This window comes from Balaenoptera borealis (genome assembly GCF_965194805.1).
Source record: "Balaenoptera borealis genome assembly, chromosome: 14".
Taxonomy (NCBI): Eukaryota; Metazoa; Chordata; class Mammalia; order Artiodactyla; family Balaenopteridae; genus Balaenoptera; species Balaenoptera borealis.
This window is the reverse complement of record NC_138875.1, coordinates 24,163,906-24,233,881: the sequence shown is the minus strand read 5'-3', so window position 1 is coordinate 24,233,881 and position 69,976 is coordinate 24,163,906. Positions and strand designations below refer to the sequence as shown.

At 41.5% G+C, this 69,976-nt stretch overlaps 2 protein-coding genes across 5 annotated transcripts; both read right to left on the bottom strand.

Moving 5' to 3' along the window:
- Positions 1 to 20,849: 20,849 nt before the first annotated feature.
- On the bottom strand, positions 20,850 to 24,986 carry LOC309611248 (UPF0729 protein C18orf32 homolog). Of its 2 annotated transcripts, none has more exons than XM_082355449.1 (3): positions 24,829 to 24,986; positions 22,165 to 22,352; positions 20,850 to 21,562 (listed from the first exon to the last, which is right to left on the bottom strand). In XM_082355449.1, the coding sequence occupies exons 2-3, from the start codon at positions 22,327 to 22,329 to the stop codon at positions 21,497 to 21,499; spliced, it is 231 nt and encodes a 76-aa protein (XP_082211575.1). In that variant the 5' UTR covers positions 22,330 to 22,352; positions 24,829 to 24,986; the 3' UTR covers positions 20,850 to 21,496. The 2 variants fall into 2 exon arrangements, with proteins under 2 accessions (XP_082211575.1, XP_082211576.1); XM_082355450.1 differs by lacking the exon at positions 24,829 to 24,986 and adding an exon at positions 24,759 to 24,782.
- A 1,000-nt stretch (positions 24,987 to 25,986) lies between these two features.
- Positions 25,987 to 29,884, bottom strand: RPL17 (ribosomal protein L17). Of its 3 annotated transcripts, none has more exons than XM_082355445.1 (7): positions 29,861 to 29,884; positions 28,980 to 29,032; positions 28,845 to 28,885; positions 28,181 to 28,315; positions 27,829 to 27,927; positions 26,706 to 26,897; positions 25,987 to 26,078 (listed from the first exon to the last, which is right to left on the bottom strand). In XM_082355445.1, the coding sequence occupies exons 2-7, from the start codon at positions 29,017 to 29,019 to the stop codon at positions 26,031 to 26,033; spliced, it is 555 nt and encodes a 184-aa protein (XP_082211571.1). In that variant the 5' UTR covers positions 29,020 to 29,032; positions 29,861 to 29,884; the 3' UTR covers positions 25,987 to 26,030. The 3 variants fall into 3 exon arrangements, with proteins under 3 accessions (XP_082211571.1, XP_082211570.1, XP_082211572.1); XM_082355444.1 differs by lacking the exon at positions 29,861 to 29,884 and adding an exon at positions 29,578 to 29,854; XM_082355446.1 differs by lacking the exons at positions 28,845 to 28,885; positions 28,980 to 29,032; positions 29,861 to 29,884 and adding an exon at positions 29,081 to 29,278.
- Positions 29,885 to 69,976: the final 40,092 nt, after the last annotated feature.

Below are 69,976 nucleotides of genomic sequence, written 5' to 3'. Positions count from 1 at the left end.
TTATCCAATTTTCAAAAATAAATTATATTTATAATACTTATGTATATATGGCCCAAGGGGGAAAAGGCTAAAGGAATATTAGCAATTATTATCTTTGGGAAATGAGGTCATGCATTTTTTTTTAATAAATTTATTTATTTATTTATTTATTTATTTACTTCTTTATTTATTTATATTTGGCTGCATTGGGTCTTCGTTGCTGCGCACAGGCTTCCTCTAGCTGTGGTGAGCGGAGCTACTCTTCATTGCGGTGCGCGGGCTTCTCATTGCGGTGGCTTCTCTTGTTGCGGAGCACGGGCTCCGGGCACATGGGCTTCAGTAGTTGCAGCACAGGGGCTCAGTAGTTGTGGCTCATGGGCACTAGAGCGCAGTCTCAGTAGTTGTGGTACACGGGCTTAGTTGCTCTGTGGCATGTGAGATCTTCCTGGACCAGGGCTCGAACCCTTGTCCCCTGCACTGGCAGGTGGATTCTTAACCACTGTGCCACCAGGGAAGTCCCCATGCATGATTAAAAATAGTTTTTTCCTACATGTTTTCTAATTTTTCTGCAATAAATATGAATTACATGTATAATTTTATTTTTAAATTACTATAGCAAAAAGAGAGTCAGGCACCAAATCAACCTCAAAGTGCTTTTTAATTTTGCCTATACAAAAATCACACAGTCTACCTACCCCAAAGTGACCTAGCAAAAATTGTGAGCATCTCTTCAGAACTGTCTTGATAGACCAAGAAGCAACTTATTCTACTTTGAGGTAATGCTGTTTGTGAAATTTAATATTCCCTCCCTTTTCTATTTTTTGCATGGCTTGAAATAAAAAGTTTCACTAGAAACCAGTGTTCCTAGGCAAATATCATACTGTTGCTAAGAAAACATCATAAATCAGAAAATAATAATAGGAATGGTTTTAACAATATGTAATGCATTAGTTGAAGTGCAGTCCTTTGAAAACTACTTATTGTACATGTAATGTGCAAAGTATTATCCTTGGTCAGCAACTTTCAATATTGCCTGCACAAGTATCATGATAACTTTGGCTTGACTACTTCAGTGTCTAGTTATTGCAGAAACACTAACAAGAAGGCCATAAACACCCTCCCACTAAATGCAATGGGGTATCTTGGATTGGATCCTGGAACCACAAAAGGCAATAGTGGGAAAACTGATGAAAGCCAGATAAAGTCTGGACTTTAGTTAAGGATATTGTACCAATGTTAATTTCCTAGTTTTGACAATTGTGTACGGTTATATAAGATATTAATGTTTAAGGAAACTAGGAGGAGGATATTCGGGAACTGTCTGTACCTTGCAACTCTTCTGTAAATTTAAAATTATTCCCTCTGGCAGGCCGAATAATGGCCACCCTGAAGATGTCCACATCCTAATCCCCAAAACCTATGAATATATTAGTTTACATGGCAAAGGGGAATTAAGGTTGCAGATGGCATTAAGGTCACTAATCAGATGACCCTAAAATAGGGAGATTATCCCCAATTATCTGGGTGGGCCCAATGTAATCACAAAAGTAAAAAGTGAGAGGGAGGCCGAAAACATGAGTCATAAATATGGCTCTTGCAGAAGATTAAGTGATTCAACGTGAGGAGCAGGCATTACTGGCTTTGAAAATGGTGAGAGTCTGGGAATGTGGAGTAGCCTCTAAAATCTAGAATGGCAAGGAAACAGATTATCTCCTAGAGCCTTCAGAAGGGAACACGGTCTTGCTGATACCCTGATTTTAGCTCACTGAGACTGAGTCAGACTCTCACCCACAGAACTATAAGACAATAAATTTGTGTTGTTTTAAGCCACTAAATATGTGGTAATTTTTTGTAGCAGTAATGGAAAACGAATACATTCAAAAATAAAAAAGTGTAGGGACCTCCCTGGTGGCTCAGTGGTTAAGAATCCACCTGCCAATGCAGGGGATACAGGTTCGAGCCCTGGTCCAGGAAGATCCCACATGCCGCAGAGCAACTAAGCCCATGCGCCACAACTACTGAGCCTGTGCTCTAGAGCCCACGAGCTGCAACTACTGAGCCCACACTCTGCAACTACTGAAGCCCGCGCACTCTAGGCCCTGCATGCCACAATTACTGAGCCTGCGTGCTGCAACTACTGAAACCCACGTGCCTAGAGCCTGTGCTCCACAGCAAGAGAAGCCACCGCAATAAGAAGCCCACGCACCGCAATGAAGGGTAGCCCCCGCTCACAACTAGAGAAAGCCCGCTAAGCAGCGAAGACCCAATGCAGCCAAAAAAAGGTATAATTAAAAACAAAACTTCCAAATGGCTACCTGTCTTGCCAACACACTCCCAGTCTGGGACTGTACAAATATCCATGCTACTTAGAAAGAAACTGCAAACCAGAAAATGCACAAAAAATTACACTTCACTTCCCAGCTCATTTTGGTTAGACTATTATAAAAACCAGCTGTATCCAGAAACATGTTGTGTTCAATAGCAAAGTCAATCAAGCAATGAAGTATCAAGTGAGTCACTGGAAACATTATGGTATCTGAAACTGCAGTCCTGCGTAACTTCCTCATCCTCCTCACTACTCAGTGACTTTCCAGAAAGATACTTAAAACAAAGACTGGTGTGGGGCTTCCCTGGTGGCGCAGTGGTTGAGAATCTGCCTGCCAATGCAGGAGACACGGGTTTGGGCCCTGGTCTGGGAAGATCCCACATGCCGCGGAGCAACTAGGCCCATGAGCCACGACTAATGAGCCTGCGCGTCTGGAGCTTGTGCTCCGCAACAAGAGAGGCCGCGACAGTGAGAGGCCCGTGCACCGCGATGAAGAGTGGCCCCTGTTCGCCACAACTAGAGAAAGCCCTCACACAGAAACGAAGACCCAACACAGCCAAAAATAAATTAATTAATTAATTAAAAAAAAAAAAAAAACAAGGACTGGTGCTTCTGATTTAGGATGTCCATTTGGTTCATTCATTCACTTATTCCGCTAATATTTACTTAGCAATTCTGTGTGCACTGTGCTTCAGGGCTGGGCCTGACCTCAAGAAGCTGAAGGTCTAGAAGAGGAAACAGGCATTATACAATTAAAAACTGGGTTAAATTGCCACGAAGAACAAGAAAAGTCAGCACAGCCTGGTATCCAGCCCCAAGGAAACAGCTTTTCAAGAAATAAATGGTGAAAAATTAACCATTTTCTGGATGAGCAGGGCCAGTATTCTCAACATCTTAATAATAAAATTTATTCCTGCAAAATTGAAATTTCCTTTAGTGTTAAAACAAAGAAACAAATAGAACTGAACTAAATCAGCAAAAAATTATTCCAGAGGTGCTAAATGCCACCATGGCCCCTCAGTAATAAATGGTTCCCAATGCGATCAAATGGCCTTGGCTATGGAATAATGGAAATTTTACTAGGTTTACCCAGAGAATGAAATACACTGCAAGTCTCTGAATGAGATTATTATTTCTGATTTTCTCTGAGGCTCTAAACATAATTCCCTCCCTCCATCTCCATAAATCAGACCATGTCCCCCATCTGCTTAAAGACTTCCAGTGGCTTCTCACTTCATTCAGTATTAAAGCCAATGGTATTAAAATGGCCTGCAAAGCCCTACAATATGCCTCAATCCCAAAGCCATCCCACCACTATAATCTCACCTCCACTCGTGGCTATTTCACTGTCAGACCTAATTGGAATGGCCTCCTTGCCGCTGCTCCAAGCACACTCCCAGCTCAGGGCCTTAGGCACCTACTGTTCCCTCTGCTTGGACCACTCTTTTCCCTATTTTTAGTAGTGAATATTTTATTGCATGCCCTGTAAATGCCGCACATGGATCTAGGCACTGGCATGTTATAGGTCAACTGTATTATTTATTGTTTTCAAGGAGCTTACATTCTGGTGGAAGAAGACAATTAAATAAGTAAAACAAATTATAATTAACTTAGACCACTTCTCCTTATCTCCTCCAAGACTCTGGTCAAATGTGGTATTATCAAGCCTTTCCTTGTTCGCCCTGCATAAAATAGCAACACCTCCCCACCCTCACCTCCTGTCCCCAGACTCCAGCACTCTCCATCCTTTCCCCTCCTTCATCTTCCTACACAGCTTTTAATCACCCCTCCACACGTTGTATAGTCATCTGTTTATTTGTCTCCTTGCTAGTGGAATGTAAATTCCCTAAAGAAGGGGTTTTTTGTTTATTGGCATAGCCCAAGGCTCCCATAGGCACATAGTAAACATTTTTTGAATAAATAATAAACCATTTCACCAGGTGTTATGGATTGAATTATTCTCCCCCATCAAAAAAAAAAAATTCATATAGTGAAGTTCTAACTCCCAGTACCTTAGAATGTGACATTATTTGGAGATACGGTCTTTATAGAGGCGATCAAATTAAAATGAAGTCATTAGAATGGGTCCTAATCCAACATGACAGGTGCCCTTATAAAAGGGGGAAATTTACAAACAGACTTATATACAGGGAGAATGCCATGTGAAGATGAAGGCAGACATCAGAGTTATGCATCTACAAGCCAAGGAACACGAAAGATTGCCAGTAAACCCTCAGAAGCTAAGGGAGAGGTATGTAACAGATTCTCTCTCACAGCCCTCAGAAGAAACCAACACTGCAGACACCTTGACCTCTGACTTCTAGCCTCCTGAACTGTGAGACAATAAATTTCTGTTGTTTAAGACACCCAATTTATGCTTCTATATTACTGCTGTTCTAGCAAACTAATACACCAAGCAGTCCACCACTTGCTTCCCCTACTTTGCCCATGTATGCAAAACTGTGTATTTGACTAGAAAATATCACCAAAGTACTAAATGTTCAATGACAGGGGATTGGCTGAATGCATTATGGCACATCCATCCAACAGAATACTGCGCCTTTAAAAAGTAGGATGTAGAAAGTTATTTAATGACTTGGAAAGTCCTTCACAACAGGTTGTTAAATGAAATTAAGTTTAACAAACAATATGTAAAACATAATTCCAATTTATTTAAAAGTTTGAAGAACTGGGTTGGAAATGTAACTTTTATTTTTCAATTTTTACGCATTTGTACAGTTTGCATACAAGAATATATTCAATATATATACAAAACTAATATATGTGCATGTATTCAAACATATACAAGTGTATATATGTAATATATCAAAATATATACATAATTGGACCTAATTTTCACAATGCTGTGAGTAAAGTATTATTGTCTCCATTTTACCCCTGAGAAAATATAATACAAAACAGTTTGTATTTTTTTTTTAAGTTACTGAACGTTATACACCTAGGTTACTCAGACCTCCAAGAGTTCACCTTCTAATATAAACAATGTAAACAGGAAAGTCCAAAGAGAATGGATTTTTATGGTTGTTTTATGGTGATTTAGTTGTGAACTTGAATTTTTATGGTAAAAGAGAGGTGATGGTGGAAGGAGAGACTATAGGTTAGAATTGAACTTTAAGACTATGGGGCCAAAAAGAGTCTCCGGATGTCCCTGGAATTCAGGAAATCCCAGTTGGAAGATCAGGCATTGTGGCCAGAGACCAGATCCACAGGCAAAAATATAAAGAGAGCCAGTTTCCTGGGTAGGAAAATTAGAATTCAAAATTCTTTCAATTAACTACAATAGTGAACACAAATGAGCTGAATGACATTTAAAGGAACTCGAAATTTCTGCATTTGGGTTCAAAATACCACTGCCCAACGTAGGAAAGGCAGTTAATCGAAAAGGAAATACTTGCGACTTCCCTGGCTGTCCAGTGGTTAAGACTCCGCACTTCTACTGCAGGCGGCACAGGTTCGATCCCTGGTGTGGGGCATGCCTCATGGTGTGGCCAAAAAATAAATTAAAAAAAAAAAAAGAAAGAGCAAATACTAATGGCTCTTAAACCTCACCAAAACTCATAACAGGAGAAAGTCAAATGAAAGCTACCCTGAAATACTTTCTCAAATCAGATTGGCGAACATCAAAAAGTTTGATAACACACTGTTGGCGAAGGTGTAGGGACCAGGCCCCATACGTTGCCGGAGGGCATGTACATCAGCATCACCAACAGTCTGACAATATTTTCAAAATTATAAAACACATACCCTTTGACACTGCAACATACACTTCTAGAAACCTATTTTACAAATATGAGTTCACACACAAGAGAATTCCCTGGCGGTCCAGTGATTAGGACGCCGACCTTCCACTGCAGGGGACACAAGTTTGATCCCCTGGTCGGGGAACTAAGACCCTGCATGCACTGCAGTACAGCCAAAAAAAAAAAAAAAAAAGCACACAAGTGAAATAATTTACATACAAAGATATTTACTGCAGTAAATTTTTTTTGGTAATTTAAAAAACATTTTTTATTGTGGTAAAATACAAACAAAATTTACTATCTTAACCGTTTTTTAATGTACATTTTTGTAGTATTAAGTATATTTACACTGTTGTTTAACTGTCCCCACCGTCTATCTCCAGAACTTTTTCATCTTCCCCAGCTGAAACTCTGCACCCATTAAACACTAACTCCCCTTTCCTCACTGCCCCTAACCCCACCAATGCAACCACCATTCTACTTTCTGTCTCTATGACTTTGACTACTTTAGATACCTCATTTATAATCATACAGTATTTGTCTTTTTTGTGACTGGCTTATTTCACTTAGCTTAATGTCCTCAAGGGTCATCCATGTTACAGCACGTATCAGAATTTCTTTTCTTTTTAAGGCTGAATAGTATTATTATGTTAAGGTAGTTTCCTTCTATTTCTAGTTTGTTGAGTGTTTTATCACGAAAAGGTGTTGAATTTTGTCAAATGCTTTCTCTGCATCAATTGAGATGATCACGTGGAGTTTTTTCCCCTTCATTCTGTTAATGTGGTATATTACATTGAGCAATTTCTGTACACTGAACCATTCTTTCATTCCAGGAATAAAGTCCACTTGGTCCTTTTAATATACTGTTGAATTTGGTTTGCTAGTATTTTGCTGAGAATTTTTGAATCTATATACATTAGAGATACTGATTTGTAGGTTTCAGGTCTCTCTCCCTCTCTCTTTTTTTTTTTTTTGGCAGCGTGGCATGTGGGATCTTATTTCCCTGACCAGGGATCGAACTCATGTCCCCTGCATTGGAAGTGTGGAGTCCTAACCACTGGACCACCAGGGAAGTCCCTAGAATTCACCTGTGAAGCAGCCATTAGGTCCAGGGCTTTTCTTTGTTGGGAGATTTTTGATTACTGATTCAATCTCTTTACTAGTTATAGGTCTATTCAGGATATCTATCTCTTCATGATTCAGTCTCTGTAGGTCTTGTGTTTCTAGGAATTTGTCCACTTCATCTAGGTTATTCATTTTGTTGGTGTACGATTGTTCACAGTACTCTCTTATAATCTTTTTTTATTTCTGTAGCATAGGTTGTAATGTCCCCACTTTCATTTATGATTTTAGTAATTTGACTCTTCTCTCTAGTTTTCTTAGTCAGTCTAGCTAAAGATTTGTCAATTTTGTTGATCTTTTCAAAAATCATCTTTTGGTTTTGTTGATTTTCTCTATCATTTTCCTATTCTCTATCTCATTTATCTCTGCTTTAATCTTAACTATTTCTTTCCCTCTGCTAGTTTTGGGTTTAGTTTGTTCTTTTGTTTTTTCCTTAGTTTCTTAAGTTGTTGATTTGAGAGCTTTCTTCTTTTTTAATGTAAACATTTATAGCTATAAATTTCCCCTTTAGCACTGCTTTCACTGGGTCCCATAAGTTTTTTTTAATTTACTTTTTATTGAAGTATAGTTGAATCCATAAGTTTTGTTATTTTGTGTTTTTATTTTCATTTGCCTCAAGATATTTCCTAATTTCCTTTGTGATTTCTTCTTTGATCCACGGGGTTATTTAAGAGTCTACTGTTTAATTTCCACAAATCTGTGAATTTTCCAGTTTTCCTTCTTCTTCTGATTTCTAACTTCCTTCCATTGTAGTCAGAGAGGACACTTTATATGATATGTATCTTTTAAATCTTTTGAGACTTAATCTGTGGCTTAATATATGCTCTAATTTTGAGAATGACCTATGTGCACTTGAGAAGAATGTGTACTCTGCTGTTGTTGAGTAAAGTTTTCTGCATGTGTCCGTTGGAGCCAGTTGGCTTACTGTGTTGTTCAAGTCCTCTCTTTACTTACCTTCTGTCTGATGGTTCTATCCATTATTGAGAGAGGTGTATTAAAGTCTCCAACTATTATTGTAAACTATTTCTCCTTTCAATTTTGCCCATTTTTCCTTCCTGTATTTTGATACAGTATTTTTGTAATGTTGAAAGACAGAAAACAACCTAATATCCATTGATCTTCAAGATACACTTATTCTTTTTTTTTTTTTTCTTTTTTCATTTTTTGGCCACATGGCGCAGCATGTGGGATCTTAATTCCCGACCAGGGATCAAACCCGAGTCCCCTGCATTGGAAGCACAGAGTCTTTTTTTTTTTTAAACATCTTTATTGAAGTATAATTGCCTTACAATAGTGTGTTAGCTTCTGCTTTATAACAAAGTGAATCAGTTATACATATACAATATGTTCCCATTTCTCTTCCCTCTTGCATCTCCCTCCCTCCCACCCTCCCCATCCCACCCCTCTAGGTGGTCACAAAGCACCGAGCTGATCTCCCTGGAAGCACAGAGTCTTAACCACTGGACTGCCAGGGAAGTCCCAAGATACACTTATTCTTTCTAAGATATACTTTTTTTTTTGGCTGCGTTGAGTCTCTTGCTGTTCGTGGGCTCTCTCTAGTTGCGGTGAGTGGGCTCTACTCTTCGCTGTGGCACGCAAGCTTCTCATTGTGGTGGCTTCTCTTGTTGCGGAGCATGGGCTGTAGGTGCTTGGGCTTCAATAGTTGCAGCACACAGGCTCAGTAGTTGTGGCGCACGGGCTTAGTTGCTCCGCGGCATGTGGGATCTTCCCGGACCAGGGATCGAACCCGTGTCCCCTGCATTGGTAGGAGGATTCTTAACCACTGAGCCACCAGGGAAGTCCTAAGATATACTTTTAACTGAAAAAAGAAAACCAAGCAGTGCATACTGTATGTTACTTTTGTCTAAAAAAAGAGAAAGTAAATACATACATATGTGTGTATTTGCTTATGTGTTCAGAGAATAAGTCTGGAAGGATAAAGAAGAAATTGGTAAATCTGACTACCTCTTAGGAGGGGAACTGGGTTCTTGGGAACCAGGGTGGGAGGACGAAATCTTTCTCTGTGTGCACTCTTGTACCTTGTGAATTTTGTACCTCGTGAACATATCACCTATTCAAAAAGAAGTATGATTAAAGATTTTTAAATGCTGTAGACAGAAAACTTTAAAAAAAATGGGTAAGTTATGGTTCAAATTAAAAGGATCCTAGAAGGTATTAGATAACTGTAAGTTCAGTAAGTAGGGCAGGCTGCTAAACGAGCTTGCTTGTATTCCGGAAAGCTCAGTTCAGATATGATGTAGTAAAAGGGAAAGAGCTGGAGCTAATTATTCATTTGTTAGTTCGTTTATACTCTTCTTCCCCCAAATATTTAAAATGACTTGAAAACACATGAAATACAAAAATTGGAACATTAAAAATAGGAGGAGGGAATTCCCTGGCAGTCCAGTGGTTAGGACTTGGTGCTTTCACTGCCGTGGGCCCAGGTTCAGTCCCTGATCAGGGAACTAAGATCCCGCAAGCTGCGTGGTGCAGCCAAAAAAAAAAAAAAAAAAAAAAAAGAAAAGAAAAGAAAAAAAAAGAAACCAACAAAACAGGAGGAAAAGAAGGGTCAGGGCATAAACTGGAGCCAAATGGGTAGACCAGGTGTCTTTCTAAACCTCCTAAGTTGAGTTTTTTATAACTGCTGGTTTACAATGTCTGCCATGCAGCTTTTCTCTGTTGCAAGTTGAATACAGACTTCATGTGTGAATAAGTCTTCATCTACAGGGTACTGACTCTCTTCTTAGAACCTAAAGGGCCAAAAAGGGCCTATGCCTATTAGAAGGCCACTCCACAAGCAGGATCAAAACTATCTCTAGATTATTGTTTCAAGCCTGTCCAAGAACAGTGCTCATGTTTCCAACTTTTCTGAGAAAGAAGAGCAGACTTTGGAGTCAGAATTGACTTTGAATTCCGGTTCCATAATTATGAGCTGAATGATTTGAGAAAGAGACTATCCTAGTCTGTTCTTAGTTAGCTCCTATAACTGAATACCATACACTGGGTAGCTTAAACAACAGACATTTATTTCTCACAATTCTGGAGGTTGGGAAGTCCAACCTCTGTTGATTAAGGCGCTGGCAGATATGGTATCTGGTGAGAACACTCTTCGTGGTTTGTCAATGGCTCTTGTCACTGTAGCCTCACATGGTGGAGAAAGAGAGGTCTAGTCTCTTTCTCTCCTAATAAAGACACCAGTCCTGGGACTTCCCTGGTTGTCTAGTGGTTAAGACACTGTGCTTCCACTGCAGGGGGCATGGGTTTGATCCCTGGTCAGGAAACGAAGATCCCGCATGCTGCACAGTGAGGCCAAAAGAAAAAGAAAAAAAGACACTAATCCTGTCCTGGGGGCTCCACCCTCATGACCTTACCTAAACCTAATTACCTCCAAAAGGCCCACCTTCTAATACTGTCCCATTGGGGTTAGGGCTTCAATATATAAATTTAGAGGGAACACAAACATGCAGCCCATAGCAGCTACTTAACCTCTGTGAGACTAGTTTTCTATTACTGGAGACAGTAATACCCCACTCATATCTCACAGTTGCTGTGAGAGTTAAATTAAGTAATGCATGTAGTGTGCCTTTTTCTGTAACTGTTAATTCACCTGCATAATCCAGATGGTAATCAACTCACATGTAGTTGCCAGTTTCCGGGTGCCCCTCCTAACAGGGATATACTATACATTAACCAGAACTAGATTAAGGGCAAACAGGATGGCGAGAGGTCTCATGTTCGATGTGGAATGGCTGACAGAACTGAGGATGCACAACTAGATAAAGAGAAGACTTGAGATAAATATGGAGCAGGGGACATGACCACTTATTTTGTGTGTGCCAGGGAACCAAATTAGGACCACAGATCTGAAGTTACAGGTTGCAGATTTCCACTCCATATAAAAACTTTTTGACAATAAGATCAATACTAATAATTAACAATTCACATTGTGGATTGTTTGCTATGACCTATGCACTGTTATTTTATTTAAATCTGCAAGCAATTCTGTGAGAAAGAGTCGATGTAGAAATTTATTTAATGGCCTGGAAAACATTTCACAATAGGTTGTGAAGTGAAATTAAGCTTACTATGAATGAAATGGTCTACCTGGAAGAAAAATGAGATTCTGATCACTACATGTGTTCAAGCATAGGCTGGATGAACAGACAGTCAAATAAAATTGCACCTGGGAAGGGACGTTGGCAATTATCCAAGTTTCTTTATATTAGAGGTGAGGAACTGAGCTTTAGGGACATGAGAGGACTCAGCCAAGGACACACAGCCAGTAAGCTGTGCAGATGACTGGACTGAGCAGTCCCCTCGGCCTCCCTGTAGGCAATGATGACGAATCCCCTGCAATGCCAGCCCTGAGCAGTCAGGTAAGACACTGCCGCGGACAGTGTTGAATACTCAGAGGCAGTGACTCCTCAGGTCCAGAGTGTTGCCTGCCTGGCCGAGTGAGAGGCTACCCAGTTAGTTCTCAAATCCCTCCTGCCTGCAGGAGAGCCCAGCTATACATCCAAGTGTACAGAGTCCCTGTTCATCTTTCCTTACCCGGAGCCCTGAGGCTAAGCCTTGCGAGAATGCTGTTTGGACAGCCAGACCACCACAGGTCCTAAGAGGAGCTGTCCACTGCCTCACTGCTGGAGGACTTAGAGGGGTTACTGTGCAGTTGTCAACGTCTCCTTCCTGCTGGGGCCAAATTAGGGTGAGTCACAAACTAATATTAGCTAACGATGTTTTGAAGACACCTACCCATACCAGGCACTGTGGTAAAAGTTTCAGGTATATTAACTCACTTAATGGTCATCATGACCCTCCAGAATACTTATTTATCGTCCTGGTTTTACAGTCCCAAGAAGTTAAACTTCCCAACATCACAAAGCTAGCAAGTAATGATTCGAATCCAGGCAGTCTGGCTGCAGAGCCCACTCTTACTAGAGAAGGTCTTTATGCCAACACCACCAGTGTGTGAAGATCTATGATGACTTCCACAGAGTTACGTCATCTTGCTAAGTAAAATGGGCTGTTATACCTGGGTGTATGAGCGTTGAGCTGTAAGCGCCTTCTAATTATCTTGATGAGCTCACTCATGTTGACATGATCAGGCACCAGGAACTTTGTTTTATCCAGGACCGGAAGTTGCTTCTCACCTTCGCATCATTCTACCGGGATTTTGGTAGGATGCTGCTCTCGGATAAGTCGGACATCTCCTACTCTTTGTTCGAAGGTTCGGCGCTGTTTGAAGGTTTTCTCTGCCGGCATGGCGCGGCAGGTTGGGCGGGGGCGGCGAGGTGGAGGGTCCCGGCGGCTCCAGGCTGCGGCTGCCACGGCTCTGACTGTGGCGACAGTGGCTGCTCTTGTGTCTGAACAATCTGTTTTAAGCCTAGTCGTCTGTCGTCTATTCTCAATGTTTATATATTATTTTAATTTTTATTATAAAAACAGCACAGGGACTTCCCTGGTGGCATAGTGGTTAAGAAGCCGCCTGCCAATGCAGGGGACACGGGTTCAAGCCCTGGTCCGGGAAGATCCCACGTGCCGCGGAGCATCTAAGCCCATACGTCACAACTACCGCTAAACTAAAAGCATTAAAATTGAGATACACTTTCTCTACCTTTTGGCTTAAAGCTGTAGATGATCCACGTTTTATGTTAAGTGTGTGACTAAAATATGTTATTAAAAAGCATTTTTAAGAGTATTTCAGTTATCACTGTTAGGTCAAGCAGTCATCAAAATTTCCCCACTCCATGTGCATGTCAGTTTTGAAAAGAGCAAAAGGAAACATGTTCTTCACAGATATCAATATCAAACGTTAAACATTTTCAAAGTCCGACTAGAATAAATAACCAGTGCTTCCTACTACCCGCATGGGGATCACTATGTACTATTTTTGTGAGAGCTATCACAGAATGATCACAGACCCACTTGAGACTGGACATTAGCAGGTCACCATGAACCCTTGTGTGTTTAGATGTGTGTGGAAAACTTGTATCTGTGAGTGGCAGTTATTTATGGTAACTGAGGAAGAAAAAGCAATATTACTGCATACGGGCCCTCAACCCTAATCAGCTACTCTTCCCGACGCATGCATCTGTCCACATGGCTAACTTTTAATATGTACATTTTTACATTATGTAAATTCTTAATTAGCCTGACTTGTTTAGATTGTATACATCATTATATCTGACATTCTTGTAACTACTGTGTGATCAGTAAGATTCCTATAAGACACTCTGCTTTTTACAGACAAAAATACACGCTGAGAGGGGCGACTTACTCATATCCCACATTAGTGGGTGGTCATTCTATTTACAGGGTCTTTAAAACAAGTACATTTTTAATGAATAAAGGTGAATAACGGCACAACTAAAAACTGAAGAAAAAAACAAAAAACAAAAACAGATTGTTCATGTGATAATTTCTTTTCCTTCAGATTGTTTAAAGTCTATCTTCAAAGTCAACAATAAGAAAAAAAATACGGCACCATAAAAAAAAAATCTAGGAAGGGGGTCAGGAGGGATTTTTATACTATCTATCTATCTATATTTTTGGCTGCATTGAGTCTTCATTGCTGCATGAGGGCTTTAGTTGGCAGCGAGCGGGGTTACTCTTCGTTGTGGTGCGCAGGCTTCTCATTGCGGTGGCTTCTCTTGTTGCAGAGCACAGGCTCTAGGTGCACAGGCTTCAGTAGTTGCAGCACGTGGGCTCAGTAGTTGTGGCTCTCAGGCTCTAGAGCACAGGCTCAGTAGTTGTGGCACACGGGCTTAGTTGCTCCACGGCATGTGGGATTTTTCCGGATCAGGGCTCAAACCCATGTCCCCTGCATTGGCAGATGGATTCTTAACCACTGCACCACCAGGGAAGTCCCACTATCTGTATTTTTAAAATACTTTACAATAAGAATACATTAATGTATTAGTTGTAGAATAATATTAAACTCTAGGAAAGATGCATTGGTAAGTAAAAGGTTTGGGGAGGTGACCCATGCTGCTGTATTTTAAATTGTGAAACATGTCATGAGAAGAAATATTTAAGGGACACAACTTAAAGAACAGTATTGTTAAACCCACTACCCAATTAAGAAATAGTAGCGTCGACTAAAAAAAATTGCACAACCTAAGAGTAGAGAATTATGTTTTATTCGGTGGACTCTCTGAGGACCCAAACTCAGAAGACAGCCTCTCAGATAGCTCGGAGCGACTGCTCCGAAGAGATAAGGGAGGAGCCAGGATATATGGGGGTTTTGTAACAAAAACCAGGTAGTCAGACATCAAAAGATTATTGTTAAAGAAAACCAGTCATCTCAAGTTAATGAATTTAGCACTTTTCTCTGTATGGGGAGATGCAAAAGTATGGGCTCATTGAAATCATTCCTTTGAAAAGCACCTCAGCTATCTGGGGCCAGTATCCTGTGTTTTCCATCCCGAGTCTCCTAAGAGTGCACCATTGGGGTGTGGTTGCAGGGCTTGGTGGCAGGCATCCTGTCTCCACCCTGAGTTCCCTTAGGGCTCAGTGTTGGGGGGTGGGGGGATTGCTGCTGTAATGTGATGGCTTGATGGCTGCAGCATCCCTTGTTTACTGATATGGCAGGCAACATTTTTCATTCACAGTAGCAATATCCCAGAAAGCCCTCTCTGTGCTTCTCCTTGATTGCATCTCTCTCCCCTGAGGTAAACACCATCCTAACTTCTATGCTAATTATTCTCAAGGTTGTTAGAAATTGTTTTACCACTTTGGTAATACTGTTTAGTTTTGCCTATTTTTGAATTATATAAAAATCATTCAGCATGATTATTTTGTGGCTTTTTTGTCGCTCAAATTTTTTTTCGAGATTCACCCATGTGGATGCATACATCGAAGAATTCACTTTTATATTTACTTTTTTATTGACTTGCCTATAGTAAACTGACAAATGTTAAGGTTGTATCTAAATCTTCTCTTATGTATATCTTCTCAATATATATCTGTGTAACCACCAATCACATGGAGACAGACATTTCCAGCACCCTAGAAAGCTCATTTATTCTTCTTTCCAATCCCCCAGAAGTAACCACTCTTCATACATCATGCAACATAATTACTTTTGAGTTTTCATTTTTCACTGCTACATAGTATTCCAGTATACACATATTTTGTGAATTTAGACATAAAATAATTGCTGACTGGCTTTTGGATCCCTTGATCAGGTGAGCTAAGAAGCTTGCCCCCATGATTTCATTAACCCTAGACTCTACACTTAACATATATATAATATAGACTGACATGTCAGAATTGATTTTTGGGGTGAGGGGCAAGAGAATAGTTGTGTGGTATAGAACAGTGGCTACCAAGTCCAGTCCAAGAATAGGTGATAAGCTTTCACCAACCAGGCTTCCCTAGTGGCACAGGGGTTAAGAAACTGCCTGCCAGTGCAGGGGACATGGGTTTGATCCCTGGTCCGGGAAGATCTCACATGCCACAGAGTAACTAAGCCTGTGTGTCACAACTACTGAGCCTGCGCTCTAGAGCCCGTGAGCAACAACTACTGAGCCCATGTGCCACAACTACTGAAGCCCACGCACCGCAACGAAGAGCAGCCCCTGCTCACTGCAACTAGAGAAAGCCCGATGCGCAGCAAAGAAGACCCAATGCAGCCATAAATAAACAAACAAATTAATTAATTTAAAAAAAGTTTTCACCAACCATAAAAAGAAAAATATGGAGAAGCAAGAAGAACTACAATCCTGCAGCCTGTGGAACAAAAACCACATTCACAGAAAGAGAGACCAGATGAAAAGGCAGAGGGCTATGTACCAGATGAAGGAACAGGATAAAACCCCAGAAAAACAACTAAATGAAGTGGAGATAGGCAACCTTCCAGAAAAAGAAATCAGAATAATGATAGTGAAGATGATCCAGGACCTCGGAAAAAGAATGGAGGCAAAGGTCGAGAAGATGCAAGAAATGTTTAACAAAGACCTAGAAGAATTAAAGAACAAACAGAGATGAACAATACAATAACTGAAATGAAAACTACACTAGAAGGAATCAATAGCAGAATAACTGAGGCAGAAGAACAGATAAGTGACCTGGAAGGCAGAATGGTGGAAATCACTGCTGCGGAACAGAATGAAGAAAAAAGAATGAAAAGAAATGAAGACAGCCTAAGAGACCTCTGGGACAACATTAAACGCAACAACATTCGCATTATAGGGGTCCCAGAAGGAGAAGAGAGAGAGAAAGGACCAGAGAAAATATTTGAAGAGATAATAGTCAAAAACTTCCCTAACATGGGAAAGGAAATAGCCATGCAAGTCCAGGAAGTGCAGAGTCCCATACAGGATAAACCCAAGGAGAAACACGCAAAGACACATAGTAATCAAATTGGCAAAAATTAAAGACAAAGAAAAATTATTAAAAGCAGCAAGGGAAAAACGACAAATAGCATACAAGGGAACTCCCATAAGGTTAACAGCTGATTTCTCAGCAGAAACTCTACAAGCCAGAAGGGAGTGGCATGATACACTTAAAGTGATGAAAGGGAAGATCCTACAACCAAGATTACTCTACCCAGCAAGGATCTCATTCAGGTTCGATGGAGAAATCAAAAGCTTTACAGACAAGCAAAAGCTAAGAGAATTCAGCACCACCAAACCAGCTCTACAACAAATGCTAAAGGAACTTCTCTAAGTGGGAAACACAAGACAAGAAAAGGACCTACAAAAACAAACCCAAAACAATTAAGAAAATGGTCATAGGAACATACATATCAATAATTACCTTAAATGTGAATGGATTAAATGCTCCAACCAAAAGACACAGGCTTGCTGAATGGATACAAAAACATGACCCACATATATGCTGTCTACAAGAGACCCACTTCAGACCTAGGGACACATACAGACTGAAAGTGAGGGGATGGAAAGATATTCCATGCAAATGGAAATCAAAAGAGAGCTGGAGTAGCAATACTCATATCAGATAAAATAGACTTTAAAATAAAGATTGTTACAAGAGACAAGGAAGGACACTACATAATGATCAAGGGATCAATCCAAGAAGAAGATATAACAATTATAAATATATATGCACCCATCATAGGAGCACCTCAATATATAAGACAACTGCTAACAGCTATAAAAGAGGAAATCGACAGTAAAACAATAATAGTGTGGTTCTTTAACACCTCACTTACACCAATGGACAGATCATCCAAAATGAAAATAAATAAGGAAACAGAAGCTTTAAATAACACAATAGACCAGATAGATTTAAGTGATATTTATAGGACATTCCATCCAAAAACAGCAGATTACACTTTCTTCTCAAGTGCGCACGGAACATTCTCCAGGATAGATCACATATTGGGTCACAAATCAAGCCTCAGTAAATTTAAGAAAATTGAAATCATATCAAGCATCTTTTCTGACCACAACGCTATGAGATTAGAAATGAATTACAGGGAAAAAAACGTAAAAAAGACAAACACATGGAGGCTAAACAATACGTTACTAAATAACCAAGAGATCACTGAAGAAATCAAAGAGGAAATCAAAAAATACCTAGAGACAAATGACAATGAAAACACGACGATCCAAAACCTACGGGATGCAGCAAAGGCAGTTCTAAGAGGGAAGTTTATAGCTATACAAGCCTACCTCAAGAAACAAGAAAAATCTCAAAGAAACAATCTAACCTTACACCTAAAGGAACTTGAGAAAGAACAACAAACAAAACCCAAAGTTAGCAGAAGGAAAGAAATCATAAAGATCAGAGCAGAAATAAATGAAATAGAAACAAAGAAAACAACAGCAAATATCAATAAAACTAAAAGCTGGTTCTTTGAGAAGATAAACAAAATTGATAAACCATTAGCCAGACTCATCAAGAAAAAGAGGGAGAGGACTCAAATCAATAAAATTAGAAATGAAAAAGGAGAAGTTACAACAGACACCGCAGAAATACAAAGCATCCTAAGAGACTACTACAAGCAACTCTATGCCAATAAAATGGACAACCTGGAAGAAATGGACAAATTCTTAGAAAGGTATAATCTTCCAAGACTGAACCAGGAAGAAACAGAAAATATGAACAGATGAATCACAAGTAATGAAATTGAAACTGTGATTAAATATCTTCCAACAAGCAAAAGTCCAGGACCAGATGGCTTCACAGGTGAATTCTATCAAACATTTAGAGAAGAGCTAACACCCATCCTTCTCAAACTCTTCCAAGAAATTGTGGAAGGAACACTCCCAAACTCATTCTATGAGGCCACCATCACCCTGATACCAAAACCAGACAAAGATACTACAAAAAAAGAAAATTACAGACCAATATCACTGATGAATATAGATGCAAAAATCCTCAACAAAATGCTAGCAAACAGAATCCAACAACACATTAAAAGGATCATCCACCACGATCAAGTGGGATTTATCCCAGGGATGCAAGGATTCTTCAATATACACAATCAATGTGATACACCATACTAACAAATTGAAGAATAAAAACCATATGATCATCTCAATAGATGCAGAAAAAGCTTTTGACAAAAAAAAAAAAAGAAAAATATGGACAAAATTGTGAATTTCTCACGAAAACAAAGATATCTTTTATAAACCTATTCACACTAATGGGCTACTGTTATCCTTTATTCCCATGTTCCTCTTCAGTCTTTTGGTGTCAAAATGTCTTCTTTTATGAAATAATGGTGATAATAAGTCACAGCGTTTTAATATATTCCCGCTTGGCAAAATAAAAAGTTGGCAACAGTGTACCAGCCCCTTCAAGTTTTTAAAAAATATTTTTTTACTAGTATGTGAAAATAGAAGATTGGGAACCAGTGCTCTAGTGGAAGACTGCTAGAAGCATTAAAGGCCTTAGAAGACCAGTGATTCTCAGGAAGGTAGGTTTAAATGAACTGGAATGATCTGGGGGATCACTTTTCAAAATTATGTGTCTCAACTTTTTAAGAGTACTGAATTAGAAAAACTGGTATGCTACAGGAAAAATGAAGGAGTAAACCAACAGAGGAAGATATGGGATCCAGGGAACAAGAGATCCAACATAGGAGTGGTGAAGAAAAGTCCCAAGGACTGCCACTGTGCCTCGGGCCTAGGCAACAACTAGTCAATGGAGGAAGTGTACGGAGAGAAAAAGGTAATGAGTAACTGCAGGCAAGCAATGCTCTAAGTGAAGGGAAACTCAATCACACTACACTCACAATCTATACAGTGAGCAGTAGTCACCTGCTCATCCTATCAGTGTCCAGCAAGAAGCAGACGGTACGCTCAAGATAAAGCAGTGACCCAAAGCCAGTAGTAACCGATGCCATCAACCCTAGGCCAAAAAAGACAAGGAGAGGGAGACATCAGTGGAAACTGAAAGGGGTCATGTGGAGTTGGTCACCATGAGGTACAGTGACTTTTGGCTGAGGAACACATCTGACCTGAAGGGACCCTGAAGGGAAGGAGCCAAGGGAATAAATACCCTGACCTCACTCTTTCCTTCACTCCCTCCCATCTCCTGCTGCAGATACCACTGGCCAAACCAACAGATCCCAGAGGTCATAGGAAGCCTGTTGATGTAGTCCATACAGCTTTCTTGAGCAGGAGAGTAGGGTGAGGGAGCAGATTTGGAGGGGCAAATGGAAAACATCTGGAGCACGCATCATGATATACACACTGATCAATGACAACCAAAATTTACAAAAACATATCTGGAGGATGTGTGGGAGAAGCAGAGGGACTACAGTGTAAAACAGCTGGATCTCAACCACAGCAGGAAGTCAATAATGTTTAAAGTTGATAGCTCCAAAAACTGCAGTATACATGTATCACTTAAAATAGGAAGATAAATCCTAAACAAAAGCAACAGCTAAATGAGTAAAGCCTTTGGGAACTATGGGAGTCAGGACATTATAGACCTTATTTGATTTTAAAAAAATGATATATTTTAAGAAAGTTGCTAGAAGGCTATACAGAAAGCTAATAGTGGTTACATCTGTGGAGCTAGAACAAAGGAATGAGAGTAGAGAAAGAACATTAACTTTTCATTTAACCTGTCCTTGCATTGTTCTACTATGAACATCTGCTATTTTCATAATATAGTTTTTAATACCTTAAAAAACAAACTAATCAACTGGATTTAGTTGCTAATGAGAATTTTATCTTATCCTTCAGGTAGGCTGGGGCAGAAAAGTTGAAACACATTTATATCAAAGGAAGTCCAAGGTGGATCAATGACTTGACCAGACACAGCTTAACAGAGCCTCAGTTAGGACCCAGGACTTCACTGGGGACCCAAGGCGGGGAGTCCTTTCTAACTTCTCCTTGAAGTGAAAATAAATATTCTATAAAGATATGTCTCATCGTCTTCGAATATTTATAGATCCTTACACTAAAATGAAGAGGTCCAGGGATGAAAGATCATGTGGAGAGGCCCAGACCAGCAAATAACTATCCAGGAACGTCACTGTTGCTGAAAACCAAGAATTTTGGTGCCTTATTATGGAACAAAATAACTGATACAATCTAAACTTTAAAAAAAAAGAAGAAAAAAAATATCGCTGCCCCATAACTATCTGGATGCCATCACACTATTACAATCCTGATTTCTGATGTGGTTAAAAAATCTTACTTTTAAGTATTTATATTTTAAAAGAAAAAAGAACAACAAGCTAAACTGAATATTTAATACATTCGTAGGAACAGAAGGAATGCAACAAGAATTAGAATTTTATAATATACATTAGCAATTTACGTAAAAGATGTTCCATTTTTCAGAGAGGTTACCCCATTTCCCTGTCTTTTCTTCCTCAGAGCAATAAACAGTAATTACTTCTCTCATAGATAAGCTGCTCCATTGAGTGAGACAGTAATTACATCTTTATGTTTCAAGTCATTATCATCTCCAAAAACTACCTTTCATTTCACTGCACAGTCTCACTGCACTCTTTCACAGTAAAATTATACTCCTCAAATTTGAAGAGCCTGAATAAAAGCTAGAGGCCCAAGGATTTTTAGGGACTGATTTAGTAACAGCGTCTACTGGCACGAACCTTTTCTTTATTCATATTTTTAAAACTGCAATAAAAGAAATGAAAGCTACTTTAATGAAAAAGGAACTCAGGAATGAGGTCATTAAATATAACTAGCTACATTTTAAATACAAATACCAGGTATTTCCTGATTAGTGTCAGGTAAATATCTAAACTATCGAACCCAAATTCTGGTTTCAGGGAAAAAGATCAGAGACAAGTACAAAGAAGGTGCTTCAGACTATCAGATCCATTTTTAAAACAATGACATCCTTTGGGACCATCACTTTAGTCTTTCTTTTTATCAGAGGTTTCTGTTGGTCCTCTTGTCGGTAATCCATTTATGTCTGCACCCTAAAATGAAAAACCACTTTAGATATTATTATAACAAACAGACATACATTTTAAGAGATATTCTCTTTAAAAACAGACAACAAACTTCAGAATGAAAAAACTACTTCCAGAAATGTGCAGGATGGCTAAATTTGTGCAGTTGAACACAAAGTTGTATTTAACAATCACCAACACTAAAGACAACAGAGTTGTCTAAATGTTCATTTCAAAAAATAACTCCATTTTGTTTAAAAAAAAATACCTCTATGATCCTACCTATTAAATCTCTTATCAAAGTTATCAATCAGTGAAACTTGGCTTATTTTAGAATCATCTCTTGTTATTTATTAACTATTTACCATTACTCTTACCACTCAGGAGATACTGGTTATTATCTTGGCCATAAAGCAAGAAGCAAATGCATAAATCAGAGGACTAGTTTAAAACCTTAGTTTAAAGCAAACGCTAATTACAAATACAAATCCCAAACCCCTATTTTAAAAAAGAAGGAAATTTAGACACATTAATGAAGCTTCTGGTTGGAAGAACCTGCCTTTCCAAAAGCCAAGTATTTCATCCTGCATCCCCACCCCCCCTTATTCAAGGCATTTTAATGTTCTTACCTTACAGTCTATTTTGCCTTTGTTTTTATCATTGGATTCTCGTATAGCTTTCCTAGGCCACATACGACTAACAAAGGGGGAAATCAGAGGGTATATATATGGCTCCAGGAACTTTTTGTAGACCCAGAGCAGAACTGGAATGACGATGCAGGGAATGCACACCATTGTCCCAGGCTTGAGATCCTGAACTGTTGATAAACAAGAAGAAAGAACAAATTAGATCATCATAGATTAATGACTGAAGGAATTTACCTTCAGGTAAAAGGATTAAGATATATGAAAAGACTATTTCTACACTGAAGGAAAAACTTAAATCACACTACAGGTATTAGCTTAAAGCAAGAGTCTATCAAATTAAAATGCTGCTATCTACAAGGTAAAGGAATAACAGGTGGTAGACCTGAAAATAATAGTGAGGTGCCTGCCTCCAAACCTCTCCAATCACTGCTCCACAACCATAAATTTGATGATAAAGGAATGACACCATCATTTGCCGGGTGCTAGGCAGTTAAGCCCTTCACAGGTATCAACTCATTTAATCCTCAAAACACCCAGTGAGGTTGGGTACCCTGGCATTTCCATTTACGGATAAAGAAAAGGAGGCACAAAAACATTAAGGAATTTGGTAATTTTGACATACGCCAGTTTAGTGTGAATTAACTCCCAGGGCCTAATCATCTCCAGGGACTGAACAATGCTAAGGGCAAATCTTGTAATATGGAACTCACTACGATATCACTTTGGAAGACCTCTAGGCTGCATACTGGCTGGCCTTTCCCAGCCAACAACTCTCCCTTGACAGATTTGCTTTTTCTTTTTAATGGCAATAAAGGGGTATTGAGTAATAAAAGTTTTATTTAGTATTATTGGTATAAGTCAATTGTCCATTTCCAAAAATTAACACCTAAATTTCCTTGATAATTAGAAGTCAACTTGGAATTTCTCAAGATCAGCAATTTCTTGAAAAAGAGCCAATACTACTTCCATAACACACAATTAAACCGAAGACCTCTTAAATTTACAAGAATTTTTAATCCCTTAGCAAATGCTTTAAAAACTAACAAACTTCAGAACAGTGCATAAGGCTAATAATTCAGCATGTTAAACTTATTTTCAAAATATAGTAAGCTAAGAAGTATTTAGTGGTAAATGATTAAGTACTGCTACGCTCAGGCAATTTAAAATGATTCACAACACAAGTGAAGAGTGGTATACATAATCCAATCTGAATGTGGCTTTGAAATGAATTACAAGAGCTGTAAACAAATAAAAATGTAAATGTGTATCAGGGAATGACCAACTATTTTATAAGGGATTCATAACTGGAGTCTTTAAAACAGTCCCCTAGACAAATTAAAATAATTTTAGAATTTGCCAAAATATTTTGTTCCAAAATTTTACAGAATATACACTCTGATCAAAATAAGCCAAACAAGCAAGAGTCTTTTTCAGCATTTTTCAAGAAATCATAATTTTTGGCTACTAGACATTTAGAATGTGAGCTGAAAATACTTCTTACTGGTTTAGGTACCATAGCATAATAATCAAACAGGATGGCTGGCAGCTGCCTGGATTTCAGCCCTGCTTTCACCATTTTCTAGATAGTGTTCCTGGGCAAATTATTTAACCAGACTGTGCCTTAATTCTCCCATGCGTAAAAAGAAGACAATAATAGTACCGATCTCACAGGGATGTAGTGTGGATGAGACAAATTAATAGGAGTACAAAGCTCAGAACCGTGTCTGCATATATTAAGTACTACGTAAATGTTGCTACCATAAGAAAAAAACAAAACAAAACCCAAACACATCCAAAAGTTGTAACCTGTCCAAAGTCCACACTTCAGGTAACTAGTAACTAGAACTGGCTAAGACCAGAATTCCTAATTCTGGTTTCCTAGCTCAGTGCTCTTGCATTTTCTCTCCCCAAAACACGATCATCATGTTATTCCCCTTTCTACCAAACTTTCAAATGCAACTAAACCCTTCAAAACAACTGGCAATGCTACCGAGCACTAGGCTAATACGATGACAGGCAATCCCTCCATCATAAAGATTCAGGTTTTTACCTACTTGAAATTGTGCTTTAAATGAATTCTCAAGAACAATTAGTACTAATTACTTTTGTTATAATTATGGCTTAGAAAGGTCTAGAAGGTGACTACGATAAATTGATAAAATCATGATTTTATTTACTCCCTCCAAGCCAATTCTCGAATATACAACACAGCGAGAAAGATGGATTGAAACGTGGAGGAGAGGAATTTCTTGCATTCGACTTAGTCCAATACAATGGAACAGGAAAAGGCGGAGGCTCTATGAGAACAAGAGCAGCTGTGGCGGGGGAACGCCACTTCCTCTAAGTGACCAGTCGGCGGATCACTTCACTGGAGACAAAAGAGAGCGGGACAGGCTAAGTCAAAGGCAAGGACTGAAAGACAAGGGAGAGTACGAGCGAATGGTGGCGACGACGATAAAAAGTGATACCGACAATGCAGGCCAGAGAGCGGATCTTGAGGCAAAGAGAGGCGGACGGAGGCAGGAAGAGGTGGAGACCGACGCAGGGAGAGGGACAGGGCAGGGGCGCTGGTGTACCGTGAGGGCAGGAGAACGCGCAGCGCCCCGAAGCCCCGGCCGCAGCCCGGACCCACCCAGCCCCGCTCACCCGTGGCCACCAAGCCCCAGTGGCAGTGTCCACGCTTCCGGAGGGAGGGTCGCCGGGGGACGTGCCGCAGCCAACCCAATGGGCACCGCAAGAGGGACCGACAAAGGCGCGCCTACGTCAGCCTAAGGACGCACCCGACGTAACGGTGACGCCCTGAGGGGACGGGGGCGGCTTCCGGCGCAGCCCCGGCAGTCACCTTAGAGATTGCGGGCGAGGCGGAAGTGCCGTGCTCCCCAGCCGCCTGGTCACCGGAACAAGATCCACGACGCTGACCCAGGAGAGGATAAGCGCCTGTACCTGGGGCTCACCACCAACAGGGAAGCTTGCGGTGATGGCTAGGCTATTTACGAACGCAGTTGTCGCTAAGCTACTCACCCTGCTACAAGGGTCTTAAATTGAAGAGCAGGGGAAATTAACATCGTCAGCTTTGAGCAGGTATTTTTACAAGAAATGGGTATACAACTTCCCTCCCACTAGGACAGCTATAATCAGCGACATCTAGGCGATGAAGAAATTCGAACCTTCATACACTGCTGGTCGCACTGTAAACGGCACTGCTTTAGGAGTCCTGCAGTTCCTCCAATGTTAAAATTACCTTATGACCCTGGAATTCCACTCTTGGTGTACACCCAAGTGAAAGGAAAACATGCCCACAGAACTTTTACAGTTCACAGCAACACTAATAGTAGCTAAAAGAAAAAAAGCCCCAAATGTTAATTTATATGATGAACCACAGGTACATGCTACAACCCTGAAAAAATCATGCTAAGTCAAGGCCAGTGAGGAAGGTCACACTGATTTCATTTATATGAATTGTCCAGAATAGGCAAATCTACAGTCAGAAATAGGTAAACAGTCACCTAGCACTGGACTGGGGGGAGGTGACAGCCAACCACTACCAAGGTTCCTCTTTAGGATCATGAAAAACTCTAAAATTCATTGTGCTGATGGATGCATAACTGAATATACTAAATGCTACTGAAGACTGTACAGTGTGTTAAATCTCAATAAAGTGGGTGGAAAAGAGATTCAGAAATTTCTGTGTTCTAACTCCATTTTATGCAAAGCACCAAAAGATGCAAAATAGCATGTTTTATGAAAACTCATTTGATCCATTTTGTGATGACACCTGAAATAGATTTACCAATTAAGACAACCAACACTCTGCTTTTACTTTTATTTGCATTTATTTTTTGCAGCATTTATTCCCGGGCCATAAGTTTTTGTTTCTTCAATTTCTTCTGGGATATCTGGGGACAAGAAAAAAGCACTATTAAGATTCCAGAAGGTTGTATCTCAATGAAAGAGTAATCAGAAATTTCAACATAAAGGGAACAACATAAAGAGTCCTTTGGCGTAGAGAAGTGGTATGGGAAGAAGGGCAGCCAGGAGGACATCAGAGTAAGCAGGAGAGAACCAAGACTGCAGGCAGGGTGCCCAGCTGGTAAGAACTAAGTGGCAGCAAGGATGGAGGATAATATTTAATGATAAAATCAATAGAAGACAAATCCATTAGGTGTGAAGAATCACTCCCAGGTTTCAGGCTTAAAGAACTAAATGTAATCAGATACTGAAAACAAGCTTATTGGGGGGCAGGGAGGAGAGCCCAGTTTTGGACATGTTGCATTTGAACTGGCTATGGACATCAGCAGATAATCACGTGGTTTTAACATACTGAACAATACAAAGTTACTATTCACTGTTAATCAAGAAACTAATGAGACATATGAAAGCCAAAATAAAATGGTTAGAAGAGGTTGCTGGTTGTTCAGAATAGTTTCCTTTCATGGTTATTCCAAAGGTGTCCTAAGTTAGTCATCACAGCAACCACAAATCTAACGTACCAAATGAAACTGAGCAGAGACTAAGTAATTTACCTTTTTCTTCTGGGCAACCTCCTCTTCTGGTTTAGGAACAATCTGTTCTTTTTCAGTAAGGATCATCTCAATGTGGCAGGGAGAGCTCATGTATGGGTTGATCCGACCATGAGCTCTGTATGTCCTCCGCCGCATCTTGGGGGCTTTGTTCACCTGGATATGCTCAATTACCAGAGAATCTACATCTAAGCCCTGGAACGAAATCAGGTAACATCTTTATCTTAATACCACAAACTGCATCATTCAAGTCCCTGCCTTAAAAAAATAATTTGAACGGCAATCCTTAGGACTTTAAATAGCATATTTGTTCAAGCAGTTTTTTTAACCTTTATTCTAAGTGTCCTTCCTTAAATCTAACTACCAAAACTCCGTGCTAAATGCACCAAGTTTGTAAGTGGCATTCATAAAGGGGTGGAGTTACAGGATCTGGTAGTGTCTGTGTCTATTTCTAAGCCTTGATGATAAATAGGATTTTGACAGCAAGGCTTAGCAGCTAGAAGGGCTACAGCTAAACAGACCCACATTAATTCCAGTTCTGACCCAGTTTTCCAAATGCAAAAGGGTAATGGATAATTCCTCAAATGGATAAGCCTGTTTTGTTGACACAGGTTTTGTTCAGTTACAACACTGCTGTTTGAACTTCTAACTGAAATTTAATGTCTCTCAACTATGAATGTGTAGGCAACAAACCACATTAATCATTACTACGGCAATCACACTGGTTCCTTTGGAATAGTACATACTTTATTGTATTTAAAAATATCTTGTGAAGGGATTCACAAACCATAGTATAAAAAAGGTCCATGGCACAAGAAAGTTTACAAACCCTTGGTAAAATACCCAAGAAAAAAAAAGCATTTCTTTTGCATGTACTGGGATTATAGGGGGGGAAATTCTAAAGACTTAAGCTTGAAGTAACTGCAGACCATGCTCCTGAAATGCTTTACAGACAAAAAATTTTAGTCTGTTGGAAACTGGAGGTAGAGATTTAAGAGAATTCTTTTAATGGAAAATTTAGCTACTTGAGAAAGCAAGACAATCAAGGAAATAAACCTGGACAACAGCAACTATAATTGAATAACAATCCAAGTTATATGTATAAAGATGTTTATGGTCTGGGTACCTTAAGTTCAGCATTACTCTCTGCATTTTTGAGCATGTGCAGTAAAAATTCAGCACTCTTTTTGGGCCACCGACCCTGCGTCCAGCCCCACTGTTTGGCCTAAAAAACAAAACCAGAGAGCACATTCGTCATTTCCCCCAATTTAAATCAATGTTACAAGATGAATTTATTTTAACCAACACCAAGGTTGCTCAGAAGATGGTTTTTTTCATGGTTAATCCAAAGGTGTCCTAAGACTGTCATCACAGCAACCAGAAAGAGCCTGATTAAAGGCAGATCTTGGCCATTCTTACTCCCCCCAATCACCTTCTCTAACAGTTTGTCTTTTTAAATGACAACTATCAATTCTCACCTGGGCACACCTACCAACTCCACCATTGTAACGACGGAATGGCACACACTGCTTCTTTAAAGTGACATCCTTCAGATACTTGGTGGCTTTTCGGATATGCATACCCTTAATGGCCTGGGCTGTTTCACGAGTGTTCTAAGTATAAATAATATAAGCTGTGAATTAACCATATTATTTTTTAAAAATCACAAATTTTAAACATTAAATTCTAACATTTTCAACATGTCAACATTTATCAACAGCCAATACCTTTCCATTATTAGGATGTGAGCTGATACAATGAAGAAAAAAAATCTGTGATTATCAGCCAAGGGAGGCTTGGTTTGAAGGTGGAAAAAAGTGAACCCTAAGCATGTTTATGCACTTTAATACGTTCTCCATCATCTTATGAACTACAATTACGTGTCCCACATCTTGATATGTACACTAGGTTCTCAAGCAGTTCTCTGGTAGTTTTACCCAATTCCACAAATCCTAAATCAAAGTGCTCATGATATACTGATGACCACGGACCAAAAGGTGGCTGCTCAGAATCGATTTTCACGGTAAATCCAAAGGTGTCCTAAGAAATGCATCACCGCAGCTACCTTTTTAGAATGGTTAAAAAACACTCACTAGAACTCGTGAAACAACTCTTTTAGAGCATTAACTATGATTCACATACCTTAAAGTGAACACGAAGATTTGAACCTCTCGACTTGCATGCTAAAAAATACCAAAAAAAAAAAAAAGTTTTGATTAATTCTGGGCATCTTGTTGCCTCTTACTCCAAAATAAAAAATGTTTCGTGTTCACTTACATTTTGTGGGGTTTTCTGGGTCAAGTGAATAGCGAACCATTTTGAGAGGTCACCTGGAAACGAGCAAGTATAATTCTGTCAACATATTTACAGTAACTTACACAGTTTATGTACTAAACGCTGCCCGCAGCTGCTCAGAGGGTAGTTGTTTTCATGATTAATCCAAAGGTGTCCTAAGAAATGCCATCATCGCAGCCATCCTTCTATCCACTGTTTCTTCCCGTGTGCAACTACCAGTGACTACAACAGTGCTGACACTAGACTAGTGACACGGACATCATTCCTTTTACCCTCTGGAAGAAAACACAGGCTGTTTCAATCCAAGCCTGGATCCTTCACACGAAAGTAACTCGACCCAACTACAACCCTCTATAGGCTCCCCCTACAGAAACCTCCTTTACTCACGCAGCAAGTAATCCAGTCTTTTTTCCACACTTTCAATTACCCGCATGAAGCGCCGCTGAACTTGAACTCGAAACACTTACGTTCAGCCACTGAATAAAAGCCTCGACCCGACTTGACTTTATTCCCCCCCCCCCCGCCGCCAAATTTCTCTCGATGCGGCCACAAATGCGCTGCGTTCGCAGCCACCACTCACCGCGAAGACACTGGACCTCCGGAGTCGGGAACCACCACAGCCTCCCTGTACCCCCGGCCGGCCCCATTCCCAACCATCGCGCCCCGCTGAGGCCCGAGAGCACCGGGGCGCCAAGCGGGGGACTCCGACACGTCTCCCCGCACACAACGCCGCTCTCAGGGAGAAATCAGTAGCCGCGAGAGTCTTCCTCCCGAGGGTCTCGAAATCGGCACCGCCAAGGCCAGGATGGCAGCGATTAACCAGAGGATTCCCCACTCGGAAAAGACGCCGAAGAAACACTCACCTTAGGCCGCTGACCGGAAAAGGAAGAGCGGAGGTTCATGGGAGAATTCATGAGAACTCGACATCTCGCGAGATTCCCAGCCAAAGGAACGAGATTTGAAGAGGTCGGGGAGGGCGAAGGAGAAAGGGAGTGTGGAGTATGTTTGACAAGATCTGAAAACGAATTGCCCGCTTAGGAACCGTCTCAAAATTCTTCTTTTTTTGTTTCCAGAAATAAACTTATGGATTCTAAATATCAATCAATTAAAAACAGGTTTGTTCAGAAACAGACTCAGAGACTTATAGAACGAACTTATGGTTACTAGGGAGAAAGGTGCGGGGGGGGGGGGGAAGGATAGTTAGGGAGTTCGGGATTGACCTGTACACCCTGCTCTATTTAAAATGGATAACCACGACTTCCCTGGTGGCACAGTGGTTAAGACTCCACGCTCCCAATGCAGGGGGCCCGGGTTCGATGCCCGCTTGGGGAGCTGGATCCCACATGCTTGCCGCAACTAAGAAGTCCACATGCTGCAATGAAAAGACCACATGCCGCAACTAAGACCCGGCTCAACCAAAATAAAATAAATATTGGGGAAAAAAAAAGGGATAACCAACAAGGACCTACTTACTGTATAGCACAGGGGGCTCTGCTCAATATTATGTAACAACCTAAATGGGAAAAGAACTTGAAAAAGAATAGATACATGTATATGTATAACTGAATCACTTTGCTATACACCTGAAACTAACACAATATTGTTAATCAACTATACTCCAATATAAAATAAAAAGTTTAAAAAAAAAGGTTTGTAGTTCTAGGACAAGACCACCTATTATTAGGTATAGACGAGACATTTATTTGCCAACATTTGTTAAGTTTGGTTATGTGATTATATGAAAATGATTTGTAAAGGGACAATTAGGAAGATGCAAAGGATGGGATGTAATTATGCTAATCAGAAAATTCTCAGTTTAAGACCATCACTCAATCAATTGTAAAGCAACCCTTGTGAAGGATGTAATAACAGAAGGGTATTGTTCAAGAATGGGGTCTGGTTTCCCCACTGCAACTTGTAGATCTTCATATGGGAAAGGATATCTGTTCCTTGAAAACAAAAATGCCAAGGGACATTTTCTTCCTCGCCAAGGTCATCTGTCTGGTTATTCCTTTACAGTCACTGGTGGTGTTAACAGTTAGATTTAGGTCTTCCTTTTACGGCCTCTGTGATTTTCCTAGAAAACTTAAATGAACTCTTTAAATTGTATTTGATATACATACATTTCCTTCAATCTGTTTTTAATTCTTTATTTTAATTTTATTATATGTATTGTGCAGAAATTTTAATTATTAAAACAATAGTGTACTGCAAATAGGGGTAATCCTTAGCAATCAATTGATTTGTTCATTCATCCATTCAATGAATATTCATCAAGCACTTATATGCCTGCCGTTGTGCTAGATGCTATGCTCTAAGAGGTACTAGGAGAGTCTCAGCCATCAAGGAACCCACAGTCTTAGGATGAGGGTAAGGACAGAGAGATAGGGAACTAGGAGGTGAACAGCCAATTAGAATACAGTGTGAACTTGCTAAAGTAGGGTGAGCACTTAAAGTAGGAAAGCCTCCCCTGAGTAGATGACATGCGGCTGCACCATGAATGACCAGGAGGAGCTAGCTGGCCATGGCAATACAGAAAGAGAAAAATAGCTATTATTGCCAGCAAGAAAATTCTGCTATGGGAACTGCAAGTGTTCGGATTCCTTTTGGGTGAGGGTGGGGCGAGGTAAGGCGGAGTGGCAAACCTGATCTGGAAGGAACCTATTTGTCTGCCAAGGAGTTTTAAGTTTACCTTAAGGTCAATGAGGGACTTTTCAAAATGTTTAGACCCTTGGGGGATGGGTGAGGCGACTTGATCAGATTCACTTTTGAAAAAAATCGCTCCCCAGGGAGACATTTGGGATGCCTCAGGGGCAAGACCAGAGGCTGGCAAAAGATGGTGGTGGCTTGAACTGATCAGGTTCAGTGTAATATTTTTACAAAGAGAATGGAGAGTGGTGGGCGAATTCAAGAGATTTTGGTAAAAGTCACATGATTTCCTGATTGTAAGCTGTAAAAGTTGGTACTTTTGTACCTTGCCTGGAGTCAACTTCTTCCAAACTCCTGTGAATGTTCTTAATGGCAGCTAGAATGGTGAATCCTTTTCAGAAGGTTTTCAATTGACTTTGCCCAGATCATCAGAGGAATCACTATCTATGGCAACTATAGCCTTACGAAATGTATTTCTCAAATGATGAGACTTCAAAGCCAAAATTACCCCTTGATCCACAGGCTGCAGAATGGATGTTGTGTTAGCAGGCGTGAAAACAACATCAATTTTCTCGTACATTTTCATCAGAGCTCTTGGGTGACCAGGTACATTGCCAATGAGCAGTAATATTTCAAAAGAAATCTTTTTTTCTGAGCAGTACGTCTCAACACTGGGCTTAAAATACTCAGTAAGCCATGTTGTAAACAGATATGCTGTCATCCAGGCTTTGTTGTTCCATTTATAGAGCACAGGCTGAGTAGATTTAGCATAATTCCTAAGGGTCCTAGGATTTTCAGAATGGCAAATGAGCATTGGCTTAACTTCATATCACCAGCTCCATTAGCCCCTAACAAGTGTCATTCTGTCCTTTGAAGCTTTGAAGCCAGGCATTGACTTCTCCTCTCTAGCTATGAAAGTCCTAGATGACATCTACTTCCAATAGAAGCCTGTTTCATCTACCCTGAAAGTCTGTTGTTTAGTATAGCCACATTCATTAGTTATCTTAGCTAGATCCTCCGGATAACTTTTCTTCTGCTTCCTCACCTCTCTCAGCCTTCACAGAATTGAAGAGAGTTAGAGCTTTGTTCTGGATTAAGTTTTGATTTACGGGAATATTGTGGCTGGTTTGGTCTTCTGTCAACTATCCAGAGCACTAAAACTTTCTCCATACCAGCAATAGGCTGTTTCACTTTCTTATCATTGTGTGTTTACTGAGTAGCACTTCTAATTTCCTTCAAGAACCTACTCCGCAACCCCCCTCCACCCCATAACTCGGGCAACTGCTTGAGGCAAGAGGCTTAGCTTTTGACCTGTCTTGGTTTTTGGCATACTTTCCTCACAAAGTTTCATCATTTCTAGCTTTTGATTTAAAGTGAGGGATGTGTGACTCTTCCTTTCACTTGAATACTTAGAGGACTTTGCTTTTTTTTTTTAATTAAAAAAAATTTTTTTATTTTTTAATTTTTGGCTGCACCTTGCAGCTTGTGGGATCTTAGTTCCCCAACCAGGAATTGAACCCGTGCCCTTGGCAGTGAAAGCATGGCATCCTAACCACTGGACCATCAGGGAATTCCCTAGAGGCCTTTGTTGAGTTATTAATTGGCCTCATCTCAATATTGTTGTGTCTCAGGGAATAGAGAGGTCCCAGAAGAGGGAGAGAGGTGGGAGAATGGCTGGGCAGTGGAACCGTCAGAGCCCACACATTTATTGATTAATTTTGCTGTCTTATATGGGCGTAGCTCATGGCACCCCAAAATAATTACAATAGTAACATCGAAGAGCACAGATCACCATAACAAATATAATAATCATGAAAAAGTTGGGATTATTGCCAGAATTACCAAAACGAGACACGAAGTGAGCAAATGCTGTTGGAAAAATGGCGCTGATAGGCCTGCTCCATGCATGGTTGCTACAAACCTTCAATTTGTAAAAACCTTAAAATCTGGGAAGGGCAATAAAGTGAAGCGCAATAAAACAGGTTATGTCTGTGTAACAAAGGAAAACTAGCTTTATGAATGACACCTCCCAGAGGTATTGTGTATTGGATTGAATGGAGGAACATGAATAGCTAAAGGAAGTAATTCATTCATAAGCATGTGGGGCGGTGTTTTTGAGGAGCAGTAGAGTTTGGAGATGGGCCAGAAGAGGATCTTTCCTGCCGACCTCAGAGGACACCACAGTTTGGAGCAGAATAAGGTCATTTGAGTAGTGGCAGGATACCCCTAATCCTCTCAGAGAACAGGAGGTTGGCAGGGGCCACTTCAGGAGGGCTGGTCAGGGTACATCGATCCTGACTTGGTGCTTGGAATTTGTTTTAATTGTCGCAGAAAACCACTGAAGGGCTTTCAACAGGGAAGGGACATGATAAGATTTATGCTTTAAATAAACGACTCTGAGAGCTCTGTGGAGAGTAGACTGAAGGGGCAATGGTGAGATCACTGAGAGGGAGGCAGAGGTTCTCGCAAGAGCTAATGACAGCTTAGACTAGGCTGGCCACAGTGGAGATGGTGAAGAGGAATCAGATTCAGGGGATCTTTTGGAAGCTGAGTCAATGGAATTTGCTAATGGATTGGATGTGGCAAGTGAGGGAAAGACAGTCATCAAGGATGGCTCCCAGATTTTGGCCTGAGCTGCAGGAGGTACAAAATGCTGTGCCTGGAGGAGGAACAAGGAATAAAAAATTAAGTATTCTATTTGGTCCAATCAAAAGCTTAAAAAAGTTTTAATTTATAAAATTTCAAAACACACAAAGGTAGAGGGAGAGCAATAGAGCAAACCTGTAGGTACTCACATTAAACTTCAATGGTAATCAATATTTTGTCTTCCTTGTTTTATGTATTTCTTCCTCCCTACCCAACTTTCACCACTTCCTCTCCCTTTTCTTACAGTATTTAAATCCCAAATATGGGGGCTTCTCTGGTGGCGCAGTGGTTGAGAATCTGCCTGCCAATGCAGGGGACACGGGTTTGAGCCCTGGTCTGGGAAGATCCCACATGCTGCGGAGCACCTGGGCCCGTGAGCCACAACTACTGAGCCTGCGCGTCTGGAGCCTGTGCTCTGCAACAAGAGAGGCCGCGATAGTGAGAGGCCCGCGCACCGCGATGAAGAGTGGCCCCCGCTTTTCGCAGCTAGAGAAAGCCCTCGCACAGAAACGGAGACCCAACGCAGCCAAAAATATAAATAAATAAATTAAAAAAAAAAATCCCAAATATGTTCTTTCATTTGTATGTACTTCAGTATGTATCTCTAGTGGTTAAGAATCTCCTTCCCCTCCCCTGCCCCTTCTCTCCCCCTTCCCCCTTCCTCTTCTCCTCTTCCTCTTCCTCCTCCTTCCCCTCCTTCCCCTTCTTCTCCTTCTTCTTTATCTTCTTCCTTTTCTTATAACCATTATACCATTATCATACCTAAAACAACAACAATAATTTCTTAATATACCTCATACCCTACTTTGTGATCAATTTCCTCTGTCTCAGAAAGGTTTTACAGTCCATTCAAGTCAGGATCCAGACAAGATTCAAATATTATGTTTGTGAGATATATCTCCTAAGTCACTTTTAATCTATAACTATTTCTCTTTTTCATATTCTCTTTTCAATCCCCCCACTCTCCACCCCATTCCACTTACTTGTTGCAAAGACTAGATCACTTGCCTTATAGAATTTCCCACACTTTAGATTTTGGCTAATTACATCCTCATGGTATCATTGAACATTTTCCTCTGTCTTTCAATTTTCCTGGAATTATACCTTGAAGCTTGATCAGATTCCTTTCAATTTGGGGGGCAAGAAAACTTCTTAAGGGGTACTATGTATTTCCCATTACATCACATCAGGATAGACAAAATGTCATGATTGTCTCATTTTTACTGATATTAAGATGGATGAGTTCAGGAGATGTCAATCTGATCCCTTCATTAGAAAATCCCACATCAGCATTTTAAACAAATTAATTAATTAATCAATTAATTTTTGACTGCGTTGGGTCTTTGTTGCTGCATGCGGGCTTTCTCTAGTTGCAGCGAGCAGGGGCTACTCTTCGTTGCGGTGCGCAGACTTCTCATTGTGGTGGTTTTTCTTGTTGTGGAGCATGGGCTCTAGGCGCGAGGGCTTCAGTAGTTGCGGCTCACAGGCTCTAGAGCTCTAGAGCACAGGCTCAGTAGGTGTGGCGCGTAGGCTCAGTTGCTCCACGGCATGTGGGATCTTCCTGGACCAGGGCTCGAACCTGTGTCCCCTGCATTGGCAGGCGGATTCTTAACTACTGTGCCGCCAGGGAAGTCCCCCACACCAGCTTTTTACCTAATGGCTTTAGCAGCTATTGAAATTCATTGCCTAGATGCATTATTTAATCTCATGTTAAAAAGTGGTGATTTTCCCCCCTAATTTTATCATTCCATTAACTTTTTTTTTTGGCTGTGCTGCACGGCTTGAGAGATCTTAGTAGTTCCCTGACCAGGGAATGAACCCTGGTCTGGGCAGTGAAAGTGCAGAGTCCTAACCACTGGACTGCCAGGGAATCCCCATTAGCATTTTTAAATTGGACTTGTGTAAAAAAGAATGTTCCCTCTTTCCAATATTTGAAATATATTTGACACAGGAAAGGCAGGATAAAACTTAATTTGCTCCTTTATTTATTGACTTTTAGAAAATTGAGCTCGTTCCCTAAGCAACTGCCAGAAATGGCTGATTAAGATTTTTTACAAATCAGCTTTATTGAGGTATACTTTATATACAATAAAATTCCCCCAATTTTAAGCATACAATTTATTAAGTTTTGACAGATACACGTGGTCATATAACTACCACCACAATCATGATCTAGAACACTTCCATCACCCCTCAAAATTCCCTTATGTCTCTGTTAAAAAAAAAAGGTAGTAGGCCCAAAATGGAGTCACTCGTGCTAAGTGACTCCCAGGTCAGCACACCAAAACTTAGTCTGTAACCTAATTGTAGTTTCAGATTCTTCCAGGAGTGGAATTATAAAATTCCAGTCTGGAATTTCCTGATTAACACTAGTGAGGTAATCTACATGATAGACCCCTGCCCTTCCCCCAATGGCAGGTGATCTTGCCTGAAATAATCCTTTCGTTTGTTTTTTACTTCCTTGTCCCACCCTCTCTGCCTTGAAAAACCTTCCATTTTGTACAGCTCCTCAGAGCACCTTTCTACTTGCTAGTTGGGATGCTGACAACTAATTAGATGATTTATTAAATGAATCAGTTAATAAAGCCAATGAACTCTTCAAATTTACTCGGTTAGGCTTTGTTTTTTAACATTTCTTTGGAACCAATCTCCTTCTCCCACCCATGGGACCTAACGACTACTGCTCTACTTTCTGTCGCTGTAGTATTGCCTTTTCCAGAATGCCATGTGAATCCTACAGTATGTAGTCTTTTATGTCTGGCTTCTTTCATTTAGCACAATGCTTTTGAGATTCATTTAGATTATTGCATGTATCAGTAAGTCATTCCTTTATTGTTGAATAGAATTCCATTGTACAGCTACCTCACAATTTGTTTACCAGTTCAGCAGTAGATGGACATTTCCATTGTTTCATGTTTTGGGCTCTGATGAATGAACCTGTTGTAAACTTTTGAGTACAGGTTTTTGTATGGACATATGTTTTCACCTGTCTTGGATAGTTACCTAGGAGTGGAATTGCCTGGTTACAAGTTAAGTTTATGTTTAACTTTGTTTTTTCAAACACATAGACTTTTTTTAATTTACTTTTTTATAAAGCAGGTTCTTTTTAGTTATCCATTTTATACATATTAGTGTACACATGTCAATCCCAATCTCCCAATTCATCCCACCCCCACCCCCTGACACTTTCCCCCTTGGTGTCCATACGTTTGTTCTCTACATCTGTGTCTCCATTTCTGCCCTGCAAACCGGTTCATCTGTACCATTTTTCTAGGTTCCACATATATGCGTTAATATATGATATTTGTTTTTCTCTTTCTGACTTACTTTACTCTGTATGACACTCTCTAGATCCATCCATGTCTCTACAAATGACCCAATTTCATTCATTTTTATGGCTAAGATTCCACTGTATATATGTACCACATCTTCTTTATCCATTCATCTGCCGATGGGCGTTTAGGTTGCTTCCATGTCCTGGCTATTGTAAATAGTGCTGCAATGAACAATGAGGTGCAGGTTCTTTTTGAATTATGGTTTTCTTTGGGTATATGCCCAGTAATGGGGTTGCTGGGTCATATGGTAAATCTATGTTTAGTTTTTTAAGGAACCTCCATACTGTTCTCCATAGTGGCTATATCAATTTACATTCCCACCAACAGTGCAAGAGGGTTCCCTTTTCTCCACACCCTCTCCAGCATTTGTTGTTTGTAGATTTTCTGATGATGCCCATTCTGACCAGTGTGAGGTGATACCTCATTGAAGTTTTGATTTGCATTTCTCTAATAATTAGTGATGTTGAGCAGATGTTCATGTGCCTCTTGGCCATCTGTATGTCTTCTTTGGAGAAATGTCTATTTAGGTCTTCTGCCCAGTTGCTTTTTTAATATTGAGCTGCATGAGCTACCTGTATATTTTGGAGATTAATCCTTTGTCCGTTGCTTCGTCTGCAAATATTTTCTCCCATTCTGAGGGTTGTCTTTTGTCTTGTTTGTAGTTTCCTTTGCTTTGCAAAAGCTTTGAAGTTTCATTAGGTCCCATTTGTTTATTTTTGTTTTTATTTCCATTACTCTAGGAGGTGGATCAAAAAAGATCTTGCTGTGATTTATGTCAAAGAGTGTTCTTCCTATGTTTTCCTCTAAAGTTTTACAGTGTTTGGTTTTACATTTAGATCTCTAATCCATTTTGAGTTTATTTTTGTGTATGGTGTTAGGGAGTGTTCTAATTTCATCCTTTTACATGTAGTTGTCCAGTTTTCCCAGCACCACTTATTGAAGAGACTGTCTTTTCTCCATTGTATATTCTTGCCTCCTTTGTCATAGATTAGTTGACCATAGGTGTGTGAGTTTATCCCGGGGCTTTCTATCCTGTTCCATTGATCTATATTTCTGTTTTTGTGCCAGTACCGTATTTTACTGTAGCTTTGTATTATAGTCTGAGTTCAGGGTGTCTGATTCCTCCCGCTCCATTTTTTTCCCTCAAGACTGCTTTGGCTATTTGGGGTCTTTTGTGTCTCCATACAAATTTTAAGATTTTTTTGCTCTAGTTCTGTAAAAAATGCCTCTGGTAATTTGATAGGGATTGCATTGAATCTGTAGATTGCTTTGTGTAGTACAGACATTTTCACAATATTGATTCTTCCAATCCAAGAACATGGTATGTCTCTCCACCTATTTGTGTCATCTTTGATTTCTTTCATCAGTGTCTTATAGTTTTCTGAGTACAGGTCTTTTACCTCCTTAGGTAGGTTTATTCCTAGATACTTTATTCTTTTTATTGCAATGGTCAATGGGATTGTTTCCTTAATTTCTCTTTCTGATTTTTGTTGTTAGTGTATAGGAATGCAAGAGATTTCTGTGCATTAATTTTGTATCCTGCAACTTTACCAAATTCATTGATTAGCTCTAGTAGTTTTCTGGTGGCATCTTTAGGATTTTCTATGTATAGTATCATGTCATCAGCAAACAGTGACAGTTTCACTCTTCTTTTCCAATTTGTATTCCGTTTATTTCTTTTTCTTCTCTGCTGTGGCTAGGACTTCCAAAACTATGTTGAATAATAGTGGTGAGAGTGGACATGCTTGTCTTTTTCCTGATCTCAGAGGAAATGCTTTCAGTTTTTCACCATTGAGAATGATGTTTGCTGTGGGTTTGTCGTATATGGCCTTTATTATGTTGAGGTAGGCTCCCTCTATGCTTGCTTTCTGGAGAGTTTTTATCATAAATGGGTGTTGAATTTTGTCAAAAGCTTTTTCTGCATCTATTGAGATGATCATATGGTTTTTATTCTTCAATTTGTTAATATGGTGTATCACAATGATTGATTTACGTATACTGAAGAATCCTTACATCCCTGTGATAAATCCCACTTGATCATGGTGTACAATCCTTTTTTTTTTTTTTTTAATTAATTAATTTATATTTGGCTGTGTTGGGTCTTCGTTTCTGTGTGAGGGCTTTCTCTAGTTGCGGCAAGCGGGGGCCACTCTTCATCACAGTGCGCGGGCCTCTCACTATCGTGGCCTCTCTTGTTGCGGAGCGTAGGCTCCAGACGCGCAGGCTCAGTAGTTGTGGCTCACGGGCCCAGTTGCTCCGCGGCATGTGGGATCTTCCCAGACCAGGGCTCGAACCCGTGTCCCCTGCATTGGCAGGCGGATTCTCAACCACTGCGCCACCAGGGAAGGCAGTGTACAATCCTTTTAATATGTTGTTGGATTCTGTTTGCTAGTATTTTGTTGAGGATTTTTGCATCTATATTCATCAGTGATATTAGTCTGTAATTTTCTTTTCTTGTAGTATCTTTGTCTGGTTTTGGTATCAGGGTGATGGTGGCCTCATAGAATGAGTTTGGGAGTGTTCCTTCCTCTGCAATTTTTTGGAAGAGTTTGAGAAGAATGGGTGTTAGCTCTTCTCTAAATGTTTGAAAGAATTCACCTGTGAAGCCATCTGGTCCTGGACTTCTGTTTGTTGGTAGATTTTTAACCACAGTTTCAATTGCATTACTTGTGATTGGTCTGTTCATATTTTCTATTTCTTCCTGGTTCAGTCTTGGAAGTTTTATCTTTCTAAGAATTTGTCCATTTCTTCCAGGTTGTCCATTTTATCGGCGTAGAGTTGCTTGCAGTAGTCTCTTATGATGTTTTGTATTTCTGTGGTGTCCGTTGTAACTTCTTTTTCATTTCTAATTTTATTGATTTGAGTCCTCTCCCTCTTTTTCTTGATGAGTCTGGCTAAAGGTTTATCAATTTTGTTTATCTTCTCAAAGAACCAGCTTTTAGTTTTATTCATCTTTGCTATTGTTTTCTTTATTTCTACTTCATTTACTTCTGCTGTCATCTTTATGATTTTTTCCTTCTACTAACTTTGGGTTTTGTTTGTTCTTCTTTCTCTCGTTCCTTTAGGTGTAAGGTTAGGTTGTTTATTTGAGATGTTTCTTGTTTCTTGAGGTAGGCTTGTATTGCTCTAAACTTCCCTCTTAGAACTGCTTTTGTTGCAACCCATAGGTTTTGGATCATCGTGTTTTCGTTGTCATTTGTCTCTAGGTATTTTTTGATTTCCTCTTTGATTTCTTCAGTGATCTCTTGGTTATTTAGTAACGTATTTTTTAGCCTCCATGTGTTTGTGTTTTTTACATTTTTTTCCCCCGTAATTGATTTCTAATCTTATAGCATTGTGATTGGAAAAGATGCTTGATATGATTTCAACTTTCTTAAATTCACTGAGACTTGATTTGTGACCCAATATGTGATCTATCCTGGAGAATGTTCCGTGCGCACTTGAGAAGAAACTGTAATCTGCTGTTTTTGGATGGAATGTCCTGTAAATACCACTTAAATCTATCTGGTCTATTGTGTCATTTAAAGCTTCTGTTTCCTTATTTATTTTCATTTTGGATGATCTGTCCATTGGTGTAAGTGAGGTGTTAAAGTCCCCACTATTACTGTGTTATTGTCGATTTCCTCTTTTATAGCTGGTAGCAGTTCCCTTATGTATTGAGGTGCTCCTATGATGGGTGCATATATATTTATAATTGTTATATCTTCTTCTTGGATTGATCCCTTGATCATTATGTAGTGTCCGTTCTTGTCTCTTGTAACACTCTTTATTTTAAAGTCTATCTTGTCTGGTATGAGAATTGCTACTCCAGCTTTCTTTTGATTTCCATTTGCATGTAATATCTTTTTCCATCCCCTCACTTTCAGTCTGTATGTGTCCCTAGGTCTGAAGTGGGTCTCTTGTAGATGGCATATATACAGGTGTTGTTTTTGTATCCTTTCAGTGAGCCTGTGTCTTTTGGTTGGAGCATTTAATCCATTCATGTTTAAGGTAATTATTGATATGTATGTTCCTATTACCATTTTCTTAATTGTTTTGGGGTTTTTTTTGTAGGTCTTTTTCTTTTCTTGTGTTTTCCACCTAGAGAAGTTCCTTTAGCATTTGTTGTAGAGCTGGTTTGGTGGTGCTGAATTCTCTTAGCTTTTGCTTGTCTGTAAAGCTTTTGATTTCTCTGTTGAATCTGAATGAGATCCTTGCCAGGCAGAGTAATATTTGTTGTAGGTTCTTCCCTTTCATCACTTTAAATATATCATGACACTCCCTTCTGGCTTGTAGAGTTTCTGCTGAGGAATCAACTGTTAACCTTATGGGAGTTCCCTTGTATGTTATTTGTCATTTTTCCCTTGTTGCTTTCAATAATTTTTCTTTGTCTTGAATTTTTGTCAATTTGATTACTATGTGTCTTGGCTTGTGTCTCTTGGGTTTATCGTGCCCAGGACTCTCTGCTCTTCCTGGACTTGGGTGGCTATTTCTTTTCCCATGTTCGGGAAGTTTTTGACTATAATCTCTTCAAATATTTTCTTGGGTCCTTTCTCTCTCTCTTCTCCTTCTGGGACCCCTATAATGTGAATGTTGTTGTGTTTAATATTGTCCCAGAGGTCTCTTAGGCTGCCTTCACTTCTTTTCATTCTTTTTTCTTTGTTCTGTTCCACAGCAGTGAATTCCACCATTCTGTCTTCCAGGTCACTTATCCCTTCTTCTGCCTCTGTTATTCTGCTATTGATTCCTTCTAGTGTATTTTTCATTTCAGTTATTGTGTTGTTCATCTCCGTTTGTTCTTTAATTCTTCTAGGTGTTTGTTCTTTAATTCTTCTAAGTCTTTGTTAAACATTTCTTGCATCTTCTCTATCTTTGCCTCCATTTTTTCCCTGAGGTCCTGGATCATCTTCACTCTCATTATTCTGAATTCTTTTTCTGGAAGGTTGCCTATCTCCACTCCATTTAGTTGTTTTTCTGGGCTTTTATCTTGTTCCTTCATCTGGTACAAAGTCCTCTGCCTTTTCATTTTGTCTGTCTTTCTGTGAATGTGGTTTTCCTTCCACAAGCTGCAGAATTGTAGTTCTTCTTGCTTCTGCTGTCTGCCCTCTGGTGGATGAAGCTGTCTCTATGTTTAACTTTTTAAGAAACTGCCAAACTATTTTCCAGGGTGGCTGTACCTTTTGGCATTCCCACCAGCAATGTATGAGTATCCCAGTTTCTCCAGATCTTTGCCCATACTTGGTATTGTCTGTATTTTTAATTATAGTCATTGTAATGGCTGTGTAGTAGTATCTTCATGTGGTTTTAATTTGTATTTCTGTAAAGTCTAATGATGTTGAACATCTTTTCATGTACCATACAACTCTCTGAAGTATCTGTTTAAATATTTTGGCCATTTTAATTTATTTATTCATTTTCAAAATGTTTATTTATTTATTTATTTATTTGGCTGTGTCAGGTCTTAGTTGCAGCAGGTGTGATCTTCATTGGGACCTGAACTCATGTGCAGAGCTCAAAGCTGTCCAAAACCTAGTCTTACAACTGAGATCACACACCTGGTTTCAGGACTTAATGAAGCTCAAGTTCTTGATGTGTCATCACAGAAAGAGTTCAGTGAGAGGCAAGGTGATAGGTAAGAAGTGGATTTATTTAGAGAGAAACACACTACGCAGACAGAGTGTGGGCCATCTCAGAAAGCAAGAGCAGCCCTAGGGTATGGGGTTGTCATTTTTTATAGGGGTGTATAATTTCATAGGCTAATGAGTGGGAGGAGTATTCTAGCTATTTCAGGAAGAGGTGGGGATTTCCAGGAATTGGGCCACTGCCCACGTTTTGATCCTTATGGTCAGCCTTGGAACTGTCATGGCGCCTGTAGGTGTGTCATTTAGCTTACTGATGTGTTACAGTGAGCGTATACTGAGGCTTAAGGTCTGGTGGAAGTCGACTTGCCTGCCATCTTGGACCCATTTGCTTCTAGTCAGTTTGTGTCCTGTCCTCAGGCTATGTCATTCTTTCAAATGTTGTGCCCTGCCCCTTTCCTCCTGTTTCAGGTGTGGCACATGGACAGTTGTTGTGGTGCCTGGGCTTATCCAATCCCCCCCCATCCCTCCCCCCTCCCCCCCTCCCCCCTCCCCCCCTCCCCCCCATCCCCTCCCCCCCTCCCCGGCATGTGGGATCTTAGTTCCCTGACCGGGGATCAAACTCACGTTCCCTGCATTGGAAGGCAGATTCTTAACCACTGGACCATCAGAGAAGTCCCCTTTTGGGCATTTTTAAATGGGTTGTTTGTCTGATTATTGAGTTGTAAGGGTTATTTATATATTCTGGATACAAGGTTTTTTTTTTTTTTGGTTTGGCTGTGCTGTGCAGCTTGCAGGATCTTAGTTCCCCAACCAGGGATCGAACCTGTGCCCACTGCCAGTGGAAGCCTGGCGTCCTAACCACTGGACTGCCAGGGAATTCCCTTGGATACAAGTTCTTTATCAGCTTTGCAAATATTTTCTCCCAGGTTCTGACTTGTCTTTTATTTTCTTAATAATGTTTAATGAAGTGCAAAAGTTTTAAATTTGGAGAATTACCTGGCGGCCCAGTGGTTAGGACCCCATGCTTCCACTGCAGGGGGCACAGGTTCAATACCTGGCTGGGGAACTAAGATCCTGCATGCCGCAGGGCATGGCCAAAAAAAAAAGTTTTAACTTTGGATGAAGTCCAATGTATTGATTTTTTTTTTTCTTTTATGAATTGTGATTTTGCTATTGTATTTAAGAATCTTTTCCCATCCCAAAGTAATGATTTTTTTCCTGTTTTTCTTCTAGAAGTTTTATATTTGTACTTCTTAAATTTACGTTGATTTAGTTTTTGTAACTCAATTTTGTTTGAGGTGAGTGTCTAAACTCACCTTTTTCGGGACTTCCCTGGTGGCACAGTGGTTAAGAATCTGCCTGCCAATGCAGGGGACATGAGTTCAATCTCTGGTCTGGGAAGATCCCACATGCTGTGGAGCGACTAAGCCAGCGTGCCACAACTACTGAGCCTGTGCTCTAGAGCCCGCGAGCCACAACTACTGAAGCCCACGTGCCTGGAGCCCGTGCTCTGCAACAAGAGAAGCCATTGCAGTGAGAAGCCCACGCGCTGCAACGAAGAATAACCCCCACTCGATGCAACTAGAGGAAGCCCGTGCACAGCAACGAAGAATCAATGCAGCCAAAAATAAATAAATTAATTTAAAAAAATAAATCAATTCACCTTTTTACACATGGGTATCCAATTCCTAGCACCATTTGTTGAAAAAAAAATGTCTTTATTAAATTGCTTGTGGAGTAGATGCAGATAGTTTGGTAAATATGGTGGGGGAAGGTAATAGGAAGAAATATGGTTGACGTTAAGCAGCACTTACTATGAGTCAGGCACAGTTTGAAGCATTTCTCGTAGGTTTTCTCATTGAGAAAATCTTGAGGGTCTTCTCACAGACCTGTGAAGTAGGTGTCCTTAAACCATTCTCTTAAACGAGAAGAGGGATTTTGGAGATCTCAGCCAGCATGTGCCCTACTTAGGTGGGTTCCAGAGTCAGACCCTGGAGGAGTTCAAGGGTCTTCCTAGAAAGTGGATAATAATAAAATCTGGAGGGGGATGCGGCAATGATGGTGGGAATGAAACAGGAGGGAAGGAGGCAGGGCACAACCTTTGAAAGAATGACATAGCCTGAGGACAGGACACAAACTGATTAGAAGCAAATGGGTCCAATATGGCAGACAAGTCGACTTCCACTAGACCTTGAGCTTCAGTATACGCTCACTGTAACACATCAGCAAGCTAAATGAGACACCCACAGGTTCCACCATAGTTCCAAGGCTGACCATAAGGATCAAAAAGTGGGTCGTGGCCCAATTCCTGGAAATCCCTGCCCCTTCCCAAAAAAGCTGGAATACTCCTCCCACTCATTAGCCTATGAAATTACCCATCCCTATAAAAACTGACAACCCCCAAACCCTGGTGCCTTTCTCACCTTCTGAGATGGCCCACACTCTGTCTGTGGAGAGTGTTTCTCTCTAAATAAATCCACTTCTTACCTATTACTTTGTCTCTCACTGAATTCTTTCTGCGATGAGACATCAAGAACCTGAGCTTCATTAAGTCCTGAAACCAGGTGTGTGATCTCAGTTGGAAGACTGTGGGTTTTGGCCAGGTTTGAGTCCTGGCGCGTGGGTTCAAGTCCCAATCTGAGGTGCACAGTTTCAGCAATGGAAGTGAGTAGAGCCTCTATGAAGAGAATCTGGCAGTAGAAGGTGGTAGAATTTTTTTTTTTTTGCAACAGATGAATTCCTGAAGGCATCTCATAATGCAATGAACATAAAATAAGAAGGAATGTATTCCTAATACATCTAAATATGCAACTGTCATAACAGTCTACTTATTTTTTTCAGCATTATCTCTAATATTTCATAGCATAGTGCTTAAGAGCACAGACACCGGAGCCAGACTTCTTAGTTTCAAATCCCATCTCCTCTCTCCTTTTCTAGGACTGCCATTCACTAGCTGCCTGCCCTGGAGAAAGTTACTTAAGTTACCTGTGTCTCAGTTTCCTTATCTTATCTTTCCAGATAACTGGAAAGATATCTGGAAAGATATGTTTACAGATAACTGTAAAATGGGGACAATGATAATAGAACCTGCCACATAGGATTGTTATGAGGATTAAGTGAGTTTAATATTTATAGAGCACTTAGAATGGTGCGTGATACACAGAAAGTGCTATTAAGTACTTGTTAAGTAAAAAATTACTATGTTTCAGAGAAGGATTTCTTAAATTAACAGCACGGCATATTACGGATTGCTTTTCAAAAAAAGCTTTTCCCTAACATTTCATCACATCTAAATTCTGCTGTAAAGTTATTGATATTTTGGCATACTTTTCCAGCAGTAGTGTTAGCACCCCATCTTAGTGGAGGACATTGTTTTAGGATACAGAAGATACTTTTTAAGTTATAACTGTGAACAGCACAATAGTCACTAAGATCACTTATGTGCTCACAAACAGAGTTGGGTGAAAGCAGTCACACATTAAAGACTGATCATATTTCTAAGATTTCATTTATATAAAAGACAAAAACTTATCTTTTCTGTTTGAAGTCAGGATAGTGGTTACCCTCGGAGGGGAACAAGATAACTGGAAGTAGGTAAAACGTGGCTTCTGGGAGCTGACGATGTCCTATTTCTTAACCTGGGTGCTGGTTTCACAGTTTCTTGCCTGCAAGCTTGTGCAGTTTATGAAAATCCATAGTTATACACATATGTTATGTGTCTATATATATATTATATATGTAATATATTCAGTATTATTCTTCATTTGTATGATGTTTCAATTCTTTTAAGTAACCATGGGTGTAGTAGTTTGCTAGGGCTGCCATAACAAAGTACCACAGACTGGGTGGCTTAAACAACAAAATTCATACAATTTCTTTCTTCTTTTGTCACTCAGTCACTAATGCATTCAACTAAGAAGCCGTTACATGTACAGGGTGGGCTATGCACTGTCCATGCATAGTAAATGCTAAGGGGTATTCTACTTAGGTAGATAGCAAGACACAGATACGTTTTATAAAGAAGTAAAGGCAATGCAAGCAATGTCATAAAACAACACAGGATTCATGCCCAGAAGAGCTGTGTGGGTCTTAAGTAATGTTGGCGACTGCTTTTTATTGCATAATGAACGTTTGGCGGCATTGAAGGGACATCATGCACATACTGGTTGAATAAATGCTTACAGTAGCCTTTAAGAATTTGGCTGACTATATACTGGGTCAACTGAGCTAGGCTGGGAGAAGGGACTGGCATTTATTACACCGGCATTGTGGCTGGATGCTCTACATTCGCTAGTGCTTGGAACTTCATGATGGGAGGAGGAGGATATTCAGGTTGGGCTCCCCAGGAAGCAGTCTGAGACAGAGACAGGAGGGTTAGGAAGCAGGATTGATCCTGAGGGCCAAATCAGGCTCTGATGCAGTCCCCAGTGAAAGATTCAACCAATACCCCACTCCCAACCAGAGGCGCTCTGGAGCTGGATGTTGTCCCAAGTTGGCTGAAGGGGCTGGGCCTTTGTAAGTCCACTGATCAATCACTGGACGTAGGCTGCCCAGGAAGGGGATGTGACCTTGGGTGAGGCAGTTTTCTTCAGCCAGGTTCTTTTTCCAGTTGAATTCATGCAGCCGATAATGAACCTGAAAAGCACAAGCTTTATTCAATGGCCAAAGAATGGAGAAGCGGGAACCTAGTTTGCAAATCAACTTCTCAACCCAATTAGAGAGGAAACACCAAATATATAGGAAGATAGAGGTAAAAGGGAGGGAATTGGAAAGAGTGGGAGGAATATTCATGAGTTATCTGAGAACAGGTGTGTGGTTTGGACCTGGAACTGATGCAACCCTCCTTTTCAGTCCTTGTATGGGCTTTCCCGGTTGTTGTCATGGCAATCATCAACTGTCATGGTGCTGGTGTGTGTGTCATTTAGCATGTTAATGGATTACAGTGAGCGTATAGTGAGGCTCAATGTCCACTGGAAGTCAAAACCTTCCTCCATCTTGGGTCTAGTTGGTTCTAACCAGTTCTTGTTTTTTCTCTTTGCAGCTTCCTCCTGAAACTTAGATAAGAGTAATTGGTTTCCATTCGAGGGAGGGGCAGGGGTATGATTTTGGGTCAACAGCCTTGGTAACAATGCCTGTGTTTTTTTCTAGAATCCTGTCTGCCACTTCTGCACATCCCTGCCTCCCTGACTGCTTACCAGGGACCTCCACCTTTCCTGGTGACCCTCGGCTCACTGTGGCTGGCCTGGCTTCCCCATCCTGCCTCTGGACCATCCGTCTCTTGATTGGCTATCAAGCTTTCCTCCAGCTTTTGCAATGCTCTCTGGTGCCTGGTTCACAGTCCCACTTTCTCAGCCCACTGCTGCCTGCATTCATCAAGATGAACCTAATGAAAGCAATGTTGAGGAGGATTATTCTGGCTCTGAGGCACTAGGTGGATTGGTGAGGTCAACAACCTCGGATTAAATTCTGGAAAATTCTAGAAAATACCGGAAAAGCTGTAGCAGATGAGGTAATACGAGTTTGGCAAGGGCAAAGAAAGTGGGAATGCAACAGCAAACGCCTTTGGACTCCTCAAACACGACTGAAACACGGCTCCCCTGGGACCTTCTTATATTGGATTCTCTTTGATGGCAGTCCCTGGGGCTTCATTTGCTGTGTAGATCTCCAGGGAGCAGCAGGAAACAACAAATCCTTAGCCTCTCAAAGTCATAGCCGTTCTCCTAGCTGACCTGACAAACACAGATGTCAAGTGGGCCCTGTAGGAGTTTGACAGTTTGTCCAAACAACTGTTTTCAGCTGAGGCTATAAATCTCTTAGGAAAAGGCTTATCTGCCTGGCAGTTCAGTCAGTTGGCCAATATGAATTAGTCTGACCATCTTCTCAGAAAAGAATGTCTTTGGGGATTTTCAGATGAGTGAATATTCAGTATTCTGTCTTTTAGCTTTACCATCCACCTCCCCGCCCCTTCGTAGAATATTCTTCAGATAGTTGGCTCCTGGGCCTCCAGGAGAGCCAGGGGAAGAAAGCCTTAATCCCTTAGCAGGATTTACTGGCTCTCCTCAGTCTGAGCCTCCCGTACAATGCTGTTTGAGCTTCCCTTAGAAATTGGCCTTCTTTGCCAGGAAAGGGGGATTCTTTACATGACAATAAGGAAAATGTAATCCCTTACACCAAGGGTGGAGTCCTTTTCTTTGCCTCTTAGGATGATGTGCTACTGCCAGCACCTCCCTGCCTCCTGGTTGGTCTTTCCCCAAACAACCGGAGCTAACACTGGGGGGAGGGGGATCATGTAGAGGGATATTGACATCCAGTAACTGGAATGGAATTCCACTACTTCCCAGTCGGGTGTCTCAGTGCAAGTTACTTGGTTTTGCTGAGCTTTGCTCTTCCACTTGTAAAAAAAAAAAAGAAAAAGAGAGAGAGATAACAAACCAATTGTACCGGGTTGCTAGGAAAGTTATAAGAGAAAGTTAAAAGACACAGTGAATAGCACAAAGTTAGATATTCAGTAATATTGGCTAATTCCTACACTCTCTCTCCTTCTGTTGCAGGAAGGGGGACCCCTTCCAGGGCTCTTGTCTAACACTTGGAAATGAATTGTCCAAGGAAACACATGTGCTGACAAAGCAAGGGACTTTATTGGGAAGGGGGGCCTGGGTGGAGAGCAGGAGGGTAAGGGAACCCAGGAGAACTGCTCTGCCACGTGGCTCGCAGTCTTGGGTTTTATGGTGATGGGGTTAATTTCCAGGTTGTCTCTGGCCAGTCATTCTGACTCAGGGTCCTTCCTGGTGGCGCACGCATCTCTCAGCCAAGATGGATTTCAACGAGGAGGATTATGGGAGGTTGCTAGGACATATGGACTGGCGTCTCCTCTCTCCTTTTGACCCTTCCTGAATTCTTCCGGTTGACGGTAGCTTGCTAGTTCCGCGTTCTGTTAGTTCTCGTTAGTTCCTTCTGTTGTAAGAGATAACTCATGCAAGGGGTTACTATCTTGCTTGGACAGGGAGGGCGGTTTCGGTAAGTGGTTCCCCTTAGAATTTATTCTTGGACATCACCTAATCTGATTCTTTTCCCCAGGCAGGGATTTCCTCTACGACATCCTGCACTGGTTATCCTCTGGGTGTCTCCTCCAGATCCATTCTCTAATGTCTGTGTCCCGTGAAGCTTGAGCCCAACGACTATAAACCAGGCCTCCCTGCCAGCTGACTTCTGGTTGAGAGTGGCCCACGGTGAGCATAGGTAGGAGCTGGAAGGTCAGGGAGAAAGGCTGGACTATTTCTTCCTACCTCCCTTGCTGCCTTAGCACCAGGTTCTGGGGTGGCTGCATCCCTTTAAGTCTACAGCCCCTGTCAGATTGCCCGTCCTCCCGAGCTCAGATCTCTCTGAGCTCCATATCAATACCTCTTTGTCCAATCAGTCCAGAGTATGGAAACATCCTTCTGTGGTTGCTACTCTCTGGGTGCCTCAATGTCTCTTGTAAGTTCCCTTAACTTTGTCCCCACCTCTTGAGTTCCTTTAAAGCCTCTTCTGGTGAACTCTGCATGGAATTGTTTCCTGCTGGCATCCAAACAGAAAATTATCCACCGTCTATTTGAATACTTCCAGGGACCAGAGCTCAATATTTATCTCTTCACTCCTATTTTTGTTTTCTTTTTCTTTCTTTTTTGGCTGTGCTGCATGGCTTGTAGGATCTTAGTTTCCCGACCAGGGGTCAAACCTGGCTTAGCAGTAAAAGTGCTGAGTCCTAACCACTGGACCGCCAGGGAATTCCCCTTTCACTCCTATTTTTAAAATAATGATGTACTCAGGACTTTGCTGGCGGTCCAGTGGTTAAGACTCTGCGCTTCCACTGCAGGGGGCACGGGTTCGATCTCTGGCTGGGGAAGTAGGGTCCTGCATGCTTCGTGGTGCCCCCAAAAATAAAAAAAAATAATGATGTATTTGAGAATGGAACTAACTAATGGAACTAGGGTACATCTACTGTATGTTGAGTGCTATGTACGCTTTGTCACATTTATTCCCCACAGCGACTTTGTAAGGAAGATTGAACTACCCACATTTCACAGAGGATGGGACTAGAGGCTCGGGGGAGTTCGGTCACTTGCCCTGGATCGTACAGCTAATCAGCAGGCAGCACAGGACAAGTTGAGCATAGAGCTAGGTTGTCCTGACCCCCACGTTTGCTCTCTCTCCATTACACCTGCCTGTCATGGGGGAGAGTTCGGAAAGGGGAAGCTGGAACTATGGGAAAATTTGCCTTGGATTTCACAATTTTGCCAAGGGCTAGCCTGGAAAGAAACCCTAATATTGCTCACAAAAACGTCTCTTGAAGGACACGGTTCTGTTGTGGAGTAGCTGAGTGACACCATGGGCCACTAGATGGCACCAGTTCAGCGTTGAGTTAAAGCTTTTTCCCATAACACTTTTTGTGGGCAAAGGGTGTGCATAGAAAATTCTGTTTACCTTGAAGTGTAAATACTACTTTGATGTAATGAACTATGTATTTCCTCTAACCTGGGCTGACTCTCAAGCTTCTCAAAGGTGAGATTGTGAATAGGGCAGGAGGGGGAGGCCAGGAGACTGAGAATGATTTGAACTCAGCCCCACAAATGTTGGCTTGTAGTGGGAAGAAGCAGTGCCCTACCTTTAACACCAAACCAAGTAAGACGGTCAATCAAAGGCCGGGAGAGCCTGAGAGCTGGAGGGGTCTGGAGGTCTTTTAGCCCAACCTTCTCATTACACAGATGAAGAGGCATTCCTCTGTTGCTTTCTGTGATCCCCAACTTACCCAATTGCTCTAATAAAAAAATATTGGTCTAACATCTTTTGCCTTGTGACCCTCCTAGTTTTGTAAGGCAACTAGATAAAGGTTGCAACTTTTGCTCCCCTCTCTTTGTTTCTGAAGGAACTTCTTTTCTTTTGTCCATTTGAAATTCTCTAGACAAAATTTTCAAGTTTTGTCTTTTTTAAATTAAAAAAAAAAAAAAACAACGGAATACATTCATCTGGTTCAAAAATCAAAACAATATTAAAAGGCAATCAATAAAAAGTGTCACTTCTCTCCCTTTCCCCATCTGTCTCATCCTCCTACCCCTCAACCCATGAGTAACCATCAATTCATTACTTCTTGGGTATTCTTCTTGAATTTCTTAATGCAAATACAATTAAGTGCAAATACAATCAACATGGAAAGGTTTTTATTTATTTCTTTGGGGGAAAGGATTTTCCACTGTTGGCCCCTGGCTGCCGAATGCCCTTTCATTCCCACCTACCTTCAGGGGTGATTTCTCTAGTGGCCACATTTCTGGGGGGGATAAAAAAAAAATTGAGACATAGTTCTGACAAGTACCAGTGGCTGTGCCTAGATGGTGCTCCTGTTCTGGGAACCGTGGAAGCCATTGTCACTGCAGCGAGTCCGTCGCTCCTGGGCCCCAGATGCTCCCTCACTGCTGGAGGAAGGCTTCCTTTTTTTTTTTTTTCAATCGTTCACTTCCACTTTATTTCTTTTTCTTTTCCATTATGGTTTATCACGGGATATGGAATGTAGTTCCCTGTGCTATACAATAGGACCTTGTTGTTTACCTATTCTATATATAATAGTTTACATCTGCTAACCGCCAAACTCCCAGTCCACCGCCAGCTGCCCTCCCCCACACTTGGCAACCACAAGTCTGTTCTCTATGTCCGTGCATTTGTTTCTGTTTTGTGGAGGATGGCTTTGCCTCCTACTCCAGGAGACCCTCCGCCTGCTTCCTTGCTTCACAGTCCCTCCACCTCCCCCATTCCTTCCCAGGGCTCCCACTCTCAGCATCCCTGGGGCTTCCACTCTGCCTTTAGACACCTCCAACTCCTCTTTCTCTTCCCTCAACTCCTTTTTACTGCCCCTTTCTTCCCTCTTTTCCCAGCAAAGTTCTCCAAAGACTAGTTACTGAGCTTTCTTCCCCACTTAGTTCAGTTCATTAAAATTGAATTAGCACCTACAATGTGTGAGTAATGTGCTAGATGAGGAAGATTCAAAGATAAAAAAGATGTGGTCCCTGTCTCTAAGCCCCTTCGGCTGGCTCAGACCTAATTAAGGGAAACACCCTGGGATACAAGCAGTAATACAGTCGAGGTCTAAGTAGGCTGAGCACAGCGCAGGAGCCGTGAGTTCTGGGGATGATGAGGGTGTCACCGTTACTGAGCCCTCCAGGTGCTGTAGCTTGGGATTAAGGTCCTGATGCTGCTTCCTTAAACAGGGTCCATGGGGTAAGTTGGCCCTCCTTTCTTTAGTCCTCTGCCTTCTGCCACCTATTTAGATGCCATTCTTCTCTGAAGCCCTCCAAGTCAGGGCAGTTTCCAGATTGAACTTTCTCAGGTACTGCTCCCTGCTCCAAACCACCTTGCCCATCAAAAGCAAACCTGTGAACTTTCCCTTGGAGCCCTGTGTTTGCTTCCCAGGGTGGCAGCTCACGCATGTGAAGATAATACTGTTTTCCTGAAGGGCCCGTCCCAGGTAGTAACACAGGTGCATTTTAATAGTGATCTGGAAAAGCAGTTTAATAGTGATCTGGAAAAGCACTTTAAAAGTGATCTGGAAGAGTTCTCGGTCACAAATAGGTTTTGAAGATTAGTGACAAACCGGAAAAGCTCTGAGGAGAGTAGACCAGTGGATCGAGGTGCTGCTGAAATGTCATATGAGGAGCAGTAAGATGGAAAAAAAAACCTACCAACGACTGAAGTTACTTATCATTTGCCAAGCATTGGCTGAGAATTTTGCTTGCATTATCTCAGCATACTCATTTTCTAGTGCTGCATAACCACAAACTTAGTGACTTAAAACAACACATATGTGTTATCTTACAGTTTCTGTTTGTCAGGGGTCCAGGCAAGGTTGTCTTCTCTGCAAGATTGCACTCAACGGTTCGGTTTTCATCTGAAGGCTTGACTGGGAAAGGATCTGCTTCCAAGACACATGGTCCAAGATCAGTCCAAGATTCAGGTCTTTATTGGCTGTCAGACTGAGGGCCTCAACTTCCCCTTGGCTATTAGCCAGAGGCCATCACCACGTCCTAGTTAGTTGTTGGCCAGAGGCTGCCAGGTCCTTGCCATGTGGACCTAACCAACATGGTTGCTTACTTCACCAAAGCCAACAAGGATAGTGTCTGTTAGCAAAATGGATGTTAGAATCTTACGTAACATAATGATGGCAGTGATATCCTGTCACCTTTGCTGTATTCTGTGGGTTGAAAGCTTGTCACAAGTCTTGCCCATACTTGGAAGAGGAGATTACACAAGGGCTCGAGACCAGGGGTGGGTATCATAGGGACCATCTTAGAGTCTGTCTGCTCTACCATCTCTGAAGAGGACATTTCTATTCTCATTATAGAAGTGAGGAAAAGGAAGATTAGCATATTAGGTAACTTGCCCAAGGGCGCTCAGGTAAAAAGTAGTAGAGAAGGGATTCCAAACATGGCCTGTCAGATTTAAAGCTCATACTCATTGTGTTACACTAAGGTAACTTGGGGGTGTTTGGCCTGGATCAGAGAAGACTCAGAGGTGAGATTCATACTGACAGTCTTCTGGAACTTGGGTCACCACATGGATGAGGGCATAGATAGAACCAAAATCAATACTGGGCATTATCAGGAATAGATTTAACCTCAAATAAAGGACTTCTAACATTTACAGTGACCTAAATAGAATGAGCAGGCTACCTTCTGAAGTGGCCTGTTCCCTTCATCACCTGGGTCCAACCAGCATCCATGGCAGGAGGAACCTTGTCCCGGACACCGGAGGGGATTCCACCACTGGATGGGGATCCGCTGGGGAGGGTTTAAGATCTCAGAAGTAGAGAGTCTGTATTTCTTAGAGGTTATCAAAGGTGGAAGCTGCAGAGTCCAGCAGCCAGGTGGAGGAAATATCCTGGAGGAAGTTAAGTTTCACTCTGCTTGTGAACCCATCCAGGACTGAAGTTCTGCTGAAGAGGCCCCCAGATGGGTCCCCCTTCTCACACTGACAGTCTGCCTGGGAGTAAAAGTCAAGATGATGTCAATGGTTGTTCCCACGTGGAAGTGCCCTCTGAGTGCTTCATGGGAACTTTTCTTTGAGTTTTATTATCCTGACTGTGCAGATAAGGAGACTGACCCACCAGGGGAGAGAAAGCGGAGGCCACCGTCCATGTCTCTTGGCAGGTCACACTCAATTCTTTCCTGCCCACATCAGCTGGGGTTGTAACAGTTTCCAGTTACAGTGTATCCAAGCTGGTCACCTGATGGCAGAGTCTTGTCCATTTGGAAGCTCCAGACCAATGAGCTGAAGTAAACACCTCACCCCACTATTTACTGCCCCTTGTGCAAATTCCTTGTCTCGCTGATAATTCTTTTGTGTGTAACTGTAATTGTGCCAAAGTTTATCAGTTTTGGGACAATGTGCATAATTTTGCATAGATAATAAAGCTCTTTTAGTTTATTTATTTATTTTGTTGAATAGAATTGCTACTACTTCGTCTGTGAGTTTCTGAGAGAAAGTCAGCAAGACCCAGGTGTGGAAGCTTTTATATCATGTTAATCCTGCTGAAAGGATTTGTAGCTGGATTCCTATGGCAGACAAGGGCCTATCGGTCAAAGCTATCCTTTAGAATCTTGATTCAGCTGATGCATGATTAATTCTTTGCTTGTTCATACTCTCTCAGGCAGAAGTATAATTTGAGGAAAACAGGGAGTGTGTGTGTGTGTGTGTGTGTGTGTATCTGTGTGCCCCAGGCAGAATGGGAGTGGACCCCCACTTTCTCTGCTTTCTTCCCCCTGTGCCAGCCAGCCTGGCTTGTTCACGCTCCCCTTGTCTCTGGGCCTTTGTGTCTGTTGATGCCCTCTCTTGCTTGGACAGCCTTGTCTATCTTTCTTATTTGGTCAACAGAGCACCAAGGAGGGTGCTGGGGAATCTTGCTCCAGCCCTGATTCTAGCACTGATGTGCGGGGTAATATTGCTCAAAGATCTTGGCCTCTTTGAACATTCATTTCTGATATGTGGCAGGAAATATTTATTTACTCAAACTGAACCCACCTGGACAGTGGGAAGGCCTGCTGGAACCACCTCCCCTGCTGGGCAGCTGTAGGGATTAAATGATATCATGGAAGTTAGAACAGGATTATTTCTTGACTTCTGTCCATCATTGGTGCCCAGGCCAGAGCCTTCAGAGCCTTCTAGCTCACAGTGACTGATCTCATTTGTCATTTATTTAGCCCTATACTGCTTAGCTAATTTATGATCTATTTATGTGTGTGCTTTATCTACTCCTCTGGTACATAAGCTCTTTTTCTGCTCCTTTGAATCCTTTCAATGCCTAATGTTATGCCTTAATCATAACTGGTTTAGTCTTTGTGGATTGACTGATTAATTGAAGCTGGGATCCATGGAAGGAGACTTATTTTAAAGGGACCACCCAATGCAAGGACCTTAGGTTTGAGATCATTTTATGCCCCTTTCATGGTGGAATGAAGACTGAATAACACAGTTGGAATGAATAACACAGTGTGTCATGGGTTGGGAAAGGAGAAAAAAAGAGAATATCTATACATGTCATCTTCAATCATCTTGACTTGAATTGCCTGGTCTTATTTGGTCAAACAACAAAAGCTGGGGGAAAATGGTTAAACTTATTTCTTGGTTCTTCTGAGACAAAGTAACTGGCTGATTGACTGTCTTTTCTGCTCAGCAGAATTTGCTGGCCTCAGAGGCCAAAACCAGAAACTGAACTGAGGCAAATAGGATCACAGTGGGGAGGAAACCGCAACCTGGCAACATCTTTATTTTTGCCTTGTTGGTGTAACCTTGCTCACAAGGAAGACATGGAAGAGAAAAGACTTGGCGAGTGGGGCAGGAAAAAGAAAAGAAAGCCACATCGTGAGGAAGGCCCAGGAGGACACAAAGGAACCAATCAGTTAATGCTCAGGGAGTATCCAAAGTGTCCGTGGGAGGATCACAGCAGGGTTTGCCCCACATGCTGATGGAAGACGGGCTAGGCTGCCTTCCTCCTAGAGTGAGGTCAGTGGCCATCCCCCATCAAGTGATTCTCACACTGGCCCTTTCCCCAGCAGGCAACAAAGGTCCCCTCACCTCTGCCTTTCCAGGAGTCTGGGCTCACAGATCCCATCAGACCCTCAAGTCAGGGTCCTCCAGAGAAACAGAACCTACCATACAGTGGTCCCTCAGTATCCACATGGGATTTGTTCCAAGACCCCTGTGGATACCAAAATTGGAGGATGCTCAGGTCCCTTATACAAAATGATGTGGTATTTGCATACAACCTACACATATTCTCCTGTATACTTTAAGTCATCTCTAGATTACTTATAATACCTAATACAAAGTATATGTTGTACACCTGAAACTAACATGACATTGTAGATCAATTATACTCCAATAAAAATTTTTTAAAAACCCAAAGTAAATGTTATGTAAATAATGATAAATTAAATATAAATGTTATGTAAGTAGTTGCTGACACATGGCAAATTTCAGTTTTTGCTTTTTGGAACTCTTTTGGATTTTTCTTTTTCAAAAAAATTTTTTTTTAATCTTTTGGCTGCGCCGTTCGGCATGTGGGATCTTATTCCCCAACCAGGGATTGAACCTGTGGCCCCTGCATCAGAACCGCAGAGTCTTAACCACTGGACTGCCAGGGAAGTCCCTCAAATATTTTTGATCTGTGGTTAGTTGAATCCACGAATACGGAGCCTGTGGATATATATATATATATATATATATATATATATATAGAGAGAGAGAGAGAGAGAGAGAGAGAGAGAGAGGTTTATTTTAAAGAATTGGCTCATGTGATTGTGAAAGCTGACAAGTCCAAAATCTGCTGCATGGGCCAACAGGCTGGTGACCTAGGGAAAAGTTGCAGTTTGAGTCCAAAGGCAATCTGCTGGCAGAATTGACTCTTCTTCCAGGGACCTCAGTCTTTTTTCCTCTTAGGTTCTTCATGTGTTTGGATGAGGCCCACCCACATTATGGAAGATCATCTGTTTTACTCAAAGTCTACTGGTTTATTTATTTATTTAAAAAATATTTATTTATTTATTTGGCTGCACTGGGTCTTAGTTGTGGCATGTGGGATCTTCAGTTGTGGCACGTAGAATCTAGTTCCCTCACCAGGGATCAAACCCGGGCCCCCTGCGTTGGGAACGCAGAGTCTTAGCCACTGGACGACTGGAGAAGTCCCAAAGTCTACTGATTTAAATGTTAATCTCATCTAAAAAATACCTTCACAGAAACATCTAGAATAACCAAGTCTCTGGGTACCTTGGCCCAGCCAGCTGACACATAAAATTAACCACTACTCCTGGGAAGGGAAGATGATTCCATGGCAGAGCTGATTTTGAAGGGAAGTGGCTGCTGCTGCTTTTTTTTTTTTTTTCTTTTAAAATTTATTTATTTATTTATATTTTCAAGCAGGGATACAGGCACATGGTAAACAATCTGAAAGGTCTAGAAAAGTATCTAGTAAAGAGTGAGTCTGCTTTCCACTCTTAACCTGTTTCTTGGGAATTCTTTCAGAGGTATTATATAAGTATAGAAGCATATTCCCATGAAGAGTTACGTACTGTACACACCTCACAGGCTATACCTTGGTTTTTTTTCTTCACTTAACAAGAAAAGTAGGAGTTTTTCTATACCAGCCTGCATTGACCTACAGCATTCTTTCTAATGGCCAGATGGTATTCCATAGTGCATTTACCCGGTCTCCTAGAGATGCACATGTAGGTTGTCTCCATCTGCTGCTATTGCAAACCATGTTGCAACGAATATCCTTACACATCCTTACATTTGAAGTAACCCTTTCCCTACTAACCCCCGTGATTTCTCCAGTGCATCCTTCAGGTGAGCTCAGTAAAGGTTTTCCGACATAAACCCATCCCTCCAGGTCACACCCTGCCTTCATCAACCTTTCTAAGTAAAGCCACTGCCTCTCCTGCAGGCTCAAGCTCTCCTTCCAGAAAGAAGTTAATTTCCGTCTGGTTTCCTGAGACTCGGCTCAATTGGACAGTGTCTGCCTGTGTGTCTTTATCCCACCCCAAACGGGGTTCTTCAGATTCAGCCAGGCTTGCTCTCTGTTGAAGAGAGCCTGCATATTTTTCTAAGCTTATTTCAGAGGCAGCAGCATTCAGATTCAAATTTCTCCTGGCACTTGGCTGAAGTCAAAGTGACAGAGCAGAATAAATTGCAGCCAGACAGGCTGCACAATCCTCCTGCCTGACAGAGGGTTTTGTTGGCTGCAGATCCTGTCACCAGGCAGGCAGACGTCCTTATTGCTCCAAAGCGGTCCCGTGGGAGGCCCTGATAGACAGCGAAGATGGGGTTACCTCCAGGCTCTGGGAATAAGTTCTGGCTCCCAAGGGACTGGACAGTGTGAAGTCGGAGCTGGAAAAGGTTGCAGAAATCATGAGCCCAACTCTTCTTATAATGGATGAGGAATCAGAGCTGGCACTCTGAAAAACCAACTCTGGGCTGCATCCATCATCCCCGTGGTCCTAAATCTTCTGGGGTAAACAAACTCCTTGGAGAATCTGACAAAAGCTTGGGCCCTTCATCCCAGGAAAGTGGACATATGCATAGACACACAATATTTTGGATACAATATGTGTTGGTTGCGGTGGTAGGGGAGGAGGGTATTCTGGGTTAGGGTCAATTAAGACGATGCCTGAGAAACGTTTTCTCTCAACGTGCTGTACGAAGGCCAGGCATTATTATCTTCTTCTCCAGGAGTGCTCAGACCAAAACGTTCCTCCATTAACCTGTCTTTAGCTGGACTAACTTTAAAATCATTGCATTTCTGGAAGGTGAGGGCTGAGTACAGCCTCCTTTCCTGAGAGGAAACTGGTTTTCCCAACTCACTGATCTCAAGTGTGAACATGCTTAAATTTACCAGAGCTTCCGGAAAGCTTCATTCTCTTCAGACTGGGTGGCATGGGTCCAGTGTGTGAACCAGCCACACTGCAAGTTTTGACCTGGCCTCTTTCCAGCTGGCCCAGCCTGGATCCATTTGCCTGCCTGAGAGTAGATCCAACAGAACCAGGACCAATGGACACAAGACAGGAAAGGGCTTATTTCACTTCGGTGAGAACTGTATCTCCCCACCAAACTTAAAATATATGTAATATTATCTCTTCCCACTTTACCAAAGTGAAACTTGTTCATTTTAGAAAATACAGACAAATAAATAAATAAAATAAAAATCAGCAAGTAATTCCAATGCTTGGAGAGTTTAATCAGAGTGTTAATAATTTATTTTATTTTTTTGGCCATGTGGCGTGGCTTGTGGGATCTTAGTTCCCCAACCAGGGATTGAACTCAGGCCATAGCAGTGAAAGCGGGGAGTCCTAACCACTGGACCACCAGGGAAGTCCCCAAGAGTGTTAACATTTTATATTTTGGTGTGTGATCTCCCAAACCACCCCCCACCACACACACACAGAGATAACCCACACACATTCTACACACTGTGATTGTACTATTACGCCTCCTGCTTTAGTTCTGATTATTTCTGTTCAAGACTATAAGACTCTTCCAACAACCAAAATGGTCCAATAATGGAATTGGCTGCCTCAAAAAAGAGTGGGGCCCCAACCCTGGAAGTGTTTAAGCAGAGGTTTGACAGGGTGCTGTAAAAGAGATTTCTGCAGTAGGTGGGCAGTTGGTCTGGAAGCTTTTTAAGGATTCCGTGCACTAGAGGCCTTGGCAAAATTCCCTCTGTGAGTTGCCGGAATCTTGGGCAGGTGGCCACCGGCTCCCCCGCTTCCTGGCTCACCCTCCTTGAGAGAGCCTGGCTCTCCCTGGAGGCCCTTTTAGGCCAGATGATGAGAAATCAGCATTCTTCACTGCTCTTCCTGCATTTTTACCAGCCTCTGGGTAACAGGCTTACTTTCACTGGCTGTCATTAGCAGAAATTTTGCTTTCAAGCAGTGACCTCATTGGTTCTTTTCTTAATAAAAAAGAGAGGACATTCCATTTCTACTCTGTTGCTGTCCTACTGTGGGCACTCTAGATTTTTCATTTAGCGCTCTACAGCTGGTTGTTTTGTCTGTGTGTGTGTGTGTGTGTGTGTGTGTGTGTGTGTACCCACCCATGCATGTGCACGTTATGTGGTGTGGTGTGAGGCTTTTGTTGCCCAAATCATCCTATTGCAATTATTTCCTCTTATTGAAATCTTCTGGCACTGCCTGGTGCTTCAGTAAGCAGGCACATGCCTGGGTTTGCAAATTGTTGTGTATTAGGGATTTGGTTAGTCAAAGTATGTATCACAAGGGAATCTGACTTTTATTTTATCAACTTAATTTAATTTTAGATTCTTAAATTATGAAATATTTCAAGAATACAGCAAAGTACAGAAAAATAGAATTGACCTCCATATATCCCACTCACTTGAACAAACGTGTGATATTTTGCCTACTTGCTTCAGAATTCTCTCCTTTTGTAGGAAATAAAATATTAAAGGCTGAGACTCTCATCCCTTCTTGCTCTCTCCCTTCAGGTTAATCACTCACCTGAAACTGCATGTTTTTATACTTTTACTACGTATATGAATGTGGCCATAAACAATATGTTATATTGTTTTGTTTCTTTTTAAGATTTACTAAATCATACTGTAGATAAAATTTGCAGCCTTTGTTTTTCACTTAAGATTGATCTGTGCTGATCGATGAAGTTCTCATTGATTCATTTTCAATGTTATAGAGTATTTCATAGTATGGTACAATGTATTTACCCATTTTCCTACTGGACATTTGAGTTGTCCTTCCTTCCCCCTTGCTGTCACTGTTTTAAGTAAGGCTGCAGTGAAATTCCATGGACTTGCTTCCTTCCTTGTGGGAATATTCCCAAGGTCCTGATCCTGGAGGTTGATCTCAAAAATAGGGTGCAGAACTCTATCTTATAGGTGAGAATAAAGGGCATTTTAGTTGTTAGTTTAGTTTTTTAAATTGTGATAAAATAGACATGGTGTAAAATCTATGATTTTAACCATTTTTCAATGTGCAGTTCAGTGGCATTAAGTACGTTTACATTGTTGTACAATCATCACCACCTTCCGTCTCCAGAACTTTTTCATCTTCCCAAAAGGAAACTCTGACCCCATCAAACGAAAGCTCCTCTCTCATCCCTCTCCCAAGCCCCTTGTTCTTGTTTTAAGTAGAGGAAGTTACTGTTACTTCCTCGTTCATTCTGTAAACGTTTATTACATACCTATCATCTTTCAGACATATAAGTAGGTGCATAAAATTTAGTTTCTGCCATCAAGAAATCCCCAACCTAGTCAAAGACAGACACGGGAACAATAATATGGAAGAAGTGATAGAATCCAAGTGCTGAGAGAGTCCAGGGGCAGAGCAATGAATTCAGGGGCAAGGGTGAGATGAGGTGGGGAGAAGTGGGAGATAAAAAAGTCTTTAGAAAGGAAAGAATTTTCAAGCTGAAACTTGAGGTATGAAATAAGATTTTTCCAGGCAAACAAAGGTGACGGTGTAATGAATTTATGAATGTGCCTTCAAAATCCAAACCAATCAAATGTAACTATATTAGTTAGGGGTTAACCAGCTTAAGAGAAACCACTGAAGTCTGTGAAACAGGAGGAATTTAATGCTGGGTCTTGGTTACACAGGTGATGGAGGAGCTGAGGTGCCAAATAAGGGCTGATGAGGCATCCAGAGAAGCAACAGAAGGAGGAAGCGCCTCCTGACAGCTCTGAGGTCAGACGGTCAAAGGGAGGAAGTAGTGTTATCACAGCCAGGGGCCAGGATCTCCCAAGGGAGACTGGAACCACAGGGGATCTGACAGATAGCAGTTGGAACCGTGGTGGAGACATGCCTCCCCTGGAGAAGCTGCCAGAGACAGAGAAGGAGGGGGATGAACACCCTGGCTTCTTCCTTTTTTCCATGGTTCACTGGCGATTGGCTGAAAGAGCAAAAATGGAACATGGCAGTAATATAGAGATTGTAACCCCAGAAAGCAGGTGGGGATGGGAGACAAGCAGAAGAGGTTGAGGTATTGGGATTAGAATATCAGAGGAGGGGCCCCATGGAGGCTTCTGAGAAAGGGGCGTTTCCCAGCTCCTTCTGGGACCTCATGATTGGAGAACAGGCTCTGCTAAGTTGGTGCTCAGACTCCTGAGAAGGTCTTCCCTTCACCAAAACGAATATGGATACTGCTCTTACTGAGAGCCTAACCTGCCAACAGCAGGGGCCATTGCTATGAGGCAGGAGGTAGATGGGCCCCCAGGGCAAATGGTTGGAATTCGCTCCTGTGGACAGATACTCCTAGATGCGAATAGCAGAGGCTGGGGCCTGCCCAGATAGAAGATAAGAGACCACATATTTCTCATTCTCGAAGTCAGGAGACCTCCACGACTACACGTGTGCAGAAAGGCTCCTTGTAGGTCGAAAGGGGAGTGATGCTGGGACTTCCCTGGTGGCGCAGTGGTTAAGACTCCGCACTCCCCAACCTAAATGCCCACCAACAGACGAATGGATAAAGAAGTTGTGGTACATATGTACAATGGAATATTACTCAGCTATAAAAAGGAATGAAATTGGGTCATTTGCTGAGATGTGGATGGATCTAAAGACTGTCATACAGAGTGAAGTAAGTCAGAAAGAGAAAAACAAATATCATATATTAACGCATGTATGTGGAACCTAGAAAAATGGTACAGATGAACCGGTTTGCAGGGCAGAAGTTGAGACACAGATGTAGAAAACAAACGTATGGACACCAAGGGGGGAAAGCCGCAGGGAGGTGGGGATGGTGGTGTAATGAATTGGGAGATTGGGATTGACATGTATACACTGATGTGTATAAAATTGATGACTAATAGGAACCTGCTGTATAAAAAAATAAATAAAATAAAATTCAAAAATTAAAAAAAAAAAAGACTCTGCGCTCCCAGTGCAAGGGGCCCGGGTTCAATCCCTCGTCAGGGAACTAGATCCCACATGCATGCCGCAACTAAAAGTTCATGAGCTGCAACTAAGGAGCCATCAAGCCGCAGCTAAGACCTGGCGCAACCAAATAAATAAATTTTAAAAAAAGGGTGGGGGAGTGATGCTAAGTGATGCTAACTCCCCATAGCCCTCTTCGGTAGAATCCATCTTGGCTAAGAGATTTGTGCACACACATAGGATATGTCTGAGATATACCAAGTACAGACTTTGAACCAGGCAAATCAAAATGACTGGCCAAAGGAAACCCAGAAGAAATGTCCCATAAAAGTGATTCAAACTACCATGAGGGCGCGACTCTCTCTCTGAGTCCACCTGTGTGTTTATCCACACGTACTGTACTCTTTTTTTCTCCTAATAAATACTTCACTTGTTTCACTACTTTCCGTCTTTGTGGGAATTCTTTTTCTGCAAAGCCGTAGGGCCAGGGCCTTGTCACTGACCCTGGTCTAGTGGCTGGGATTCGGTGCTCTCACCGCCACCCGACCTCATTCACTGGCTGGGAACCGAAACCCTACTTCAAGCTGCTGCAGGCCAAGGCCACCCGAGATCAGCTAAGCCCCGAGTGGAGCAGTTTTCCCTGGGGTGGGCAGGTCAGCCAGCCACATGGTGGCAGATTGATTACATTGGGTCTCTTTCATTAGGAAGGGGATACTGTTTTGTTCCCACTGGGATAGATAGTATTCTGAATATGGATTTGCCTTCTCCAGTCTTGACACGTAGCACTGTCACCATCTATGAATTTATAGAATGCTTTATACACATAATGTATCCAAACAACATTACTTCTGACCAAGGAACTGATTTCAACAACTAACAATGGGCTCAAGCCCATGGAAATCACTGTTCTTACCCTGTGGCCCCTTTTGGCCTGAGTGATAGAATAGAAGACTTAGATACAGCGCTAATTGGGATTAACAATCTGAAATGCTGAGGTTTTGGCTTACAGGATGAATCAGTGACCAAAACATGGTGCTGCTTTCCCCACATATGGAACATAGGGTCTAGGAATCAGTGGCTCCCCTAATTATTATACTTAACCCATTCACAGAATTTTTGTCTGTGGTTCTTGCACCTTTGGGATCTGATGGTTTGGAGGTCTTAGTTCCTAAGAGAGGAATGGTTACAATGGGAGACTCCATAATGGTTGCATTGAATTGGAAGATGAGAGTGCCACTTGCTTATGAAGTACTGCAGGTGTGACTGACCCCAATTACCTGGGGAAATTCGGTTACTGCCACTCCGTTGGGGCAAAAAGGACTATGTCTGGAACTCTGGGCATTCTCTGGGGTGTCTCTTAGGACTTCCACGTCCAATAATAGAAGCTAATGTCAAAATACAGCCACTAAGAAAGGCAAGCCCAGTGAGGATTCAGACTTTTCAGGAATGAAGGTTTGGGTCGCCTCACCAAGTAAAGAATGGAAGCAGTTAAGATAATGGCTGAAGGCAGAAGGAACGTGGAATGTGGTAGTGGGAGAAGAAAGTCATAAATATCCACTATAGCCTTGTGACCAGTTATAGAAATGAGGACAGTGTGAGCTATGCATATTTTCCCTCATTTACCCACTCATAGTGTTAGCTCACTCATATATGTTATGCATTTATTGAGTACTTTCTTATTTTCTTTCCTCTTCTTTTCCCTTGATTATCCTATTGTTGTATCATCTTTGTAGAACTGATAGTTCATATTAAAATGATCTGTTTTGTGTCTGCCTCCTTGTTAGACAGGATCCTTGAAAGAAGGGACCTTTTATCTGCATCTCAAACACAGACCCAGTCAGCGGGGCACACCTCCTGGCCATGTTCTGTTGCTTCTGCCCAGTGATTATCTGCCAACTACTTGGAATTCCCTGCATAGAAACAAAGGGTTAATTCAGCTTGGGTTGTCACAGCCCATTAGTAACAATTATCACTTGGCTCAGCAAGCTTGCCCTCCTGGTAAATCTCACAAGTGAGGAGTTAGGTGTTGTTTAAGAAGGCTGCTGTAATCCACGGAAAATAATAATCATTCCATATATACATTTGTTTATTTATTGAGTGCTTAATAATAATAGCTATTAAGAACTAATATTAATTGAGTATCCAGGCTGGAGATATAATGAAGACATAGTCCCACCCTAGTGGGAAATGTACAAATAGGTCCTTGAGTACAGGACATGGTGATAAGTGTTATGCCAGAGGTTAGGGGGTGGCTACAGGAGCATAGTGGAGCGACACCTAACTTAGGCTGGGAGAGATCTGCAAGGAAGGCTTCTTGGAGGAGGTGGCCCTTGAGCAGAGTCTCCAAATAAGAGTAGGAGTTCGCTTGCCCAGTGGGGTAAGGTTGTATTAGGCACTTTTGGTGCAGGAAACAATATCTTCTGCTAGAGAGCTTATGCTAGCTTTAGCAGTGGGGTTTGTTGTAAAGACACACACAAGCAGGAATCATCCAGACAGAGGAGACCTAGTACAGCTGGACCTTGGGTTCTAAGGTCTACGGCAGTGGTTCTAAGGTGCATCAGAGTCATCTGGAAAGCTCGTGAAAACACAGATTGCTGGGCCCCACCTCCAGAGTTTTTGACTCAGTCGGACTGGAGCAGGGCCAGAGAATGCGCATTTCTAACAAGTTCTCAGGTGATGCTGAGGTTGCTGGTCTGAGGATCGCACTTTGTCACCCTCCCGTCTAAGACAGGTCTGGCAACCTTTCATGGGTTTTTTTTTGGCCGCACCCCAGGGCTAGTGGGATCTTAGCTCCCCGACCAGGGATTGAATCCGGGCCCTCGGCAGTGAAAGCGTGGAGTCCTAACCACTGGACCACCAGGGAATTCCGAGGTCTGGCAACCTTAAGAGCATAGTTCATGGACCTCAGCCCTTAGCCTCGTGTCATCACCTTTATTGTGACTCAGCTACTTTCTCTGTTTTTGATGTTTTTCATCCTTCAGGAATTGTTCCTCACTATCCCCTGCTGCTTTGTGCATCTTTTTCTTTTTTTTTTTTTTTTTTTGCCATGCTGCTCGGCTTGTGGGATCTTAGTTCCCTGACCAGGGATTGAACCTGTACCCCTGCAGTGGAAGCGTGGAGCCCTAACCACTGGACAGCCCGGGAATTCCCTGTGCATCTTTTCTTTATCTTCCATAGCTGGTTTTGGCTCACTTGGATCCTAACAAGGCCCCTCTGCCATTCTGTGCATCTTTTCAGCTTCCCTCTTAGGCTCCTACTTGATCCTTTAGTATTTCTCAGACCAGATGCTGAAAGGAGAGAAATTTGATTAAGGTTCTAGGTTGCCGCTGCCAGCCGGTGAAGGGGCTTTGTTTGCCTCAGATCCACCTGTGAAGGTGGGATCAGAGCACTGAGGAAGACTCTATTTCCATGACTATGTTGAAGCCTCTTTCCTGAGGACCCTCCATAGTTACTGTTCTCCAAGCCCAAGGCCTCTTTTCAGTCCTCAACATTTATTTTCTTTTGCTTTACTTTCATCTATTTAGTTTAAAAAAAAAAAAAAAAATTATTTATTTATTTATGGCTGTGTTTGGTCTTCGTTGCCGTGCACGGGCTTTCTCTAGTTGTGGCAAGCGGGGGATACTCTTTGTTGCAGTTCACGGGCTTCTCATTGTGGTGGTTTCTCTTGTTGCGGAGCACAGCCTCTTGGCGCTCGGACTTCAGTAGTTGTGGCATGTGCGCTCAGTAATTGTGGTTCGTGGGCTCTAGAGCACAGGTTCAGTTGTTGTGGCGCATGGGCTTAGTTGCTCCATGGCATGTGGGATCCTCCTGGACCAGGGCTCAAACCCGTGTCGCCTGCATTGGCAGGCGGATTCTGAACCACTGCGCTACCAGGGAAGTCCCTCATCTATTTAGTTTTGAATAAGGTATTCATGTGGTTCAAAATTCAAAAGGTTCAAAAAAGCTATGGGATTAAAAAAAAAAAAAAAAAACCTCAAAAAGTTATTTCCACCCCTTCCTCCAGCCACTCACATGTCCTTCCCAGAGTCAACTAATGTTTCTAGTTTCTTCTAAATCCTTCCAGAAATATTCTATGAATATATAAACATGTACATATATATTTTCTTTTTGTTTTTTAAACAAAATTATGGCATACTCTACACACTCTTCTATACCTTGCTTTTTTACTTAAATTTATAAATTGAAGATTGGTCATATCATGACATAAAGTGCTTCCTTATTCTTTTATACAGCTGCGTATTATTCCACCACAGCCATGATTTACAGTTCTCTGTCGATGGACTTTGTTTATAATATGTTGCTATTGCAAACATGCTGCAATAAATTATCCTGTGGGTATATGAATTTGTACAGCAAAATGAAGGATAAATTTCTTTAAATAAATTGGATAATTCCAAGGTATTGGCAGTTGTGATTGTCTTAGGATGGATTCCCCAGAAAATGAACTTTGAAGCAGAGTTTTTTGTGCAGGTGGCTTATTAGGGAAGTGCTCTTGGGATCTTACCTTTGAGGGGTCCAGGACAGCACAAGAGGGCAGAGGGAGGTGTTGAACTGTGATGCTACAGAGGTATCACAGTCAGTCCTGCAGAGCTGTGTTGAACTGGGGCAAAGGGAACCTGGCCTTTCTACTCCACAGTTGACTAGACATTATATACCGGCTGCTTTGGGGGAAGGGAGAGTGACTTTGGGCAGGCAATTCCCTTAAGCCAAGAGCAAACCCAGGGAGAGACTCAGCTATGAACCCTCAGCAGCTGACACTCCCATTAGCTGGGGGCGGGTGCCTGCCTTGAACCTGCAGGGGGCATTTGGGTCATGACTCATGACTTCCACTATGGTCTACCATTGAGACAGTTGGCTCCTTTTTGTTTACAGCGTAAATTCACCTCACCTGGGAACAGCGTCTCCAGAATTCTAGTTGGTTGTCTTCCTGGCAAGGAGGGTTTCATGGAGGAGGTGATTTCTGACTTAGACCTTTAAGGATGAACAGGAATTTGCCAAGTGGACAAGGCAAAGGGATTGGAAAGAGACCTTAGACAGTACTTCTCCAGTGGTTCTTGCTGAGGGTGTGGATTAAAATTGTGGATTAAAATCACTTAACGGGTTTTTGCAAGCTGAGGTCTCAGGTTGCTTTCCCCAACCCCAGCCTGTGTTTTCCAAACTATGCTGCCTCTGGTGAGTTTCAAGAAGAGATAAAACATTCTTACCTTAAATGGAATAACTGCCTTCTCCCAATTTGCAGAAAAAATTGACAAAAATAATATTCTCAAATTCAAATTTTCTCCCATAATTTTAAAAACTTTATTTGGACTAATTTTATTTATTTATTTATTTATGGTTGCGTTGGGTTTTTGTTGCGGAGCACGGGCTCTAGGTCCACAGGCTTCAGTAGTTGTGGCTCGCGGGCTTAGTTGCTCCGCGGCATGTGGGATCTTCCTGGACTCGGGATCAAACCCGTGTCCCCTGCATTGGCAGGTGGATTCTTAACCACTGTGCCACCAGGGAAGCCCCTTAATTTTTACTTTATAGCAAAGCTGTTAACAATAGTCCAGAGACCTCCATATCCCTTACCCAGCTTCTCCTAATGTTGACATCCTACATAAGCACAGTACAATGATCAAAACTAGGGCTCAACACTGGTACAATACCCTTAACTAAACCACAGTCTTTATTTCAATTTTACCATTTTAAAAAGCTTTATTTTGAACTCATTTTAGGCTTACAGAAAAGACATAATTTTTCTTAAAGTTTTTGTGCTTTCTACTACTTGCGTGCTTCCAACAGATAAAAGAACACAAATAAGTAACAAAGGAGTAGTAACGGAAAAACTCAGAACTGGCTAATAATGCTTTGAAAGCTGGTTTTTCATCTGT

Coding starts and splice junctions, on each gene's coding strand:
- LOC309611248 (XM_082355449.1), bottom strand. CDS start 22,329: ATGGTGTGCATTCCCTGCATCGTCATTCCAGTTCTGCTCTGGGTCTAC. Junction 21,563..22,164: donor AAGGCAAAATAGACTGTAAG/GTAAGAACATTA, acceptor TTTTCATTTTAG/GGTGCAGACATAAATGGATT.
- RPL17 (XM_082355445.1), bottom strand. CDS start 29,019: ATGGTTCGCTATTCACTTGACCCAGAAAACCCCACAAAAT. Junction 28,886..28,979: donor CCCAGAAAACCCCACAAAAT/GTAAGTGAACAC, acceptor GGTATTTTTTAG/CATGCAAGTCGAGAGGTTCA. Junction 28,316..28,844: donor ATCTTCGTGTTCACTTTAAG/GTATGTGAATCA, acceptor ATTTATACTTAG/AACACTCGTGAAACAGCCCA.